The sequence below is a fragment of the Staurois parvus genome, unplaced genomic scaffold, assembly GCF_062004578.1.
Source record: "Staurois parvus isolate SC_StPar_1 unplaced genomic scaffold, SC_StPar_1.0 ptg001352l, whole genome shotgun sequence".
NCBI lineage: Eukaryota > Metazoa > Chordata > Amphibia > Anura > Ranidae > Staurois > Staurois parvus.
The window spans coordinates 2,470,730-2,542,818 of record NW_028319148.1 but is presented as its reverse complement, the minus strand read 5'-3'; the positions used below and the strand labels follow the sequence as shown (position 1 = coordinate 2,542,818).

At 42.2% G+C, this 72,089-nt stretch overlaps 3 protein-coding genes across 3 annotated transcripts; all 3 read left to right on the top strand.

The window, feature by feature from the left end:
* The first annotated feature begins 25,148 nt into the window (after positions 1 to 25,148).
* Positions 25,149 to 27,254, top strand: LOC149436694 (extracellular calcium-sensing receptor-like). Its single transcript, XM_089661596.1, has 2 exons — positions 25,149 to 25,406; positions 26,415 to 27,254. Exons 1-2 carry the CDS (start codon positions 25,149 to 25,151, stop codon positions 27,252 to 27,254), a joined length of 1,098 nt encoding a protein of 365 aa, XP_089517722.1.
* A 1,616-nt stretch (positions 27,255 to 28,870) lies between these two features.
* Positions 28,871 to 32,721, top strand: LOC149436693 (vomeronasal type-2 receptor 26-like). The gene is made up of 3 exons (XM_089661607.1): positions 28,871 to 29,098; positions 29,985 to 30,108; positions 31,653 to 32,721. Exons 1-3 carry the CDS (start codon positions 28,883 to 28,885, stop codon positions 32,558 to 32,560), a joined length of 1,248 nt encoding a protein of 415 aa, XP_089517733.1. The 5' UTR covers positions 28,871 to 28,882; the 3' UTR covers positions 32,561 to 32,721.
* A 13,506-nt stretch (positions 32,722 to 46,227) lies between these two features.
* Positions 46,228 to 71,241, top strand: LOC149436692 (extracellular calcium-sensing receptor-like). The gene is made up of 6 exons (XM_089661595.1): positions 46,228 to 46,424; positions 56,891 to 57,176; positions 58,973 to 59,767; positions 64,572 to 64,799; positions 67,602 to 67,725; positions 70,203 to 71,241. The coding sequence occupies exons 1-6, from the start codon at positions 46,228 to 46,230 to the stop codon at positions 71,114 to 71,116; spliced, it is 2,544 nt and encodes an 847-aa protein (XP_089517721.1). The 3' UTR covers positions 71,117 to 71,241.
* The last annotated feature ends 848 nt before the right edge of the window (positions 71,242 to 72,089 follow it).

The following is a 72,089-nucleotide window of genomic DNA, read 5'->3' as shown; positions in this document are numbered from 1 at the left end:
TTTATGGTACAGTTCATAGAGGCCCCAACTAGGAATGATGCTCTGCTGAACCTGGTAATCTCAAACCATGCAGAGCTTATTACGAATGTCCATATAAAAGAACATCTGGGTAGCAGTGACCATAACATGATTTCATTTATTGTTTGCTGTAAACAGCAAGCACATACAGGAAAAATAAAAACACTCAATTTTAAGAGAGCTAATTTTCCAAGGCTGAGAGCTGCTTTCCAAGACTTAGACTGGGAGGGAATATTGGCATCGATGAACACAACACAGAAAGGGGAGTTCTTCAAAAACACTGTATGTGAACACACTGCAAACTATATTCCCATGGGCAACAAGTATAAAAGGCTAAAAATCAAACCTATGTGGCTTACAGCCAACATTACAAAAGTTATAGATAATAAGAAAAGAGTTTTATTAAATAGAAAAATGAAAGAATGATATCATTGTTTAAACATTACAAAAAATGTAACAGAATATTCAAAAAAGAAATAAAGGCCGCAAAAATTGAAAATGAAGGACAGATTGCAAAAGATAGCAGGACCAACCCCCAAAACATTCTCCATATATATTAATAGTAAAAAGGTCCGGTCCGAACATGTAGGCCCTTTACAAAATAATCTAGAGGGGGTGACTGGGGATAAAGAGAAGGCAAATGTATTTAAGTCCTTCTTCAGCTCTGTGTATACAATGAAGTATGGGGGAGCTCTTGTCCATAATGGGCGTGGTACTGACACAGCTCCAGATGATCCACATTGGCTCACAATTGATATGATCCAGAAATATTTAGACAGAATAAAGGTGAATAAAGCACCTGGACCGGATGGCATACACCCACGGGGCCTTAAAGAATTGAGCTGTCATTTGAAAGCCATTGTTTCTAATTTTTAGGGACACTTTAATGACTGGTATAGTACCACTGGATTGGCGTAAGGCCAATGTGGTGCCAATATTTAAAAAAGGGTCAAAATCTTTACCAAGTAATTATAGACCTGTTAGTGTAACTTCTGTAGTTGGGAGGATATTGGAGAGTTTAATAAAAGACCACATAGATGAGTTCTTGCTGGAAAAAAATATTTTAAGCAACAGACAGCATGGATTCATGAAAGACAGAAGTTGTCAAACAAATCTGATTTCTTTTTATGAGGGGGTGAGAAAAACAGACAAAGGGATGACGGTAGACGTGGTATACTTGGACAGAGGGGTGGCTGTGGACGTGGTATACTTGGACAGAGGGGTGGCGGTGGACGTGGTATACTTGGACATAGGGGAGGCGGTGGACGTGGTATACTTGGACAGAGGGGTGGCGGTGGACGTGGTATACTTGGACAGAGGGGTGGCGGTGGACGTGGTATACTTGGACAGAGGGGTGGCTGTAAATGTGGTATAATTGGACAGAGGGGTGGCTGTAAACGTGGTATAATTGGACAGAGGGGTGGCTGTAAACGTGGTATAATTGGACAGAGGGGTGGTGGTGGACGTGGTATACTTGGACAGAGGGGTGGCTGTAAACGTGGTATAATTGGACAGAGGGGTGGCTGTAAACGTGGTATAATTGGACAGAGGGGTGGCTGTAAATGTGGTATAATTGGACAGAGGGGTGGCTGTAAACGTGGTATAATTGGACAGAGGGGTGGCGGTGGACGTGGTATACTTGGATTTTGCAAAAGCGTTTGGCACAGTTCCCCACACAGGGCTAATGTGTAAGGAAAAGTCTACAGGATTGGAAAAATCTGTATGTAAATGGATAGAAAACTGACTAAAAGATGGCATTTCAAGAGTAGTGGTGAATGATTCATACTCTGAATTGTCTAGGGGTGTCAGTGGTGTACCCCAGGGTTCAGTGTTGGGACTCTTACTTTTTAATATATTTATAAACAATATAGGGTCTGGGATTATAAATCCCATTTCAGTCTTTGCAGATGACACCAAGCTGTGCCGGGGAATAACGTCCTTACAGGATGTCTCCAACTTACAAGCCGACCTCAATGCTCTGTGTAATTGGGGGACTATGGGGCCAATGAGGTTTAATGTTGATAAATGTAATGTTCTGCACTTGGGGGCTAAAAATATGCATCATACATACTGGGGGGTACAACTGGGGGGGTCAATGGTGGAGAAGGAACTGGGAGTTCTGGTAGATCACAAGCTTTATAATGGTATGCAATGCCAAGCTGCTGTTTTTAACGCAAGCAAAATCCTCTCTTATGTTAACAGAGGTATAGACTCCAGAAAGAGATATCATTCCCCCCCCCTCCCCCTGGTACAAATCATTAGTAAGACCTCATCTGGAATATGCATTTCAGTTTTGGGCAACAATTCACAAAAAGAACATTGGGGAACTGGAGAGAGTACAGAGAAGGGCAACCAAACTGATAAGAGGGGGGATATGATCTCCATGTATAATACATAAGGGGGGATATGATCTCCATGTATAATACATAAGGGGGGATATGATCTCCATGTATAATACATAAGGGGGGATATGATCTCCATGTATAATACATAAGGGGGGATATGATCTCCATGTATAATACATAAGGGGGGATATGATCTCCATGTATAATACATAAGGGGGGGATATGATCACCATGTATAATACATAAGGGGGGATATGATCACCATGTATAATACATAAGGGGGATATGATCACCATGTATAATACATAAGGGGGGAATATGATCTCCATGTATAATACATAAGGGGGATATGATCTCCATGTATAATACTTAAGGGGGGATATGATCTCCATGTATAATACATAAGGGGGGATATGATCTCCATGTATAATACATAAGGGGGGATATGATCTCCATGTACAATACATAAGGGGGGATATGATCTCCATGTATAATACATAAGGGGGGATATGATCACCATGTATAATACATAAGGGGGATATGATCTCCATGTATAATACATAAGGGGGGATATGATCTCCATGTATAATACATAAGGGGGGATATGATCTCCATGTATAATACATAAGGGGGGGGATATGATCTCCATGTATAATACATAAGGGGGGGATATGATCTCCATGTATTATACATAAGGGGGGATATGATCTCCATGTATAATACATAAGGGGGATATGATCTCCATGTATAATACATAAGGGGGGATATGATCACCATGTATAATACATAAGGGGGATATGATCTCCATGTATAATACATAAGGGGTGATATGATCTCCATGTATAATACATAAGGGGGGACATGAACACCATGTATAATACATAAGGGGGGGATATGATCTCCATGTATAATACATAAGGGGGGGATATGATCTCCATGTATAATACATAAGGGGGGATATGATCACCATGTATAATACATAAGGGGGGATATGATCTCCATGTATAATACATAAGGGGGGATATGATCACCATGTATAATACATAAGGGGGGATATGATCTCCATGTATAATACATAAGGGGGGATATGATCTCCATGTATAATACATAAGGGGGGATATGATCTCCATGTATAATACATAAGGGGGGATATGATCTCCATGCATAATACATAAGGGGGGGGGGGTGATCTCCATGTATAATACATAAGGAGGGATATGATCTCCATGTATAATACATAAGGGGGGTTATGATCTCCATGTATAATACATAAGGGGGATATGATCTCCATGTATAATAGATAAGGGAGATATGATCTCCATGTATAATACATAAGGGGGGGATATGATCTCCATGTATAATACATAAGGGGGGATATGATCTCCATGTATAATACATAAGGGGGATATGATCTCCATGTATAATACATAAGGGAGGATATGATCTCCATGTATAACACATAAGGGGGGATATGATCTCCATGTATAATACATAAGGGGGGATATGATCACCATGTATAATATATAAGGGGGGGATATGATCTCCATGTATAATACATAAGGGGGGATATGATCTCCATGTATAATACATAAGGGGGGATATGTTCTCCATGTATAATACATAAGGGGGGATATGATCACCATGTATAATACATAAGGGGGGATATGATCTCCATGTATAATACATAAGGGGGGATATGATCTCCATGTATAATACATAAGGGGGGATATGATCTCCATGTATAATACATAAGGGGGGATATGATCTCCATGTATAATACATCAGTGGTTCATATAGTGAACTCGGTGTAGAGTTATTCCCCCTGAGGTCATCACAGAGGACAACGGGGCGCTCTTTACATCTGGAGGAAAAGAAATGTAATCTCCAAACACGGAAAGGTTTCTTCACAGTAAGAGCTGTGAAAATGTGGAATAGACTCCCTCAAGAGTTGGTTCTGGCCAGCTCAGTGGATTGCTGTAGGAAAGTCCTGGATTCTTTCTTAGATACACAGAATATAACTGGATATAACATTTATAGGTCAAGTTAATCCAGGGAATATCCAATTGCCTCTCGGGGGATCATGAAGGATTTTTTTTCCTGCAGGAGCAAATTGGCTTATGCTTTTCTGGGGTTTTTGCCTTCCCCTGGATCAACTGTGGGCAGGGACGGACTGACCATTTGAAAACTCGGGGCCTGTCCAAGGGCCCGGGCCAGTAGGGGGCCCCATGAGATGCCCCTGGTACCTTTTACATAGGCTTTTTTGAGTTTGTTCAAGGACACAGGGGCCCCATGATCCCCTATTGCACGGGGGCCCCATGAGTTGTCAGTCTGCCCCTGACTGTGGGTGTAGAATTATAACTTTTTTTTTTTTCTATGGTTGAACTGGATGGACTTTTGTCTTTTTTCAGCCAGACTAACTATGTAACATTAACAGATTATAGTTGTCCACTGGGGAAATTTTCATCCTGGCACCGATCATTTTCCAAGAAGGAGAAGCAATTTCGGCTAAATCCTTGGTGTATAGAGCAGAGTGAATGTCACATGGTGCAAAAATGACAGAAAATAATGGATTACTATAAAGACAATTAAAATAAAATCACTGGCTTTTCTATATATAGGACACCGAGACACATAAAAGAGTCTTGTTATGTTCTACTCTGCTACCTATGTCTGAGTGATTTTATAAAAATAATACAATTTATGCTATCCTGGATATCTTTTGATCCTTCTATTTTTTTTTCTATATTCTCATCTTTGCAAGTTCATCAATTTGCAGATTGTACTGCCTTATCATTGACTACATTAAAAAAAAATATATATCATACTTGTCAGAAAAAAAAATGTTGAAGAAGATATGAAGAGTTGATTAAAGCAAAATGGAGAGTTTACATAAAGCCATCTGGATCTTTTTCCTGCCTTGTCTGGCTTTTCACTCCAATGATCCAGCTTACTTGAGCTGCCACTTGGACAAACCAAATCTTAAGGGGATGACTCTACCAGGAGATGTCCTAATAGGATTTTTATTCCCTATACATCTTGATAAAATTTACTACAAAGCTTCTTTCACAGAATGGCCTCCCAATGCCTCCCTTATTGGTGTCCATGCACAAACTCCATCAAACTGGGAGCACACCCTCATGGCATCCCGCTCAACTCACCAACACTCATCTTTTATATCTGACATAAACTAAATATATTAGATAGATCAGGGTGGACAGTTTCAACACCTTTACTGGTTTAGACACTCCAAAGCAAAACCCATATATATATATATATATATATATATATATATATATATATATACACACATTATATATATATATACAGTTGCAAGAAAAAGTATGTGAACCCCTTGGGATTACGTGGAGTTTTGCATGAATTGGGCATAAAATGTGCTCTGAACGTCATCTAAGTCACAACAATAGAAGAACACAGTCTGCTGAACATAATACTACACAAACATTAGATGTTTCCATGGTTTAATTGCACATAACATGTAAACATTCACAGTGCAGGGAGGAAAAAGTATGTGAACCTTTGGACTTAATAACTGGTTGACCCTCCTTTGGCAGCAATAACCTCAACCAAACGTTTCCTGTAGTTGCAGATCAGACCTGCACAACGATCTGGAGTCATTTTGGACCACTCCTCTTCACAAAACTGTTTCAGTGTAGCAATATTCTTGGGATGTCTGGTGTGAATCGCTCTCTTAAGGTCATGCCACAGCATTTCAATCGGGTTGAGGTCAGGACTCTGACTGGGCCACTCCAGAAGGCGTATTTTGTGCTGTTGCAGCCATTGTTTTGTTGAATTACTTGTATGCTTTGGGTCATTGTCCTTTTGCATCACCCATCCTCTGCGGAGCTTCAGTTGGCGGACAGATGTTCGTACGTTTTCCTGCAAAATGTCTTGATAAACTCTGGAATTCATTTTCCCATCAATGACAACGATCCATCCAGGCCCTGAGGCAGCAAAGCAGCCCCAAACCATGATGCTCCCTCCGCCATGTTTCACAGTGGGGATGAGGTTTTGATGTTGGTGTGCTGCACCTTTTTTTCTCCACACATAGTGTTGTGTGTTCTTCCCAAACAACTCAATCTTGGTTTCATCTGTCCACAGTATATTTTGCCAGAAGTGCTGTGGAACATCCAGATGCTCTTTTGCAAACTTCAAACGTGCTGCAATATTCTTTTTGGACAGCAATGGCTTCCTCCGTGGTGTCCTCCCATGTACTCCATTCTTGTTTAATGTTTTCCTTATTGTAGATGTGTCAACAAAAATGTTAGCATGTGCCAGAGATTTCTGTAGGTCTTTAGCTGACACTCTGGGATTCTTCTTTACCTAATGCAGCATTCTGCGCTGTGCTCTTGCAGTCATTTTTACAGGACGACCGCGCCTAGGGAGAGTAGCAACAGTGCTAAACTTTCTCCATTTGTAGACAGTCTGTCTTACCGTGGACACATGAACATCAAGGCTTTTGGAGATACTTTTGTAACCCTTTCCAGCTTCATGCAAGTCAACAATTCTTGATGGTAGGTCTTCTGAGAGCTCTTTTCTGCGAGGCATGGTTCACATCAGACAGTGCTTCTTGAAACCAGTAAACCCAAAACAGGTGTGTGTTTTTTAAGGGCAGGACAGCTGTCAGCAACACATCCAATATCATCACACTGATTGGAGTCAAGGTTGGCTCACTCCTGGCTCCAATTAGCTCTGGGAGAAGTCATTAAGCTAGGGCCTCACATACTTTTTCCTCCCTGCACTGTGAATGTTTACATGTTATGTGCAATTAAACCATGGAAACATCTAATGTTTTTGTAGTATTATGTTCAGCAGACTGTGTTCTTCTATTGTTGTGACTTAGATGATGTTCAGAGCACATTTTATGCCCAATTCATGCAAAACTCCACGTAATCCCAAGGGGTTCACATACTTTTTCTTGCAACTGTATATATACATATATATATATATATATATATATATATATATATATATACAGTGTATATATATATATATATATATATATATACACACTGTGTATATATATATATATATATATATATATATATATATACAGTGTGTGTATATATATATATATATATATATATATATATATACACACACTGTATGTTGACATGTGTTTTTATTACAAAATATATGAAAAATATTTTTAAAATTACATTTTCAAATATACTGTGTGTGTATAAAAATACATTTAATCTACATTGTTGGAACGCATTTACGAATATATGTAAAAAATATGTTAAAATTACTTTTTTATATGTTAAAAAAAATCTGAAGAATATATTTAAAAAATATATAATTTTAAAAATATTTTTCATATATTTTGTAATAAACAAAAAACGCTTTTCAACATGCATATATATATACTGCATGTTGAAATGCGTTTTTTATATATTACAAAATATATGAAAAATATTTTTAAAATAATATATTTTTTTCATTTTACATAGTTAGTCTGGCTGAAAAAAAGACAAAAGTCCATCCAGTTCAGCCATTTAAAAAAAATAATCCTACATCCACAGTTGATCCAGAGGAAGGCAAAAAAAACCCAGCAAAGCATGATCCAATTTGCTCCTGCTGGGAAAAAAAATTCCTTCCTGATCCCTGAGAGGCAATCAGATATTCCCTGTATCAGCTTTACCTATAAATGTTATATCCAGTTATATTCTGTGTATCCAAGAAAGAATCCAGGACTTTCCTACAGCAATCCACTGAGCTGGCCACAACCAACTCTTGAGGGAGTCTATTCCACATTTTCACAGCTCTCACTGTGAAGAAACCTTCCCGTGTTTGGAGATCAATTTTCTTTTCCTCCAGAAGTAATATTTTCTTCAGATTTTTTTAAACATATAAAAAATCATTTTAACATATATTTTTACATATATTTGTAAATGCATTCCAAAAATTTAGATTAAATGTATTTTTAAAGAAATACAGTAGATTTGAAAATGTATTTTTAAAAATATTCGGGCAGCACAGTGGCTAAGTGGTTACCACTTCTGCCTGGCAGTACTCAGGTCATCAGTTCAAATCCCAACCACGACATCTCCTGCCTGGTGTTTGCATGTTCTCCCTGTGCCTGCATGGGTTTCCTCTGGGTACTCCGGTTTCCTCCTACCCTCCAAAGACATGCTGGTAGGTTAATTGGCTCCTGTCTAAATTGTCTCTAGTATGTGTATGTATGAATGTGAGTTAGGGACCTTAGATTGTACGCCCCTTGAGGGTTAGGGACCTTAGATTGTACACCCCTTGAGGGTTAGGGACCTTAGATTGTACACCCCTTGAGGGTTAGGGACCTTAGATTGTACACCCCTTGAGGGTTAGGGACCTTAGATTGTACACCCCTTGAGGGTTAGGGACCTTAGATTGTACGCCCCTTGAGGGTTAGGGACCTTAGATTGTACACCCCTTGAGGGTTAGGGACCTTAGATTGTATGCCCCTTGAGGGTTAGGGACCTTAGATTGTATGCCCCTTCAGGGTTAGGGACTGATGTGACTGTACAATATAAATGTAAAGTGCTGCGTAAATTGACAGCGCTATATAAGTACCTGAAATAAATAAATATATTTTGTAATAAAAACGCATTTCAACATACAGTATATATATATATATATATGCAATAAATAGAATCAGTGAGCACCTAATAATATAGCAGCTATAGCACATAAAAGGTAACCAACATAAAACCTCATAGGATACATATGTAAAAAGTGCAGCGCTAGAAGGTATATACTCCAGTCTGGTAATAGATTATAATAATATAAAATGATAAATAATAGTAAAATAATAGATCAATAAAATAATATAATGATAAAATGGGTGACAGTTCGTGGTAGGTGATAGGTACAGGAGTTGATCACGTTCCAGTGGTGTGGTGATAAATAGTAAAAATACGCACTCACCAGATGTATATATATATATATATGTTTATTGAGATATATTTTGTATTTCAATGTTTTTATTAATTTATAAACAGTTTAACACAGGAGCAACAAAACACGCCCACGCAGGAGCTATCAATTGCACATAAAAAAAAATAAAATAAAAACAGTGCTCTAACACCAACAGAGCAAAAGGTGCGCCCACGCAGGGGCTATCAATGGCACATAAGAGGTGTATTTTGAAATATATTGAATACGACCAAAACTGTAGTACTTCACATATATGTCAATATATTTGGAAAGAATACTTGTAAAAAATTTATTTCAAATATATTTTTCTTCCATGTGGGTAATAAATCCTAAAACCAAGCCCACGGACTGTTTCTTGTGTTTGGAAAATGTGCATTGCCTGGGTGTGCAGGAAATAAGGGGGACCCAGGGGTGGACTGACAACTCATGGGGCCCCCGGGCAATAGGGGATCATGGGGCCCCTGTGTCCTTGCCCAAACTCAAAAAAGCCTATGAAAAAGGTACCAGGGACATCTTATGGGGCCCCCTACTGACCCCGGGCCCTCGGGCAGTGCCCGAGTTTCCAAATGATCAGTCCACCCCTGGGGGGGCCCAAAAACTCTCAAGGAGGTAGCGCTACAAGTAGAGGCAATTACTATTTTTATTTCATTATTTATTCTTTAAGCACCAGTATACTACTCTATCTATCCATTCGGTCGTATCCAACCCTTGGCGATTACATGGACCGTCACTCGTAAGCAAATTTTTCCATGAATTCTCTTACCAAATATTTTACAGGGTAGGTTGCCAGGTCTTTCCCCAACCCCCACCATGCAGGAGATCCCACATGGCCAGCGATGAAACTAGGACAATTAAGACAGGACAATTAAGACAGGAGCCAATCAAACCCATGACCCAATTACTGCAAGACCAGGGGCAGACTGACAACTCATGGGGCCCCCGAGCAATAGGGGATCATGGGGCCCCTGTGTCCTTGCCCAAACTCAAAAAAACCTATGAAAAAGGTACCAGGGGCATCTTATGGGGCCCCCTACTGAACCCGGGCCCTCGGGCAGTGCCCGAGTTTCCAAATAGTCAGTCCGCCCCTGTGCAAGATAGATGTGCTAACCACTAAGCCACTGTGCCACCCTCACCAGTATACACAAGACCTCATAAAGGATGCAGGTAGTGCCTAAAGGATGCAGGTAGTGCCTAAAGGATGCAGGTAGTGCCTGGAGAAGACACATTTTTTTCTAAGCAGTAAAACATTCTTTCGTTTGCATTGAAATGTAGTAAAAATTTATTCTACCTGCTGAAAATAATCATTCATTTTTGCCTTCCTCTGGATCAACTGTGGGCAGGGGCGGACTGACCATTTGGAAACCCGGGCACTGCCCGAGGGCCTGGGGTCAGTAGGGGGCCCCATGAGATGCCCCTGGTACCTTTTTCATAGGCTTTTTTGAGTTTGTTCAAGGACACAGGGGCCCCATGATCCCCTATTGCCCGGGGGCCCCATGAGTTGTCAGTCCGCCCCTGACCCGGGGGTCCCATGAGTTGTCAGTCCGCCCCTGACTGTGGGTGTAGGATTATAACTTTTTTCTTTTTTTTAATGGTTTAACTGGATGGACTGTTGTCTTTTTCAGCCAGACTAACTATGTAACTATGTAACTGACATCCTGAACACAAGTTATTTGTGACGGCAGTAGGAAATCCCAGAGCAGGCTAATTGAGTTAATTTGCTTCCCTTGGAGAACATCCTCTACATCCCGATCTCTGTAGAGAATTCTTCGGATCATTTAATTGCATGGAGAGTATTCATGACATGTAAATGACTTGCAGAGACGTGACGCAGACTCTGAGGGGTTAATAGAGTCACAGGATACAGAGGGATTTTGATATAAAAAGGGGAAGTAAACAAATTGTGAGGAGGTGGGGGACAGCGTGCTATGATAGTAAGTATGATGGACCCAGGCTGTTACACATGAGCCATCCATCCCTGATCATAACACATGTCACTAGTATGCTGTTAGATCGAGGCTGAAAGTATGAAACCCAAATCAAACATATTGCAACTTACCATTTCTTCCATGTGACGGCTGCATTCGTTTTCTTTTTTTTAAGCTTTCTTTCTTTTATTTGAATCTGGTGATCCAAACATTAAGTCTGTTTTTCAAAACAACAAGCTCTCCAGTAGAATGTATCGGTTACAGAGAGGAGGCAAACCATTTAACACTAGCTTACAATAGCCAGCTTTGATTTATTATATAAAACCTTTATCCCAAAAGGAAAAAAAAAAAACAGTTTCTGTAAAGTGTAAGCTGTCGTTTGGCTTCAGTTTGTTAGTGTATTTAAATATTTATTTCAGGTACTTATATAGCGCCATCCATTTACATAGCACTTTACATATATATTGTACATTCACATCAGTCCCTAACCCTCAAGGGGCGTACAATCTAAGGTCCCTAACTCACATTCATATACTAGGGACCATTTAGACAGGAGCCAATTCACCTACCAGCATGTCTTTGGAGTGTGGGACGAAACTGGAGTACCAGGAGGAAGCCCGTACAGGGAGAGCATGCAAACTCCAGGCAGGAGGTGCCGTGGTTGGGATTTGAATCAATGACCCGAGTACTGCCAGGTGGAAGTGCTAACCATTTAGCCACTGTGCTGCCCAGCAAATATACTAGCGCATCTACTACTGTAAAGTGTGAGCTGTAGTTCGGCTTCAGTTTGTTAGTGTATTTAAATCTGCTAGTGCATGTTAGTCTATTTAAATCTGCTAGTGCATCTACTACTATGAAGCGTGAGCTGTAGTTTGGCTTCAGTTTGTTAGTGTATTTAAATCTGCTAGTGCATGTTAGTCTATTTAAATCTGCTAGTGCATCTACTACTATAAAGCGTGAGCTGTAGTTTGGATTAATTTTGCTACTGTATTTAAATCTGCTCGTACATCTACTACTATAACCCCTGGTTCACATATCTGCTTTTTTTATGTGTTTTGCATTTTGCTATGGATCACGTTCACATCTGTGCGTTTTTTAGAAAGGGTCAGGGACTTCTTTTCTCGTTGCGGTTTGCGTTTTTTGGACAATAGACTTCAATGGAACCGCATCTAAAACGCAAGTGCTGCATATTGCATGTGTTTTTGTTGAGTTTTAGATGCATTTTGCGTTTTTAACATGCTTCAATACTAACACCTCCCTAATTAAAATTAAAAACTAAAAAAAACCCCGCAAAAATGCAAAATGCTGCAAAAACGCATCAAAAACATTAACAACGCGTGTAAAAAAACGCAAAACGCACCGCGAAAAGCACAGCAGAAACGGATTAAATGCAACTGCATAGGTGTGAACCTAGGGTCAAGTGTGAGCTGTAGTTTGGGTTCAGTTTGTTAGTGTATTTAAATCTGCTAGTGCATCTACTACTATAAAGTGTGAGCTGTAGTTTGGCTTCAGTTTGTTAGTGTATTTAAATCTGCTAGTGCATCTACTACTATAAAGTGTGAGCTGTAGTTTGGCTTCAGTTTGTTAGTGTATTTAAATCTGCTAGTGCATCTAACGCTCCCTTCCTCTCCCCCCTCAGACTTACAATGCTGTCTGCTGTGCCCCCTGTGCTCCTTCATCCAGAGTTGTGTCCCACTAATACAGGAGGTGTGTTACTGGCCGGATCACCAGGTGAAAACAGAAGGGGAAAAGCCTAAAAAAGAGAAAAGAAAACTAATTCAGCCACCACATCTGATGATTGGTAAGCTGTGATGTAATACATTTTTTTGGTTTCGGGTTTAACCGCTTGCCCGGCGCCCTATAGTAGAAGCGCTGCTACAGGCTGGCAGGCATATTTACGTGATTTGCATTTCTGGGTAGGCGGCACATGCTCCGCCTGCACTGTACTACTTGTGGGGGTGATGAAGATTTTTTTTTTTTACACTGATTGCTTTTATACCCATAAAGGCTGTAAAGCAATCATTTCTCCTTCTCTCTGGCTGCATTCTTGCAGCCATAGAGAAATACTGTGTGAGCTGTGATTGGTCACAGCTTGTCACATGGTACAAGGCTGTTGTGAATAGCCCTGTACCATGTGACCTCTGTGATCATTCACAGATTTCACACGTAGTAAGCAATGATATCAGAAGTGACATCTTGCTTACTACTCTGCATGTGATCACTGATTGGTCAATCAGTGATCACATGATCGGGACCTAACACAGAGGTCCTGTACCGCAATCGGTGTTCTGCTGTGTCCGGAGGACACAGCTGATACTGGATCGCAGTGCCGCGCGCTCCCAGGGAGCACGCACAGTCCAAAATGGCGGGCGCCATTTATGAATGGCAATAAGTGGTTAATATAAAGGTTCTGAAGAATAAAAGGTAAGCTAGTTGCCCTGGGTCACCGACTGCTCCCTTTCTATTCACACGTGTGTGACTTGTCATGCGACTTTGGACACATAAAGTAACAGCCCGTGTATTTCAATGGAAGCCATTTGAATCAATGCGACTCAAAGCCGCAGCGACTTTAAAAAGGTTCCTGCACTACTCTGACAGTAAAGAACCTCTTACTCAGTTGAAGGTTAAACCGCTTCTCGTTCAACTTCATTGAGTGGCCACATGTCCTTTTAAGTGACCTGAGACCAGGGGAGGACTGACAACTCATGAGGCCCCCGGACAATAGGGGATCATGGGGCCCCTGTGTCCTCGCTCAAACTCAAACAACTCCCAAAAAAGCCTATGAAAGGTACCAGGGGCATCTCATGGGGCCCCCTACTGAACATGGGCCCTCGGGCAGTGCCAGAGTTCCCTAATGGTCAGTCCGTCCCTGGTCATGACCCACCCATGGTGGGGGGGAATCTGAATGTTAGTTGGTGGGAGACATGGGGCCCTCTACTGACCCAGAGCCCTCAGGCAGTGCCCTAGTGTCTGAATGGTCAGTCCGCCCCTGCCTGAGACTGACTTGCTTTCTCCCAGAGCTGGAATCACCATTGAGGTATTTGTACAGCACAATCATATCCCCTCGTAAGCCTCTCTTCTCCGGAGAGAATACGTTTCATGCTTGTCATCATTCCTAAAGCTTCTCAGAGATTTGTGTGGTCGGGTCTACTTCAACATAGCAAGATGAGATTGAACCACACGCCAGTAACAACTGAAATCTGAAAGTATGCACATTGTCTTCTCAGGATATATTATCTCAGCATGCCGGTCCAAATCTACACTGTAATATGTCACTTCCTTCTCTCCCGTCTACTTTTACTCCACCATTGCTGTGGACATCAGTGCAAGCTGGACATCCCGGAGCTTAAGGAGGTCCAACAACCAGGAGATATATTGGTAGGAGTTGTGTTACCCCTTCACCTTGGTGCTTCTGTCCACCTCAATACCTTCACCGAGAGACCACCCAGGGTGACTTGCTCTGTGTAAGTGGAACTCATTTTATAGTAATATTAATGAATATATAAATATATATACATTTGTGTTCAAAATAATAGCAGTGTGTTGAAAAAAGTGAATGAAGCTGAAAATCCTTCTAATAGCTTTTATTTCCATCCACACAAATGCATTGGGAACACGACACATTCTATTCCAAATCAAAACATGAAGAAAAATACATCAAATTTGTGTTGTTCCTCTAAAAAAATTGAAGAAAAGTGAATATTAGACGGTTCAATAAAATCGCAGTGTTTGTATTCTTCTTTACAAACTCAAACATTCACTATAAAAAATGAGAAATGTTTGAAGATTTTGCTTTCCTTTGAATGACTTCATGAATATTTGGTTGTAGTCGCACTGTTTCTGAGAACTGCTGTACATCTGTGTTGCATGGAGTCACCCAACTTCTGGCCCCTGTGATCAGGTATTCCAGCCCAGGATGATTGGACCACATTCCACAGTTCTTCTCTATTTCTTGGTTTTGCCTCAGAAACTGCATTTTTGATGTCACCCCACAAGTGTTCTATTGGATTAAGATCCAGGGATTGGGCTGGCCACTCCATAACGTCCATCTTGTTGGTCTGGAACCAAGATGTTGCACGTTTACTGGTGTGTTTGGGGTCGTTGTCTTGTTGGAACACCCATTTCAAGGGCATTTCCTCTTCAGCATAAGGCAGCATGACCTCTTCAAGTATTTTGATGTATTCAAACTGATCCAGATCCCTGGTATGCGATAAATAGGCCCAACACCGTAGTATGAGAAACATCCCAATATCATGATGCTTGCACCACCATGCTTCACTGTCTTCACAGTGTACTGTGGCTTGAATTCAGTGTTTGGGGGTCATCTGACAAACTGTCTTCAGCCACTAGACCCAAAAAGAACAATCTTACTTTCATCAGTCCACAAAATGTTGCGCCATTTCTCTTTAGGCCGGTCAATGTGCTCTTTGGCAAACTGTAACCTCTTCAGCACACGTCTTTTTTCCAACAGTGGGACTTTGCGGTGGCTTCTTGCAGATAGCTTGGCTTCACATAGGGGTCTTCTAATTGTAACAGTCCTCACAGGGAACTTTACACCTTCTTTCATCTTCCTGGAGCTGATTGTTGGCTGAGTCCGCGCCATGTTGGCTTTTCTTCTATCCATTCCAATGGTAGTTTTTCGCTTTCTTCCATATCTTTCAGGTTTTGGTTGCCATTTTAAAGCATTTGCGATCATTTTAGCTGAGCAGCCGATCATTTTCTGCACTTCTTTATATGTTTTCCCCTCTCCAATCAACTTTTTAATCAAGGTACGCTGTTCTTCTGGAACGACCCATTTTCCTCAAAATTTCAGAGAGAAATGCACTGTAACCGGCATGTACAACATTTGCTGCCTTCCTTCCTTAAATAAGGGCAATAATTGCCACCTGTTTTTCAAAGAATGAATGACCTCACTAATAGAACTCCACACTGGTATTATTTTGAACACGCCCCTTTCAATGAGTGATTCAATGACACAGAATCAGCAGCATGCATGTCATGACTGTTGGGTCTGTTGGATTTCTATGACTCTACTACACCTGCTAGGAAATTATTTGCCATGTAGAAATATCATTTCTACCAAAAACAGTGATTGATCCGGTTAGTGATGTCTGACTGCTATTATTTTGAACACAACTGTATATATAAAAATGTATTTATATATTTTTACATTTATACAACTGCACACTCTTAAGTCAGACATTTATTTTACAGATCAACAAATTCAAGAAAGAAAATTCAGCAGGAGAGATTTTTCTAACTGATCCTCCATGCAGGGAGGGAGAAAATGAGCAAGGAGTTGCTCCTCTGACTTATTAATTTGTGTGTTTTGTTTGGAACTTGAGCTATTGAGCTCTCTAAACAACACTCATAAATACAGCTGAGGCTGCTCTTTAAAGCGGAGTTCCACTCACCTGTCAAAAAATAAAAGTCAGCAGCTACAAAAACTGTAGCTGCTGACTTTTAAAAAACAGCCACTTACCTGTCCCTCAGTCCCGTGGTGTGTCCCCCGCAGCCCGTTTCACCAGCTGTCCTGTATTCCAGGAGGTCGGCATCTTCATTGTGGGCACCCGGCTGTGATAGCTTGCGGCTTCACAGCCGGGTACCCACTGCGCATGTGCGAGTAGCGCTGCACTTCATGAATGGTCCTGTAGTCTTCAGGGACCTATCACGTGTCCCAAAAGACTACAGGGAGGGAGGACACCTTCCATTTCCGGCTGCCTAGGCCAGTGGTTGGCAAGCCGCGGCTCGCGAGCCACATGCGGCTCTTTACACACTTTAATGCGGCTCTTCTGTGTGCCGGGCGCCCGCTCCCCTCCCTCCTCTCGGGCGGCCGCCCCAAAAGTCAGGACTCTGCAGCTAGCCCAGCAATGGGCAAACTACGGCCCGGCGGACCTTTTAATCCGGCCCACGGAGCGTGGCAAACATTGGCTGTCAGGATGTAGGCGGGGCAGCGTGACAAACTCCTCTCCTCTCACAGTCCGCCCTGAAGACCGGAACGGCGCGGGAACACGGCGAGAGGAACGCGCGGAGCAAAGGTAAGTGAATTGACACAATATGGGGAATGAATTACTATAGGGGGGATGAATTACTATAGGGGGGATGAATTACTATAGGGGGGATGAATTACTATGGGGGATGAATTACTATATGGGGGATGAATTACTATGGGGGGGATGAATTACTATATGAGGGATGAATTACTATAGGGGGGATGAATTACTATATGGGGGATGAATTACTATGGGGGATGAATTACTATATGGGGGATGAATTACTATGGGGGATGAATTACTATATGGGGGATGAATTACTATAGGGGGGATGAATTACTATATGGGGGATGAATTACTATGGGGGATGAATTACTATATGGGGGATTAATTACTATGGGGGGTGAATTACTATATGGGGGATGAATTACTATATGGGGGATGAATTACTATGGGGGATGAATTACTATATGGGGGATTAATTACTATGGGGGATGAATTACTATGGGGCATGAATTACTATATGGGGGATGAATTACTATGGGGGATGAATTACTACGGGGGATGAATTACTATATGGGGGATGAATTACTAGGGGGGATGAATTACTATATGGGGGATGAATTACTATGGGGGATGAATTACTATGGGGGATGAATTACTATATGGGGGATGAATTACTATATGGGGGATGAATTACTATGGGGGATGAATTACTATATGGGGGATGTATTTTCAGTTTTAAAAATGTGGCTCTCAAAATAAATTTCAATCGTGGTTTTGGCGAGATTTGGCTCAGTTGAAAAAAAAGGTTGCCCACCACTGACCTAGGCGATCAGACCGGAAGTGGGAGCGGGTACCTGTCAAATTCGGGTTACGCTCCCCCCGCCCCCCAAAGGTGCCAATCCTTAATGGGGAGCAGTTCTTAAAGTGGAACTTCCCATTTTGGGTGGAGCTCTGCTTTAAATGTAAATGAGCTTTCACATTTCGTTATGGTATTCGTTTTTTTTTACTACTTGTTCTACGCTCTTTCATTTTACAGCCTTCTCTTCTGGGGTCTAGAAGAACATTTTTAAATATGGAAACTGAAAGCAGTCAACAATTACAAAAATATATTAATAATAGCTGTATATGTATTTGGTTGGCCTATGTAGTTTGGTTTATTTGTGGATACTGTAGAGAACATGTACAGTCTGGAGGAAAGAAGGGAAAGGGGAGACAAGATTGAAACCTTTAAATACCTTTAAATCAGGGGAGTGACTAAGGTTCAGGAAGGGAGTACTTTCAACACAAAACCAAAATCAATAATACGGGGACATGACCTCCAACTAACAGAAGGAAAGTTCAAAACGAATCTCAGAAAGTATTATTTTACTGAAAGAGTAGTTGATGCTTGGAATAAACTTTCAGCAGAGGTAGTGAGACAGACAACAGTAAATAGCTTCAAACATGCGTGGGACAAGCATAGGTCTACAGTGAAGGAAATGCGTATTTGATCCCCTGCTGATGTTGAATGTTCGCCCCTCACAAAGAAATGATCGGTCTAAAAATCGAATGTTCGGTGTATTGTAACACTGAGAGACAGAATAGCAACAACAAATTCAGCAGAAATGCATCTAACAAATGATGACTGATTTGCATGTTCATGAGGGAAATAAGTATTTGATCCCCTTCACAAAACATGACTTAGTACTTGATGGCAAATCCCTTGTTGGCAATCACAGAGGTCAGACGTTTCCTGTAGTTGGCCCCCAGGTTTGCACATATCTCAGGAGGGATTTTTGCCCACTCCTCTTGGCAGATCCTCTCCAAGTCATTAAGGTTTGGTGGCCGACGTTTGGCAACGTGAACTTTCAGCTCCCTTCACAGATTTTCAATCAGATGAAGGTCTGGAGACTGGCTAGGCCACTCCAAGACCTTAATGTGCTTCTTCTTGAGCCTCTCCTTTGTTGCCTTGGCTGTGTGTTTTGGGTCATTGTCATGCTGGAACACCCATCCACGACCCATTTTCAATGCCCTAGCTGAGGGAAGAAGGTTCTCACCCAAGATGTGACGGTACATTGCCCCATCTTTCATCCCTTTGATGTGGTGCAGTTGTCTGGTCCCCTTAGCAGAAAAACACCCCCAAAGCAGAATATTTCCACCACCATGTTTTACAGTTGGGATGGTGTTCTTGAGGTCATAGGCAGCATTCCTCCTCCTCCAAACATGACGAGTTGAGTTGATGCCAAAGAGCTGGATTTTGGTCTCATCTGACCACAACACTTTCAACCAGTCCTCCTCTGCATCATTCAGATGTTCAGTGGCAGACTTCAGACGGGCCTGGACATGTGCTTTCTTGAGCAGAGGGACCTTGCGGGCACTGCAGGATTTCAGGCCTTGTCGGCTTATTGTGTTCCCAATTGTTTTCTTGGTGACTGTGGTCCCAGCTGCCTGGAGATCATTGACAAGATCCTCACATGTAGTTCTGGGATGATTCCTCACTGTTCTCATGATCATTGACACTCCACGAGGTGAGATCTTGCATGGTGCACCAGACCTAGAGAGACTGACACTTGTTTTGTGTTTCTTCCATTTGTGAATGATTGCACCAACTGTTGTCACCTTCTCACCAAGCTGCTTGGTGATAGTTTGGTAGCCCAGTCCAGCCTTGTGTAGGTCTACAATCTTGTCCCTGACATCCTTGGACATCTCTTTGGTCTTTGCCATGGTGGAGAGTTTGGAATCTGATTGTTTGATTGCTCCTGTGGACAGGCGTCTTTTATACAGGTTACAAAATGAAATTAGCAGCACTCCCTTTAAGAGACTGCTTCTAATCTCAGCTTGTTACCTATATGAAAGACACCTGGTAGCCAGGAATCCTGCTGAATGATAGGGGATCAAATACTTATTTGAACATACAAATCAGTGCATCATTTGTTAGACATGCATTTCTTTTGAATTTTGTTTTGCTATTCTGTCTCTCAGTGTTACAATACACCGAACATTTGAGTTTTAGACCGATCATTTCTTTGTGAGTGGGCAAACATTCGAAATCAGCCGGGGATCAAATACTTATTTCCTTCACTGTATACTCAGACAAAAAAACTAACAAAAAACAAAACCACACACAAAAAAGAGCAGACTTGATGGACCATCAGGTTTTTTCTGTTGTCACTCTTCTATGTTTCTAACACGTAACCAGTTTGGGACTGGAATGTCACACCCCCTCCCTGTCCAGGCAGTGGCATAGAAAGTGTTGTCAGCGCCCCGGGCAAGGCAAGTAATTTGCTCCCCCTAACTCATGGACTTACACATCCTCAGCTCGCTCCAGTCTGGTCACATGATGTCACTCAGCGGTGGCTGCAGGGGAGAGGAGAGAGTGCTTGACTATGGCCAGTAAAGCCTGGAGTGGTGACATCACCCACAGGATCCCATGTACCGCCTGTTGTTGGTGCTCCCTCCTCTCCCCTGAATACACCACTGGCTCACACAGGGGATACCGTGACCGGACTGAAGCAGCCTGGAAATAGGTCTTTTCTACATAGCTTAGTCAGCAGAGGCATTAGGAGGGGGATGGGAGAATCTTTAAAGCTAGTTAGGTTTAAACTGAAAATTCAACTTTAATCCCTCCCCATTGGTGGGCACTGGCAGAGTTAATCAACCCCTTTGTGCTGCATAAGTGGCCCTTGGCAGTGTTTTTTAACCCCTTCATGAAGGAGTTAATTAACACTGACACTGGTGCCACTAATGCAGCACAAAGGGATTAAATAACTGTCACTGGTTGCTAATGCATCAGTGACCAGTGGAAGAACACTAACCCCTTCTTGCTGCACTTTACTAACAACATTGATAATGAATTTTTTTCCTATATAGGAAAAAGACTAAAAATGGAAAAAAAATCCCTTACTTTCTAGTAAAAAAATTTCAAATAAAAATTCCAGGGCATTACACATACTTCCAAAATTGCCCTTTTTTAAAGTAGGCACCCCAAGGTGATCTATTTTTTTTGCCACAATTTGTTGGAAAAGAAAAAAAAATACTGCTCTTGGGGAACTTCAAAAATGAAATGAAGGTACACTTAGCCTTTAAACGTTGCTCACTGAAGTCAAGTGCAAGTCTTCCAATATTAGTGGGAAAAAAATTTGAAAGGATAAAAAAAAGGTTGAAATTACATTGTGTGCAGTATCTAGATGTAATGAATAAACCCAAATCAAACCCCCTAAAACAATCACACAATAACTAGTGGTAAGTGGAATTTTAAATTCTCCCCGACCCCCTCATTGGTGGTCAGTGGCACTTTAAACAACTAGCCCCACCCCAAAAAACAATCCCACAGCATTGGTGGTCAGTGGCATTTTAACCCACCAAAACAATCCTACAATAATTGGTGGTCAGTAACAATATAAAACCCTCCAATCCCTCATTGATGGTAGCTGGCACTTTAAATCCCTCCCAAAACATTCTTAGGACATTGGTGGTCAGTGGCCTAGTTGCCCCCACCCCAGAGCAATCCCATCTTTCCAATCAGCTCTGTGCCTTTAGTCAATGCTCTCTACTATCCAGCAGGATCAATGGCTTTGTGTCCATGCTGGACAATGAAAGAATCTCTTCTTCTGCTCCATCCACTCTGTGGATCTGTCGTTCTCCAGCTGCTGCTTAAATATAGCCCCTTTAGTCATCAGATCACCAGCCATCACAGAGGTAGCTGTGACATGAGGAAGCAAAGCACAGCGCATCTACAAAGGTGTCCACCTCCACATAGATGTGATACGGAACAAGGGATGATAAGTTATTTATGGGGAAAAGATTCTCTGCAAAGAGCTAACAGACAGTACTGGCCATCTACTTTCCTTCTTTTTTTTAAAATGGCTTCCAACAAACTTGATCTATATAACTTCAGGAGGCAAATCCAATTTGAAAAATTTCCAGATCTCACAGGTAAAGAAGTGCTAAAGGAGTTGCATTTTAGACAACATCATCAAGGAAAAGTATCAAAACTGGAGGAGCTAGAATCTGGAGCAGTTCTGCATGGCAACCAATCATCTTCTTTCATTTTCAAAGCTTAACTGAACAACCTAAAGATGGAAGCTGATTGAATGTCATACACATGTTCCAGATTCTGTCTGCTCCAGTTTTGATTCCTATCCCCCATGAGAATAAGGTCAACCAAAAATACATATACCAACAGAAAATTACTAAATACTGTTGTCATTGGGTACCTAGAGTGTCCCACCCTTCTCTTCTTTTCCTTCTTCAGTATATACCAACAGAAGCTTCCTTTCTAGTGCTTTGTAGGTCAGCCATGTTGAAGTAATGTTTGAAAACAGGCACAGACACATTTTTATTAACATTGACGCCCAATTAATTGCAAGCTGGAGGGTTGCAACAAATTATTCTGGGTGTCTATTTTGGGAAATCAAATAATTTGCATATCATCAGTTCCTCATAGCTTCACAAGCATAGACCTAGTATAAGACTGCCCATAGATGAAGCAAATTTCTTTCCTGCAACCACCTCTATTCCCCCATCAGCACAGACAGTGTTGACAGGGGAATCCCTCCTGCATAACCATTGTGTTCTCCAGGTGGGGGACGAGCCATCCCCACTGGGAGAACACACTGATTATTGCTAGCAGCTATAACTGCGGCTAGCAATAATCAAATGTAAAATCCGGCAGGCTGATTGTACCCAAGCTGATCAATTGATCAACTTGGTTACATTTACCCTGCCCATACCTGGTTGGAATCGTTTATGGCCATCTTAAGAGTTCTTTCCCCACAGCCACCAATCATATGTTGTTGTTATTGTCCTCGGGTTCAGGTCACTCTATTGATCTTATCCCTGCCAGCAAATTGCAAAAACAGGAGGTAAAAAAAAAAAATCATCTGTTTCTACAGTTTCACTTTTATTGGCTGGACCAGCAAGATTTTGCTCCATCATTGCTCCCACACTATTCTTACTGCAACCTTTCATCTAGCAAGGGAGCATCGCTATGTAGGCAGGTAGGTGTTCTTTTTAGCAATCTTGTTACTGGGAAGTTGCGACAGAATTGCCACTGTGATTGCTAGTCTAACATGACCCTTAGTAAGAACACTTTGATACAGGAGCGGGCTGACCATTTGGAAACTCGGGCACTGCCCGAGGGCCCGGAGTCAGTAAAGGGCCCCATGAGATGCCCCTGGTACCTTTTTCAAAGACTTTTTTGAGTTTGGGCAAGGACACAGGGGCCCCATGATCCCCTATTGCCCCGGGCCCCATGAGTTGTCAGTCCACCCCTGCTTTGATACAAAAGACCTTACATTTTTAAGGGCTGGTTTACACTAGATTTTCCCTTGCGATCTCTGGTAAAACACTTTGTAGAGGGTATCTGACAGGTGCAGCGGAGGCTTTGCCACTTAACTGCCTGTTTTTTAACCCTTAAAAGCCAGCACAAAAGCGAATCACAGACAGTTGTTGCACTTCAGTACTGCCCCCCAAATGCAACAGGGGGGGGGGCTAATTTTTTTAAATGTAACCTAAGCCTCGAGGTTAACTTTTGAGCAATATGGGGGATTCTCTGTCTGGCCCTTTTAAGATGTAGGCTGCCTGTCAATTTCTGGCTTCAATACTTCTGTGTCACCAACTTGAAACAAGTAAAATGCGAAAAGTCAGGATTCCTAATCTTTGTATACTTAACTCAGAAAGTATTGAATCCAGTGCATTGGCAGAAAGCAATTTTAAGAAGGAGACTAATATTGGCATCCTACAGATTGCTCTCATGGTAGGTATCTTTTAAACAGCTCTGCCTTTAAAAATGATAGATATTGTCAATAAATTAAATTTATTGGATCTTCATAAAAAAAATCACATTAAAAAGAGGCGGTCACAAAGGCACGACAAAATTAATTCTAAGGTGGTTACAATGTCTTTGTAAAGTGTTACTAAACCCACAACAGTACAATCAGTCTGTATATGCAGTAAAGCATGCTTGTTATACTCACTGTTGAACCTAAGGGGTTAATCCTCTGCATTGTGTAAAAAGGCTGTTTGATCCTGTCTTCTCTGGTCCTCCCCTTCTTTTACTGTCCCCAATCCATCTGCTGATAGTACAGAGTTCTAGGAGTCACTCTGCACGTGCTCAGTTTAGTGTTTCTTTTCTTTGGGAGAATGCATGTGATCAGCTCAGGGCCAATCAGCACTGTCCAGACAAAGGATCAGTAGTTATGCAGCCTCATAGGACAGTCAGAGCAGAATGAACCCCCCTTCCCTACAAGCTTTAACCAGTGCCTGGCCGGACATCAATAGAAGTCACAAGACTCCTATATACTGCTGATGAGAAAAGGTATTTAGCAGTTTATATTTACTAAAATAATTGCATTTCCATGTTCTGTGTACTGTGGGAGACCAGATATAGTGAATTCAGGGTCCATGGCGAGCAGATATAGTGAATGCAGGGTCCGGGGAGACCAGATATAGTGGATGCAGGGTCCAGGGAGAGTGGATATAGTAAATGTAGGGTCTGGGGAGAGAGGATATAGTGAATGCAGGGTCCGGGGAGACCAGATATAGTGGATGCAGGGTTCAGAGAGAGCGGATGTAGTGAATGCAGGGTCCGGGGAGACCGGATATAGTGAATGCAGGGTCCGGGGAGACCAGATATAGTGAATTCAGGGTCCAGGGAGACCAGATATAGTGAATGCAGGGTCCGGGGATACCGGATATAGTGAATGCAGGGTCCGGGGAGACCAGATATAGTGAACGCAGGGTCCGGGGAGAGTGGATATAGTGAATGCAGGGTCCGGGGAGAGCGGATATAGTGAATGCAGGGTCCAGGGTTTAGTAACACTTTAAATGAGCTACAAATGCATATACAGATACATAGTTTTTTGGAGTTCTTCTTAATTTTTAAGATTATCATCTTATTGTATTAAAACATTAGGTTCCACTTTGAGAGTTTCCAGCAGTTCCAAGCCATGATGTTTGCTATGGAAGAGATCAACCAAAACCCCAATATTCTTACCAATGTGACACTAGGTTTCCAAGCTTTAGATTCCTGTGACACTCTCCGTCTGGACCTTGGAAGCTCTTTACAAGTCCTAAGTGGGACCAAAATGGCCATTCCCAACTACAGGTGTCTTCCTGACATTCCTCTAGCAGCCATTATTGGACCAGCAATCTCTACGCACTCAATTTTATTGGCCCATATTCTAGGACTCTACAAATACAGCCAGGTACTTTGTTTTGCAGATGTGTCTCCTTATTTGATCCTTCAAAGCATGTTCACTCAAAGTGACATGGGGATAGCTGTGACATCCCTGTGCAAATATGGTCACTGGCCATAGTATTTAGGCGTTGACGGTGAACACATATATCCATGGCAATATTTGTTCATTAATGTCACTACTATCTTTTCCTCTTCCCTTATATATCTCAGGGAGCTGTAATTCAGCTAGTACTGTCAGGATCTGCTTGGCAGGGTCCAAATAAGTAGGGGTGTTATGTCATTCTTACTCATTCATATGGGGGGAAGGTATCTGGGTGCCTGCTTCCTTATTTTTAAAGGGAAGCCTCCAAATTCCTACAAGTCTCCACCCACAGATCCCCACAACTTCTGTTCAAGGCACCCCCCCCCCCCATGTTGAGGTATTGTTTAGATGGAGGCCAGAAAGAAAATGTAATTTGCTGGCAATTTACAACCATTTTTCAATTATAAATCTCAGTGCTTTAAAAAATGACTGCTCCCAGTCAAATGGTATTTAAAAAAAATTGCACTGGTACAGGTTTTCTAGGGCAGTGCCCACCTCTATATTATTTTTGACACCCCTTCCCTTGCCTATTAGCCCCCAAAATTGTATTTTTAATTTGACAAAGCAGTTCAGCTCAGGGGCGGACTGACCATTTGGAAACTTGGGCATTGTCCGAGGGCCCAGGGTCAGTAGGGGGGCCCATGAGATGCTCCTGTTACCTTTTTAATAGGATTTTTTGAGTCTGGGAAAGGACACGGGGACCCCTTGATCCCCTATTGCCCGGGGGCCCCATCAGTTGTCAGTCCGCCCCTGGTTCAGCTCATCCCTGGTTTTAACCATTCCTGCATATCTATGGGATAAATGTCCAAACAGAGGAGAAGGTCACACCCAGAATGTTAATAATTATTTAAAATATTCTTGACTAGGCTAGAACTCAAAAAAGATATTGAATTTTTTGTATAAAACTGTAATTTTTTTTTAAATTCAAAACAGATTAGTCATTTTTCCACAAGCTACCTACTTGGTGATCGTAGAAAATTCCCATCCTTCTTCAGGACCGTTCCAAGCGATGCCTTCCAATCTGTTGGACTAGCAAAACTGGTTCTGTATTTTGGTTGGACCTGGGTCGGTCTGCTGGCTGAAGATAGTGATTATGGTCAGCAAGGAATCCAATTGGTTAAACAGGAATTACTAAAGGGTGGAGCATGCGTGGCCTTCACTGAGAACATAATTATGAATGATCAGGAACGCAATGCACAACATATAGTCAAGGTCATGCGAGCTTCAACAGTTAAGGTAATTGTTGTGTTCTCCACCGACATTGAACTCTTTGCTATCCTAGAAGAGATGTTGAGGCAAAATGTTACGGACAAAATATTTGTGGCCAGTGAAGCTTGGTCCACAACAAGCATACGTTCTATTGAAAAATACTCGGACCTTTTGGCTGGCACTATTGGCCTTGCATTCTACAGTGGAAGCATTCCTGGACTTGATAAGTTTCTCCTTGCCATCCGTCCCTCTATGTCCTTGGGTAGTGACTGGATAAACCTATTTTGGGAAGAAGCCTTTGACTGCAAATTTAATACACATAGAAATGTCACAGATATGTTGGACTCTGCATTTAGACAGTGCACAGGAGAGGAGAGGTTAGAAAATGTCCACAACAGTTTTACCGATGTCTCCAATTTGAGGACCACATACAATGTCCACACAGCAGTCTATGCTGTAGCTGAAGCTCTGGACAATTTAAAAAATTGTGTTTTGCAGGATGGAACTTTGTCATCAAGTCGCTGTGCAGACATCTACCATTTCAAGCCTTGGCAGGTAATTTAATGCTTCAGTCTTCTTCTAAGGGACTTGGATATTTTATTATTTATTTATTTCAGGTACTTATATAGCGCCACCAATTTACGCAGCGCTTTACATATATATTGTACATTCACATCAGTCCCTAACACTCAAGGGGCGTACAATCTAAGTTCCCTAACTCACATTCATACATACTCATACTAGGGTCAATTTACTTACCAGCATGTCTTTGAAGTGTCTGAGGAAACCAGAGTACCCAGAGGAAACCTACGCAAGCACAGGGAGAACATGCAAACTCCAGGCAGGTGGTGCCGTGGTTGGGATTCGAACTGGCAACCCTAGTACTGCCAGTAGTGCAGGGACTTCTTTCCCTGTGTGTCAAGGGCACGGGAGTCCATTAAAATGAATGGGCTCTCGTGCTCCTGCAAAACGTGGCCCGCACAGCCGCATAGATGTGAACCGGGGGTAAGAGTGTTCTTATGATATAGGAATAACAGAGATACTTGGTCTTTGAAAAAGTAGTAGAGTTTACGCAAAGAGCCCCCCCATACACACACACACACATCCCACCCTCTTATACCCCAATTGCTAGCGCACCTCACTGTTTCTTCTTCTGTCATAGCAGGTTCATTTAAATGCTACATACTGTATCTACTCACCTTTTCTTTTGTCCTTCTAAAGAAAAGAGAGATGCCTGGTACTTCCAGATATGGAGGTTCATGTGACACCCTCCCCTTTTTTCTGACTATGTATCAGTGGAGTCCAAGCAGCCAGTCACAATGACCGAGTGCCATCACGTAGGGCAGGGGATGAAGTCCAAGCTGTCAGGGACCGCCGCGGCTCCGTCCCCAGCTCACACCGGGACACAAGCACCAGGTCCCGGCGGGCCACGGCTGACAGGATGCCGCGCATGTGCAGCAGGTGCCGCGGGCGCGCCTTGGGCAGCCAATGACAGCCTGGGGGCGCGTCCTGGGCGGCCAATGACAGTGCAGGGCGCGATATTTAAAGATGCCCTGCACTGTCACAAATCGCCGCAAGGTCTGACCTGTTACCTGAAGTTTCCTGTGCCCTGTGATTATAGACCCGGATTGTTTGACCTCTCTGCCTGCTCCAGCTCTGACCCAGATTACCTGACTATGCTGCCTTCTCCTGAGTTTGACCCGGATTGCCCCGGACTACGCTGCCTTCTCCTATCCTGACTCCCGGCTTGTTTGACCATTCTGCGGACTGACTTCGATTCTGACCCTGCGTGTGACCTGACCACTCTCTGCCTGTCGTCTCTGTACCTCGCCATTCCCCACGGTGACAACCGCCGGTTTATCCTGCCTGGTCCTGCCGGCCTCCTCACATCTGGCTCTCTTCTGGTTTACACTCATCCCCGGAGGCTCCCTCTGCCACTGGTGATTCCGTCTAGTGGGCTGCCAGAGGCACCACCTGGCGGATCCATAACACAAACTCTGGCTAGATTGACTTTGGACTTCTCTTTGAATGAAATGGCAACACAGAAAGCAGAATGAAACTAACATACAGTAGATACACTCTAAGAGTATCTTTAATTAAAGTACTAATGAACTTACTTTATAGAGAACTAACATATTTTATACACATTGATTTATGCAAGACACCCTTCTCTTTCCCAGCTCCTGTATTACATGAAGAAAGTCCGTGTGAGCCTGAGTAATGGGAATGAATTTTATTTTGATGAGAATGGAGAACCACCTGCAATCTATGACATTGTAAACTGGCAGCTGAGCCCAGGGGGTGCCGTACGGCAGGTTAAGGTTGGCAGTTATGATAGTGCCGCAGCTCCTGGTCAAGTACTCACCATCAACTCAAGCCTATTATTTTGGGCTTCCAAAGATAATCAAGTAAGAATATTCTATATATATATTACATTTACAATAAAACAAATATAGGGGGGCTCTTCCACCTTGGCTTAAACAATGGTGGCTTATAGCAGACGACAGGGGCTTTTAGACATTTGGTGCTCAATTGATGGGATCTGAAGACTAGAGCTCTTGTCTGGCCCTTCATGGCTACCCAACAGTGTATTTGAATTGTTCAGTAATTTTTCTTCACCCCCAGAGCTGTTTATATAGCTTCTCTCTTATGAATAGAACATTTAATTTAAATCTTAACACACACTAGGGCACCCTGGCCTTGTATAGCATTTATGTTACTTTATTATAAAATTGGTTAAAATCAGTGGCTAATCAGTCACAGTGTTCCAAGATTCCACCCATACTGTGTTAAAGTTTATACAAACTGAGAACACTTCAGAATTTATAGTATGTTTTGTTGATACCCAATCTAGTCTATGGGCAGGGGATGATGGTGAAGCTTTGTAATTGTCAGCCATGTACATTTTGAAATTTTTGGAAGAATCTTTGTGCATATAGAGGGCTGAGCACCAATGGTACAATTCTGAACAATATTTTGTTTATCCTAGAGCCCTGCGCTAGTATCTGTTGAAGCAGGGTTCAACAAAGAAGATGAGATTTCTTCCCCATTTTAACTCCCCAACCCTTGTTTTTTAACTCTAACCCTAGCACAACTCTTCCGGGGAACTCAATCAACTCTTTATTGAAGATAGTCACCTTATGTACATCGATCTTCTGCACTATATCTAAAAGTTTCAGGTCTTAAAGTCTGAGACCAGGGGTAATCATTGGTTTCAAAAGGAAATATTCCTATATGTCCAATAAGATAGGTCAGAAATCATGAACTAAATAAATTATTTGGAAATTTCTCTAGGTCCCTCTCTCAATATGCAGCAAAAGTTGTCCTCCAGGGTTCTGGAAAGCGGCTAGACGAGGAGAGCCTATCTGTTGTTTTGAGTGTGTACCATGTCCTCTTGGAGAGATCGCCAATAAAACTAGTAAGTTAACTGTCCAGATAGGTTTTCCTTCTAGACAGCTAGTGTTGATGATGTTAAAAATGTTAAATTTTTAAAACACAACTCTTCTTCATTGGCTTCCTTTGTGGAGTCAGTCTGGTACAAGGAATGTTCTGTAAGATAGTTTGGCTCACCTAAATAGCTACATCATGCTGTTCAGTCATCCTACAGTTATAAACTGTATCACTCTCCAAAAACCTCCGGTGATCAGCGGTGTGAAGCAGAAGATGAACGGATGCTCTAGTCTCCCTGCTGCAGTGGTTCAAGTTCTATGATTACTTGATTCTCGATTACTGCAACTCCCTCCTCACTGGCCTCCCTCACCACAGGCTATCCCCGCTTCAGTCGATCCTGAATACGGCAGCCAGACTCATCCACCTTACCAACCGCTCCGTTTCCGCCACCCCCCTCTGCCAATCCCTCCACTGGCTTCCGATTACACAATGGATCAAATTCAGAATCCTAACACTGACGTACAAAGCTGTCCATAATACTGCCCCAAACTACATCACTAATGTAATATCCAAATACCACCCAAAACGCACTCTCTGCTCCTCACAAGACCTCCTTCTCTCTAGTTCCTTGGTCTCCTCCTCCCATGCCCACCTCCAGGACTTCTCCAGGGCATCACCCATCCTCTGGAACTCCCTACCCCAATCCATCAGACTATCACCTACTCTCCTCTTTTAGGCGCACCCTGAAAACCCACCTCTTCAGGGAAGCCTACCCCACCCCCTGGCAATTGCCGATCTCCTCCACTCTTCCTACCACTCCATCCCCCACAGCTTTTCCTCCTGTATCACTATCCCCCCCCTCCTAGATTGTAAGCTCCAAGGAGCAGGGCCCTCAAACCCCTCGTGTATCGCATTGTATTGTTATTGTACTGTCTCATGTTTTGTCTCCCATTGTAATGTACAGCGCTGAGCGAACTATTGGCGCTTTATAAATACTGTATAATAATAATAATAATAATGATGTGGGTGGTGCTGTGCTGCCCCTGGGTGTCCTTACTCCCAGTCTCAGGCTCAGATCTCCACTGGTATCATTTCCCACTGGCCTGGAATATCCAAACAGAGGTGATCTCCCTCTAACTCCCTCAAAAGAAAGAACTTCCTGGGCAGTTTAACAAAAGTTCTCTGCACTCCTCCTGCTGCACAGTGCATGTTGGGATCTGTAGTGTAACCATTATAGTGTAGCCATTATATGGCAGCCATCTCCATCTTCAACTCCAAGCATTCTCAGTGCTCTTCATACAATAGAAGTCTATGGGCTTGCTTGGCTTTGGCTCTCCCCCTGCTGGCTGGAGGAGGACGGTGCAGCATAACATTAATCTCACAGTAGAGTTAGAGAGGCAAATAAAGAGCAATGCCTTATTCTCCATGTTGTTGTAGCCTAGCACCTGGCTACATACCGTTTCATTGAGCTTTTGCTTTTTTAATGTATTAAGATGTAGAATGTCAGAATTTTATTTATTGTATTAGTAAGTGTAAGTGAACTTCAATAACCCTAATTCTTTATTTATTTAGATTCTATTGATTGCATCAGATGTCCGTGGGATCAGTGGCCAAACAGCCAGAAATCTGAGTGTCTGTCGAAATCCACAGAGTACCTCTCCTATGATGACCCGTTGGGAATGAGTCTGCTGGTTATCAGTGCTATATCCTCTTTAGTCCCTAATTTTATTTTAAAGCTTTTCATTAACCATAAAGCCAGCCCATTAGTAAAAGCCAACAATTATAACTTAAGTATTCTTCTTCTGGTTTCCCTTTCCTTTTGTTTTCTTACCTCCTTGGCATTTATTGGTTATCCCCAACCTGAGAAATGTCTCCTTCGTCAGGTTACCTTTGGCCTGGTTTTTGCCCTTTGCATCTCTTGCATTTTGGCTAAAACTATCATGGTGGTTCTTGTTTTTATGGCCACCAAACCAGGCAGCAGTTTGAAGAAATGGACCACTCCACGTGTATCCTACATGATCATTTTGACGGGTTTTTTGTTACAATTCATCTTGTGCGCAGCCTGGTTATCCCTGGCACCTCCATTCCCACAAAACAGTACACATATTCAATCCATAGTCATCATTATTGAGTGTAACGAAGGTTCTTTCATTGCTATCTGGACAATGTTGGGTTACCTCTTTATCCTGGCCACCATTAGTTTTATTGTGGCCTTTATGGCTCGAAGACTACCTGACAGCTTCAACGAGGCCCAGTACATTACCTTCAGCATGTTGGCCTTTCTCTCTGTCTGGACCTCCTATATCCCAGCATCTCTCAGTGCTCAAGGCAAATATACTGTAACAATGGAGATTTTTGCTATCTTGGCTTCCAGTTGGGCTGTGCTGATCTGTATGTTTTTGCCAAAATGCTTTGTCATATTATTTAGACCTAATCTAAACTCTAAAGAGTATATAATGAGGAAAACCAGAGTAAGATGAGGAAAAGAAAAAGCAGACTGAAAAAAATGACTTGGAGTAAACCAAGATTACAGTGTATTCCATATACAGTATCAGTGATACATCAACTGACTGTATTTTACTATTTCCTTTCCTTTATTCCCCAACTTCCTTGTGATGGGCTCATGGTATTATTTTTTTCACAATCAATGTCTGTATTACAATGCATGGATGTGTTTCTTTAATAAATATTTGACTTTCCAATGCTGATTTCAATAATATTCCTGTTAGGCAGTAAACGTTTTCTTTCCCTTGGTATCTCCAGTAGCAAGATCTCTCTTCTCTTTCTATGTTTCCTCCAGTCTCAGAGTTTTGGATGTTTTCATTAATCTTGGGGTGTTTCCTCTCCTTCAATTGACATAACGACTTCAATTGACAGGTCAAAAAGGAAAGGTGGTGGTGTCTGTCTCTATGTGAGAAGTGATCTCAGAGCGAGTGTGAAAGAGGACCTAGTGGATGGAGAGTGTGATGAGGCTGAAGTATTATGGGTGGAACTGCACATGGGGGGGTGTACTACAAAGGTAATCATTGGAGTTTGTTATAGGCATCCCAGTGTTAATGAGGAGGTGGAGACTCAGCTCCTTGCACAGATCGATGGGAATGCAAGGGCTATGATAATAGTGATAATAATGGGGGATGTTAACTATCCAGAAATTGACTGGAGTAATAGCGCTGCAGGAACAGGTAAAGGGCAAACATTTACAAACCTGCTACATAACAATTTTATGGTACAATTCATAGAGGCCCCAACTAGGAATGATACTCTGCTGGACCTGGTAATCTCAAACCATGCAGATCTTATTGCTAATGTCCATATAAAAGAACATCTGGCAAGCAGTGACCATAACATGATTTCATTTATTGTTAGCTGTAAACAACAAGCACATACGGGAAAAATAAAAATGCTCAATTTCAAGAGAGCTAATTTTCCAAGGCTGAGAGCTGCTCTCCAAGATTTAGATTGGGAGGGAATATTGGTATCACTGAACACAACACAGAAATGGGAGTTCTTCAAAAAGACTGTATGTGAACACACTGCAAAATATATTCCCATGGGCAACAAGTTTAAAAGGCTAAAAATCAAACCTATGTGGCTTACGGCCAAAGTTAAAAAGGCTATAGATAATAAGAAAAGAGCTTTTATTAAATATAAAAATGAAGCAACGCGATCATTGTTTAAACATTACAAAGAATATAACAGAATATGCAAAAAGGAAATAAAAACCACAAAAATTTTAAATGAACGACAGATTGCAAAAGATAAAATTCTTCAAATATATTAATAGTAAAAAGGTCCAGTCCGAGCATGTAGTCCCTTTACAGAATCATCTAGAGGGGGTGACTGGGGACAAAGAGAAGGCAAATTTAATAAATCCCTTCTTCAGCTCTGTGTATACAAAGGAGCATGGGGGGGGTTCTTGTCCATAATGGGGCGTGGTACTGACACAGCTCCAGATGATCCACATTGGCTCACAATTGATATGATCCAGAAATATTTAGGCAGAATAAAGGTGAATAAAGCCCCTGAATTGTATGGCATACATGAACGGGGCCTTAAAGAATTGAGCTCTGTCATTTCAGAGCCATTGTTCCTAATTTTTAGGGACTCTTTAATGACTGGCATAGTACCAATGGATTGGCGTAAGGCCAATGTGGTGCCAATATTTAAAAAGGGGTCAAAATCTTTACCAAGTAATTATAGACCTGATAGTTTAACTTTTATAGTTGGGAAAATACTGGAGAGTATAAGAAAAGACCACATAAATGAGTTCTGCTGGAAAAAATTACTTTAAGTAACAGACAGCATGGATTCATGAAAGAGAAATTGTCAAACAAATCTGATTTCTTTTTTTGGTTGAACTGGATGGACTTTTGTCTTTTTCAGCCAGACTAATTATGTAACTATGTAACTTTACTGTATATGGCCGACCTGGGAACCAACACACAGAGATCTTATTGCTCTAGCTATTACAGGTTGGATGAGATGCTAGAATCACCATTTTGATATTTGTACATTGCGACAATGTCTCCTCTCATGCATCTTTTCCAGGGAAAATACGTTTACCGTGTGTAGCCATTCCTCATAACTGAGATCCTTTACCCCCCTTATTAGCTTTGTTGCCCTTCACTGAATTCTGGGTGATCAGAACTGGACAACATACTCAAGATACAGCTGAACCAGAATTTTGTAATGTTGTAGAATTATAGTTTTATCGCTTTAGTAAACATCCTTTTTAATGCAAGCTAATAGTTTGCTGACTTTGCTTCCTGCAGCTTGGCATTGCATGCTATTGCTGAGTCTGTCATCTACTAGGACCTCCAGATCCTTTTCCATTTTCATGTCCCCCAGATGTTCTCCCCCTAGCTAGTAACGTTTATATTTTTAGCCTCCAAGTGCATTACTTTATATTTTCCTACATTGAACCTCATTTGTCATGTAGTTGCCCAGCCCTCCAAGACCTTCTTCTAAGGTTGCTGTATCCTGTTGTGAGGTTATTACCCTGCTTAAAGTGGAGTTACACCCAAAAGGGGAAGTTCCGCTTTAATGCTTTGTCCCCCGCTCCCCATTAGGGTTGGCACCTTTGGGGAGCGGGGAGCAGATACCCAAATTTGAAGGTACCCAGTCCCACTTCCACTGCAATCGCCTAGGTGATCGGAAGTGGAAGTTGTCCCACCCCCCTCCCCGTAGTCTTCTTGGACACGTGACAGGTCCCAGAGGACTACGGGGCCATTCACAAAGTACAGAGCTTCTCACGCATGCGCAGTGGGCACCCAGCTGTGAAGCAGCAAGCTGTCACAGCTGGATGCCCACACTGAAGATGCTAGCACCAGGGAGAGAAGACGGCTGGTGAAACCAGAGGAAGTGAGGACACCGCTGGACCAGGGGACAGGCATGTGGCTGTATTTTAAAAGTCAGCAGCTACTCCGCTTTAATGTTGTATTGCCAGCAAAAGCTGAGGTTGAATTGTTTATACCAACCTCTATGTTGTTTATGAACAGGTTAAACAGAATTGGCCCAAGGACAGAGCCCTGGTGTACCCCACTTACAACTCCAGGCCATTCTGAAGATATGCTATTTATCACCAATCTTTGGACATGCTCCTGAAACCAGTTTTCTATGTAGATGCATACACTATCATCAGCAGACCTCAATTTGAAAATTAGGTATTTTTTGAGTACCATATCAAATGCTTTGGCAAAATATACAGTAGATATACTACATCCACAGGCCTTCCTGATCCAGATCCATATTGCAGCCCATTTCCTCATAAAATATTAACAGGTTGATCTGGCAAAAATGACCCTTTATAAATCCATGCTGGTTACTACTAATGATATTATTTTCATCTGCAGATTCCTGGATATAGTCCCTTATAACCTCCTCCAATAGTTTACATACTATATATGTTAGGCTGACTGGCCTGTAGTTTCCAGGTATGTATCCTGACCCTTTTGAGAATATTGGTACCAAAATGGCTTTTGGACAATCAGCTGGTACCATTCTGGTCAGTAAGCTGTCCTTAAAGATTAGGACTAACAGTCTAGCAATGACCTGGCTAAATTCTTTGAGAACTCTCAGATGTAAGCCATCTGGTCTTGGCAATTTGTTCACATTAAGTTTTTCAATTCTTTTTAGAACACTTGATTCTGTTAGCAACAAGGGTACAATCCATGCTGTGTTGCTAACAATAACGTCTTCTCTGTTACCCCTCCTTTTCCACAGAAAAAAATGAGGAAAATAATGTATTTAACACAGTTAAATTTTCCCTGTCACTCCGAACCCACTTCCCCTGAATATCTTTTATTGAGCCAATATGTTCTAACTTTGCCTTTTTGATATTAATATAATTTTTTTTAAATGTGATATTCATTTTACTCTCCTCTGCTATTAGTCTTTCATTTTCTCTTTTTTGCTGCCCTGAACGTGCTCTTACATTTTTTTTTGCATTCTTTGTAGTGTTGTAATGCTGAAGATGTCCCCTTATATTTTTTAAAGGACAGTTTCTCTGTAATATATCTCTTTACGCTTGAATTTAACCACCCAGGTGTAACCTTAGTTTTTTATGTGTGTTGCCCATTGTAATACACTGGCTAATGCCATTAAATAATATGTCCTTAAAGCACTCCCATATTTCCTCAGTGTTTTTTTGCTTCTAATGTCGAGATGTATAGTATAGAGCACAATTTAGTAAAGTTGGCTCTTTTGAAATGTAATGTTCTTGTACCATTACTCCAGTCAATTTCTGGGTAGTTAAAATCCCCCATTATTATCACTGTCCCACCCCTTGCAGCCCTTTCGATCTGTGCAAGGGGCTGAGTCTCCATCTCCTCATTAACACTGGGAGGCCTATAACAAACTCCAATGATTACCTTTGTAGTACGCACCTCCATGTGCAGTTCCACCCATAATGCTTCAGCCTCATCACACTCTCCATCAGCTAGGTCCTCTTTCACACTCGCTCTGAGATCGCTTCTCACATAGAGACAGACACCACCACCTTTCCTATTTAATCTGCCTCCATCTTTCCCCATTCCACCCACCAATAAGTACTGACCCCTGTCTAATCTGTCTACCCCATTATAATCTAATTCTCCCTGCCCCCTTGATCCTAGTTTAAATACTCCTCCAGCCTCCCCTCTCCTCCAGCACAGCAGACCCTCTTCCCCTCTTGCGTCCAGCTGCCACCTCCCACCTCCAGTCCTCCTCTCATCTACAGTTCACCTCTCACCTCCAATCCATCTCTAACCTCCAGTCCACCTCTCACTTCCAGCTTCTCCCTCACCTCCAGTCCATTTTTCACCTCTAGATTCTGCCTCTCACATCCAGGGTCTGCCTCTCACCCAGGGGTGGACTGACAACTCATGGGGCCCCGGGCAATAGGGGATCATGGGGCCCCTGTGTCCTTGCCCATACTCAAAAAAGCCTATGAAAAAGGTACCAGGGGCAACTCATGGGGCCCCCTACTGACCCCAGCCCATCGGGCAGTGCCCGAGTTTCCAAATGGTCAGTCCACCCCTGCTCTCACCTCAGCATCTCCCTCACCTCCTATCTGACTCTCACCTTAATGTTCACCTCTTGCCTCCAGTTTTCACCTCCAGGTTCTGCCTTTCACCTTCAGCTTCCACCTCTCATCTCCGGCCTGCCTCACCTCCAGTCCACCTCTCACCTCCAGTCCGTCTCTTACCTCCAGTCCATCTCTCACCTTCAGAGTTTGCCTCTCACATCCAGAGTCTTTTTCTCACTTCCAGTCTGGCTCTCACATCTAGCTTCATCTCCAACATCCAGCTTCTGTTTCTCGCCTCTAGAGTCTGCCTCTCACATCCAGCTTCCACCTCTCACCTCCAGAGTCAGCTTCTCACCTACAGTCTGCCTTCCACCTCTCACATCCAGCATTTGCCTGTTACCTCCAGCGTCTTTCTCTCACCTCCAGGTTCTGCCTTTCACCAAACTGGGGGATTGACCCTAGTACTATATCTCCTGGAAGCTTCTTCCATAAACAGGCAAGGGAAATTGATCACCTAGCTTAGGAAACCTTCACCAGAATAAAACAATAAATCACTGCTCCACTGACTGCAGTGTAGTCAAAAACTAAATTTAGCTTGACAGCCTAACTAGAGGATGGCACTACATTTGAAATTTGTGAACAACACAACACATAAACATCTTCTGTTTGAGGCATTCGCAGGGATGTTGTTTTAGCCCCAAGCCTTAAGCTGATTAAGCTAACACTGACCGATCTTCTGAAGTTCTTGACAAACCAGCCAAAATGCACTTTGTGGGTGACCCTGTTGGCACCCTCCTACCCAGCATTTTTCAACTGAAAAATCAAAGAACCCAGGTGGAAAATTGTCTGCCGAACAGCAGCTGCATCCAATCAAATGCAACCATTTTTGGGTATTTTGACAGTCACTGGCACTGGCTGTCAAAACACAATAGATCTGGTGTTCTCTTTGTTATTGATATGTGTAGTGTCACCATGCCAAGAGCAATAGATCACTCTAAGAAAGAAACAAACAATGTCCTCAAAAAGAAAGTTGTGGATGCCTATGAATCTGGTAAGGGTTTAACTAGGTCACCAAATGATTTGAAATTATTCATTCTCCTGTAGTGCTGGCCATGGATGGATCAAAATTCAGCAGGGAATGGCCAAATTTTGATCCATGTGTAGCAGTTCTACAGTTGTTAGATCAGCTTCTGTCGAACTGGAATGTTGGAAAACTCTTGTTGATCTGAGTTCCACTTCCAGAATATAATGTTCTGGTGGGAACATCATTTGTGGCCAGATTTAGAAAATCAATCTGCAAGTGGCATGGATTTCAAACAACTGCTAATTTGCCCAGGACTGGCTGGCCAAATTCAACCCAAGTACTGAGCATTTCATTCTAAAAGAAGTGTCCGCAAAATGTTATCATGAGTTGTTCAGGTAACCCTTGCAAAAGATAGGGTCAGTGCATGCATCTACAATGAAAAAGAGATTGCACCAATTTAATCTTCGTGAAAGGTCTATTAGGAAAAGCATTTGCTAGAGCAAGAATACAAATTGTTATTGAACATATAGGCAAAGAACAGACCTTCTGAAACAATGTTCTGAATACTGGTTATTCAAAGACAGAATTGTTTGGTCACAGTATACATGTTTGCCCAAAGTCAAAATCAGTAAAGTGCCTTGAAAAAGTCTTCGTACCTCTTGACATTTTCCACATTTTCATATTACAACCAAAAACGTAAATGTATTTTATTGGGATTTTATTTGATAGACCAACACAAAGTGACACATAATTGTGAAGTGGAAGGAAAATGATAAATGCTTTTCATAATTTTTTACAAATATATATCTGAAAAGTGTGGCGTGCATTTGTATTCAACCCCCTTTACTCTGATAACCCTAACTAAAATCTAATGGAACCCACTGCCTTCAGAAGTCACCTAATTAGTAAATAGAGCCCACCTGTTTGTGATTTAATCTCAGTATAAATACAGTAGTTCTCTGAAGCCCTCAGAGGTTTGTTAGAGAACATTAGTGAACAAAGTGTTCAGGAAGGCCAATGAACACACCAGACAGGTCAGGGATATACTTGTGGAGAAGTTTAAAGCAGGGTTAGGTTATAAAAAAATTCCCAATCTTTGAACAGCTCAAGGAGCACTGTTCAATCCATCATCCGAAAATGGAAAGAGAATGGCACAACTGCAAAGCTACCAAGACATGGCCGTCCACCTAAACTGACAGGCTGGGCAAGGAGAGCATTCATCAGAGAAGCAGCCAAGAGGCCCATGGTAACTCTGGAGGAGCTGCAGAGATCCACATCTCAGGTGGGAGAATCTGTCCACAGGACAACTATTAGTCATGCACTCCACAAATCTGGCCTTTATGGAAGAGTGGCAAGAAGAAAGCCATTGTTGAAAGAAAGCCATAAGAAGTCCCGTTTGCAGTTTGCCAGAAGCCATGTGGGGGACACAACAAACATGTGGAAGAAGGGGCTCTGGTCAGATGAGACCAAAATGGAACTTTTTGGCCTTAAAGTAAAACGCTATGTGTGGTGGAAAACTAACACTGCACATCACCTTGAACACACCATCCCCACTGTGAAACATGGTGGTGGAAGCATCTTGTTGTGGGGACGCTCTTCTTCAGCAGGGACAGGGAGGCTGGTCAAAGTTGATGGGAAGATGGATGGAGCCAAATACAGGGCAATCTTAGAAGAAAACCTGTTAGAGTCTGCAAAAGACTTAAGACTGGGACAGAGGTTCACCTTCCAGCAGGACAACGACCCGAAACATCCAGCCAGAGCTACAATGGAATGGTTTAGATCAAAGTATATTCATGTGTTAGAATGGCCCAGTCATAGTCCAGACCTAAATCCAATGGAGAATCTGTGGCAAGACTTGAAAATTGCTGTTCCCAGACACTCTCCATCCAATCTGACAGAGCTTGAGCGATTCTGCAAAGAAGAATAGGCAGAAATGTCCCTCTCTAGATGTGCAAAACTGGGAGAGACATCCCCAAAAAGACTTCCAGCTGGAATTGCAGCCAAAGGGGGTCCTAAAAGTATTGACTCCGGGGGGCTGAATACAAATGCCGCCACACTTTTCACAGATTTATTTGTAAATCATTTTGACAACCATTTCTCATTTTCCTTCCACTTCACAATTATGTGCCATTTTGTGTTGGTCCATCACATCAAATTCCAATATAATACATTTACATTTTTTACATTTTTTACATGACAACATGTGGAAAGTTTCAAGGGGTATGAATACTTTTTTCGAAGGCACTGTATTTCAGGAGAAGACTCTCATACCAACAGTGAAACACAGTGGTGGAAATGTTCTGCTGTGGGGTTGCTTTGCTTCTTCAGGGCTTGGGTAGCTCACTGTAGTTGCGTCAACTATACATTCTGCATTTACTAAAGGCAAATAGGCTGTGCACTTCAAGGAAGGGGAACATGCAAGGAAAAATTAAAAAAACAGCATTGTTGCTTGCACATAATTGGATGATAAAAATTATCAAAGCTTCCCCTCATTCCAGAGCTTCCTCTCAGATTTAGCGCAACCGCACTTGTAGTGCACAGTATATTTGACTTTAGTAAATCAACCTCCATCTGTCTGAAAGCTGAAGTTGAACTGGAAATTAATCTTTCAACACGATCATGAGCAGAAGAACACCAGCAAATCCACCAAGGAATGGCTCAAGAAGATACAAGAGGGGGTTATGGATTGCCCTGGTCAAAGCCTTGATTTGATTTCAATGGAAGTTTTAGTGGGGGTCTTGAAATGGGCAATTTAGGCAAGGAAACCGGCAAACATGTAAAGAAATGTTGCATGGTGAAGTGGTCAAATGTTTCAATGTCATTGCCAGAGAGTGGTGGGCAGTTATACAAAATGCCTACAAGAAGTAATTTCTCCTACAGGGGACAATGTCATCTTTTGATGCAGAGCGTTTACTTACTTTTTCCAGAGAGCACCATTGCATCTACTGACATTTTTGTTGAGGAGGTGATGGAAAAGCCAAATATTCTTGTGTTGTTCAATAATATCATATTAAACTGCTGTTTCTGTTTGAATGTTTGAATCAAAATCTAATGTACACTATATTGCCAAACGTATTGGGCCACCAGCCTGTACACACGCATGAACTTTAATGGCCCCCCAGTCTTCGTCCGTAGGGTTCAATATTGAGTTGGCCCCGCCCTTTGCAGCTATAACAGCTTCAACTCTTCTGGGAAGGCCGTCCACAAGGTTTAGGAGGGTGTCTATGGGAAGGTTGGACCATTCTTCCAGAAGCACATTTGTGAGGTCAGGCACTGATGTCGGGGGAGGAGGCCTGGCTTGCAGTCTCCACTCTAATTCATCCCAAAGGTGTTCTATGGGGTCGAGGTCAGGACTCTGTCCAGGCCAGTCAAGTTCCTCCACCCCAAACTGGCTCATCCATGTCTTTATGGACCTTGCTTTTTGCACTGGTGAACATTCATGTTGGAACAGGAAGGGGCCATCCCCAAACTCTTCCCACAAAGGAGCATGAAATTGTCCCAAATGTCTTGGTATGCTGACGCCTTAAGAGTTCCCTTGACTGGAACTAGGGGGCCAAGCCCAGCCCCAAAAAACAGCCCCACACCATAATCCCCCCTCCACCAAACTTTACACATGGCACAATGCAGTCAGGCAAGTATCATTCTCCTGGCAACCCCAGACACATCCATCGGACTGCCAGACAGAGAAGTGTGATTGGTCACTCCAGAGAACACGTCTCCACTGCTCTAGAGTCCAGTGGTGGCGTTCTTTACACCACGGCATCCAACACTTTGCATTGCACTTGGTTATGCAAGGCTTGGATGCAGCTGCTCAGCCATGGAAACCCATTCCATGAAACTCTCTACGCTCATCTGAAGGCCACACCAAGTTTGGAGGTCTTTAGCTATTGACTCTGCAGACAGTTGGTGACTTCTGCGCACTGTGCACTTCAGCATACACTGACCCCGCCCTGTCATGTGACATGGCCTACCACTTGGTGGCTGAGTTGCTGTTGTTCCCAGTTGCTTCCAGTTTGTTATAACAATTTATTCTAACAGTTGAGCGTGGAATTTTTAGTAGCCAGAAAATGTCACGGATGGACTTATTGCCCAGGTGGCAACCTATCACGGGACCACGCTTGGAGTCACTGAGCTCCTGAGAGCGACCCATTCTTTCACCAATGTTTGTAGAAGCAGTCTGCATGCCTAGGGGCTTGATTGTATACACCTGTGTCCATGGAGGGGATTGGAACACCTGAATCACATGGAGGGCTGGCCCCAGGGGCAGACTGACCATTCAAGCACTCAGGCACTGCCCGAGGGCCCGGGGTCAGTAGGGGGCCCCATGAGATGCCCCTTGTTACCTTTCATTGGCTGTTTCATAGGCTTTTTTGGGTGTGGGCGAGGACACAGGGGCCCCATGATTCCCTATTGCCCGGGGGCCCCATGAGTTGTTATTCCGCCCCTGGCTGGCCCAATACTTTTGGCACTATAGTGTATGTCTATTCAAATATATGCAACAAGTCAAGAAGTTCTATGGGGTTTACTTATCTTTTAACATGGCTGTGTGTATAAATAAATAATATATACAGTATATATATATATATATATATATATAAAAAATAAATATATATATATACTGTATATATAAATATAATATATATATATATATATATATATATACTGTATATATTATTTATATATATATATATATATATATATACACACACACACATATCTACAGTATGTGTGTGTTTGTGTGTGAATGAAAGAGAAAGGGAAAAGGGGTTCAATGGTGAATATAATTATTTGGACATACTTCATTTCAGAAACTCCTATGTATCCCCCTACACCTTGCTTCTCCTGGGAAGAGGTTGCCCAATTCTACTAGGATTATATCGATTAAATTAGTATAATGAGGCAATTAAACGCAGCCCATAAATGCCGTCTTGGTGACAATGACAGCACTGAAGGCAGCTCTCTGCAGAGTCTCATATGGAAAGGAGTCGCTGTACAGGAGTCCATGACTGTGAATTGTAAGTAGTGAGTGAGTACGAGTGAGTACGTTTCTATTACAACCCAATACAGACTTTACCCTAGCTTCACACCTAAGCGTTTTCCGCAGCGTTTTGCATTTTGCAGAAACGCAGTACACTCCATTTAACATGATTTCCTATGGCGCAGGTTCACATCTCCGCGTTTTCACCCGGCACGTTTTTTGGAAAGGGTCAGACTTTTTTAAATGCAAAACGTTGTGTTTTTGGTTCTATAGACTTCAATGGTAACGCTGCAGAAAAGCATTTAGTGTGTTTTTACCACGTTTTTGATGCATTTTGCGTTTTAAATCTGCCTAGCAACAATTTTTAAAAAACACGCAAAATGCATCAAAAACACACAAAAACGCATGTGCAAAAATGCAAAACAGACCACAGAAACAGTTCTTTTTGGATTTTCCTGGTCCTTTGAGGGCAGCATAGCTTGCGATCTTTCTATACTCCATGTGAGGATACAGACATTGTGGAGTCCACTGTCCAGCGCAGGAGTTCAGGCATTCGGTTGCTTCTTTTCTTCCTATCAAACCACAGAAACGGATCAAACGCAACCTGCATAGGTGTGAACCTAGCCTAAGGCCGGCCATACATGGGTCAAAATTCGACCGATTTTTCATCCGAAAATCAGACCTAAGAATAATCGTCCAATTTTCGTTCTGTTAGTGGGGTCAATGGCATCGGCCGATTTTCGTGGTTCCTTCCCTTTTTCGGTGATCGGGCATGTTGGAAAATTTGTGAAAAATGACCGATTTTCGACTCAATGATGGTCAAATCGTACAATCGTTTTTCCGAAAAGAATATGCGCATGAGCCGTGACCTGGAAGGAACAGAAATTTCGCCTGTTATATGGAGTGAAGTTTATGACTCGGTCGACCGATTTTCGAAATTATTGATGGCGCCGTCGGATTACCGAGCGAACAACGCTTTTGATTTTCAGACGAAAAATCGTTCAGAATTCCAACCATGTATGGCCTGCATAATAGATCTTTGAGTATGACGTGTAACTAAAACAAGCTCAGCTGTGGCATTTAAAGAAAGTCTTCAGCAGGTTCCTTGAAAATGTGATTTCCTTTTGCTTTTCGAAGTGTCATTTACCTCTGCTAAAGGCGGTATTAAACCCAAAAGCAAGCATTTATGATTTAGCAGCTTACCAATTCGTAGTATTTTAGAATTTCTTTCTTCTGTTTTCTCCTAGTGATCCAGCTAGTAAGTCTGTTGTTTTTTTAAAAACCACAAGCTTTCTTGCAGATGCAACTACAGGCACGGGACAAATTATTTCCTACTGACAGGGGTGATTACAATGGTTAGCTTTTTATTATTTGTGTAAAACCTTTATCCCAAAAGCGAAAACAACTGATTATAAAGAGCTGTAGTTTGACTTCAATTTGTTAGTGTATTTCAATCTGCTAGTACATCTAACACTCACCTCCCTCCAGACTGACAATGCTGCTGTCCAAAGGTGCCCCCTGTGCTCCTTCATCCGGAGTGGGGGCGCTCTAATAGAGGAGGTTGTGTTACTGGCCAGATCACCAGGTGAAAACAGAGGGGAAAATAGCCTAAGAGCTCCCACAGCCGGTCCTATTGCCTATTGGGAGGATCTCATATAAAATGACATGTTTGTTGCAGGGGATACCGAAAATCTGTCTTGTATCTTAGTGCAGACCTCTGGGAAGATCAGTGAGCCAATCACACAAGCAGGAAATGACATTTCTAGGTATTGCTGTGTATACCATTTGTGTACAGAACGCCTCCAGGTAGCCGTATTGTATTTCACAGAAAATTGCAGCATTGAAAAGGAAAAGTGATTTTTAATAGCATTCAATTACAATATGACTTGTGTCGTAATTTTATATGCTATATTATGGTTTTTTTTTTGCTAATTTTTTCCCATGAAAGTGGAATTACCCTTTAAGGGCAGCACAGTGGCTAAATGGTTAGCACTGGCAGTACTGGGGTCATTGGTTCGCATCCCAAACCAAGGCACCAGCTGTCTGGAGTTTGCATGTTCTCCCTGTGCCTGCGTAGGTTTCCTACAGATACTCCAGTTTCCTCTTACGCCCCAAAGACATGCTGGAAGCAGGGGCGGACTGACCATTTGGAAACTCGGGCACTGCCCAAGGGCCCGGGGTCAGTAGGGGGCCCCATGAGATGCCCCTGGTACCTTTTTTATAGGCTTTTTTGAGTTTGGGCAAGGACACAGGGGCCCCATGATCCCCTATTGCCCAGGGGCCCCATGAGTTGTCAGTCCGCCCCTGGCTGGAAGGTTAATTGGCTCCTGTCTAAATTGGCCCTAGTAAATTTAAGTTAGGGACCTTAGATTGTACGCCCCCTGAGTGTTAGGGACTGATGTGAATGTACAATATATATGTAAAGCAGTGCGTAAATTGACAGCACGATATAAGTACCTGAAATAAATAAATAACAAATAAGACACACCCCACTCAGTAATGCTAATATGGTAAAAAAAAGTAGTTGCCTGATGTGAAGGATACAATGAAATTAAATGCTTGTTGCTATCCCTGTGTTTAATTTACACCCACAGATATCACTGCTTGATCCTTAAACAAGATGGTCTCCTTATCTACGACAATGTGGACTCTGGTCCTTTCACAGCTCATTCCAGTTTTTCATTCAGATGATCAAAAATGCCGTTTGGATGTCTCCCAGCTGGAGGCGATGGTGCAGCCTGGAGATATCATGATTGGTGTGGTGTTACCTCTACACTTTGATAAGGTCTACCAACAAGTCCTCTTTAAGGAGAAGCCACCTAAGACCACCTGTACAATGTAAATAGAGTTTAACTTGCCCTGGTTTTATGCCTACCCAGTGAATCCTTATTGAGTATGTTCTAGCCAACCTACACTAACCAGCCACTTTATTAGGTACACCTTGCTAGTGCCACGAAAATCTCCCCCACACCATGACCCCACCACCAGTCTGAACCATTGATACAAGGCAGGATGGATCCACCACACCATGACCCCACCACCAGTCTGAACCATTGATACAAGGCAGGATGGATCCACCACACCATGACCCCACCACCAGTCTGAACCATTGATACAAGGCAGGATGGATCCACCACACCATGACCCCACCACCAGTCTGAACCATTGATACAAGGCAGGATGATGGATCCACCACACCATGACACCACCACCACCAGCCTGAACCATTGATACAAGGCAGGATGGATCCACGACACCATTACACCACCACCACCAGCCTGAACCATTGATACAAGGCAGGATGGATCCACCACACCATGACACCACCACCACCAGCCTGAACCATTGATACAAGGCAGGATGGATCCACCACACCATGACACCACCACCACCAGCCTGAACCATTGATACAAGGTAGGATGGATCCACCACACCATGACACCACCACCACCAACCTGAACCATTTATACAAGGCAGAATGGATCCATGCTTTCATGTTGTTTACACCAAATTCTGACCCTACCATCTGAATGTCGCAGCAACCAGTCTGCCCATTCTCCTCTGACCTCTGACATCAACGGGGCACCCTGGTCCACACAACTGTTGCTCAATGGATATTTTCTCTTTTTTTGGACCATTCTCTGTAAACCTTAGAGATGGTTGTGCGTGAAAATCCCAGTAGATCAGCAGTTTTTGAAATACTCAGACCAGCCCGTCTGCCACCAACAACCATGCCACATACAAAGCCACTTAAATCCCCTTTCTTCCACATTCTAATGCTCAGTTTGAACTTCAGCAAGTTGCTTCACCCCGTCTAGATGCCTAAATGCATTGAGTTGCTACCATGTAAATGGCTGATTAGCTATTTGTGTTATTAAGCAATTGAACAAGTGTACCTAGTAAAGTGGCCGGTGAGTGTATATTCCACTGAATGGTGTTAATGGTTAATATAAAAATGTTTTCCTTTCTCCTGGGATTTGCAATTCTTCACATTGCAGCTGAGGTCTCATGGTATCTATGGGATTAGCTGGAAGCACTGATATTTAGGCATCAGCAAATGCACCAACCATGATCTTCCTTTTTGGTAGAGATCATGTGAATAACACAGCTGTGCTCATAAGTTTATATACCCTTGGTGGAACTTTCCAGAAAATATGAGTGATCCTGCAAAACGCTATTTGATTTCAGAATGTTGGTCAGATGAAGCTATCATCACAGAATTTTGTGTGCCCTTTGACAATGATACAGATAACTGAAAGCACTCAGATTGCCCTTTTGAAAAAAATTATACACCCTTGAATGTTTGAGCTGATACTATGCACTCAAGTTGACATGATAGGCTGAAATGTCATTGAAGGGTAATCATCCACACCTGTGGCTTGTTTGAATGTATTAGTGTCTGTGTATAGTAATGGAGGCCATAGATGGGGAGAAAACCGGCCGATTTTTCTTTAAAAAAAAATGAAAAATCGGTCGTTCAAGCGGCCGACGTTACCAGGAATGGTAAAAAAAATCGGCCGATTTTCATCCTGTCTACAGCCGGCAAAAAGTGTCCCTGCAGAGAGCTCCGCTATTTCTTTGACAGTTCTTTGACATTTATAGCGGTTGCAACAATGTATCTATTTGTATCCATTTAGGATACAGATGTTTTTATTCGGAAACAAATAGATACATTGTTGCAACCGCTATAATTGTCAAAGAACTGTCAAAGAAATAGCGGAGCTCTCTACAGGGACACTTTTTGCCGGACTGGAATTCCTCTTCTTCTTCATCCTCTTCTTCTTCTTCCTCTTCTTCTTCTTCATCCTCTTCTTCTTCATCATCCTCTTCTTCATCCTCTTCTTCATCTTCCTCTTCTTCTTCATCCTCTTCTCCTTCTTCTTCTTCATCCTCTTCTTCTTCATCATCCTCTTCTTCATCCTCTTCTTCATCTTCCTCTTCTTCTTCATCCTCTTCTCCTTCTTCTTCTTCATCCTCTTCTTCTTCTTCTTCTTCTTCTACTTCTACTTCTTCATCTTCTTCTTCATCCTCTCCTTCTTCTTCTTCTTCCTCTTCTTCAACCTCTTCTTCTTCTTCTTCCTCATCCTCTTCTTCATCCTCTTCTTCTTCATCCTCTTCTTCTTCTTCTTCTTCTTCATCCTCTTCTTCATCTTCTTCATCCTCTTCTTCTTCTTCATCCTCGTCTTCATCTTCTTCATCCTCTTCTTCATCCTCTTCTTCTTCTTCATCCTCTTCTTCATCTTCTTCATCCTCTTCTTCCTCTTCCTCTTCCTCTTCCTCTTCTTCATCCTCTTCTTCAGCTTCTTCATCCTCTTCTTCATCCTCTTCTTCATCATCCTCTTTATCCTCTTCTTCTTCTTCTTCTTCATCCTCTTCTTCTCCATCCTCTTCTTCATCTTATTCATCCTCTTCTTCTTCTTCTTCTTTATCTTCTTCTTCATCCTCTTCTTCTTCTTTGTCTTCTTCATCCTCTTCTTCTTCATCCTCTTCTTCTTCTTCATCCTCTTCTTCTTCATCCTCTTCTTCATCCTCTTCTTCTTCATCCTCTTCATCCTCTTCTTCTTCTTCTTCTTCCTCTTCATCCTCTTCTTCTTCATCCTCTTCTTCTTCCTCCTCTTCTTCATCCTCTTCCTCTTCTTCTTGTTCTTCTTCTTCTTCATCCTCTTCTTCTTCATCCTCTTCTTCTTCTTCCTCTTCTTCTTCTTCATCCTCTTCTTCATCCTCTTCTTCTTCCTCTTCCTCTTCTTCTTCTTCATCCTCTTCTTCTTTTTCTTCTTCTTTTTGTCTTCCTCTTGCAGGTCACTGCTCATGCGCAGATTTTTTTATCGGTAAAAAGATCGGCTGATTTGCCCATAATTGCCGCGAAAATCGGCCGATCGGCAAAATCGGCCGATTTTTTTCCAACTTTACCGATAAAAAAAATCTGCCAAAATACCGAAAAATGGCCAAACAATTAACCCACTAACGATCCGAAAACCTGCCGATTTTATTTTCGCACGAAAAATCGGCCGATTTTCAACCCATCTATGGCCTGCATAACTGAGTTTCTAAGCTCTTGAGAATCCCTTTGTGCTTCATTCAGGATTGTGCCTGCTTTACTGGTTACTATAAGTCCTAATCCCCACAGGGAATTTAGTCCCTGTGCATGTTACTCTAGGTCAGTGTTTCTCAACCTTTTTCAGTCAAGACACCCTTTAAAATTATGGACAGTCTTGAGGCACCCCATTCTAAAATGTGAGAAACTATTCTAATAGTTTTATATAACGCAGCAACATCCACACATGTAGGACACCCAACATTAGAGGTGATTTATTCTTTTAATCAAAAACACTTCTGCACACTGGTACTGACTAGTATTCCAGTGTTTCTCCTCTCCCTCAGTTTTTCTCCATCACTTATGGAGGGGGTGGGGGAGGGTCAAACTAGGATGCTGTGCAGGCGACTGACAACCTTCTCATCAACTGATGATGTCATTGGCTGTCAAGACGCCTGCGGCTAGAAGGTTGTAATGGTGCGCAATGAAAACCTGTGGCTTTGTGTAACTAAAAGGCAGAATTGTTCCACCCGCTGGCTTGTATAAACATTTTGGGCAAATTTAGGCTGCTATAGGTGATGCCACACTAGCAAGCTATATTTCCTGACCACTTGTACAAGAACAAGCATTACATAGACTTTATGGTCACAACCAGTGGAGTCAACAAGGTCTATGAAAAGAAGCACACCATCCCTACCATGAAGTATGGAGGTGGATCTCTACTGAGCTGCAACAGCACAGGGACGTAGAGGAAAATCTGCATTTATCTACCCTGAAGTTGTACATTGGGGAAGGGGGGGGGGGTTATTTGAACCTTCCAACATGACAATAATCCAGAACATAATGCGAAGTTCCAGTCATGTTTGTGTTTATTAAAAGTCAGCAGCTACATAAACTGTATCTGCTGACTTTTAATAAACACACACTTACTTGTCCCAGGGTCCAGCGATGTTCTCACCCGCACCATCTCTTCTCTGCTTCTTCTCTCCCCGACACCGGCATCACAACTGTGGGCACCAGGCTGTGACAGCTTGTGGCTTTACAAATCAATTCATTTGGGGTTTTTTTGTTGTGACAATAACACGTGATCACTGTGACCAATCACAGCTAGTGACACAATTGCATACAGTAGATAGCATGAAAGGAAGCCAGCTATTGTTTACAATTGTTATTGATGGGTCACATGGAACTGGCAACGGGCCGGTACACTGATCTGTCATTGGCTGTTTCCAAGGTACACAGCTGGTGACAGATCTTACCACAGCGCGGCCACGCGATCCGTAAAGATAGGAAATGAAAAAAAGTGAGCGCTGATCCTAGAAAGCAGCTAAGCACTCTAAGTAACCAATAAATACTTATACAGAATAATATAAATAAAAGTGCAGCGCTAAGTGATAAATCTGAAAGTTGTCCACTATAAGTCCAGTTCATATAAACGTGCCAGGTGACAAACGGAAATCCACAATGGTGATCGGTGAGGAAGTAGCAGAAATGCGCACTCACCAGAAGGCGGATATATATAAGCAGTATATATCAAAAGCTCATGGATCCTCGGTCAAGAAGAAACAGGTCTGGTCACTGTGGATTAGCCTTTCCTTTCCTCAAGGGTGCAGAGCAAAATTCTTCCTCCTCTTAGGTGGATCAGCAGACGTTGTCGCTGCAATGATCTGTACGGACTCAGGAAGTGAGATGGCCGGAGAAATAATCCTGTTATACAATGTTACCAATACCTTTAACAGGATTATTTCTCCGGCCGTCTCACTTCCTGAGTCCGTACAGATCACTGCAGCGACAACGTCTGCTGATTGGCCCACGCCGGCTCCCGTAGTATCCCTCCTAGAGGCTGCCGGGAGTTGTAGTTTGCTGCATTTCCCAGTGTTTCCCTGTCATGGCTGCCTCCAGTTAGGAGTACCTCTTCGCAGAGTCCTTATTAGGAATCCAAGCATCCACCTAAGAGGAGGAAGAATTTTGCTCTGCACCCTTGAGGAAAGGAAAGGCTAATCCACAGTGACCAGACCTGTTTCTTCTTGATCGAGCATCCATGAGCTTTTGATATATACTGCGTGTATATATCCGGCTTCTGGTGAGTGCGCATTTCTGCTACTTCCTCACGGATCACCATTGTGGATTTCCATTTGTCACCTGGCACGTTTATATGAACTGGACTTATAGTGGACAACTTTCAGATTTATCACTTAGCGCTGCACTTTTATTTATATTGATCCGTAAAGATAGCATATGACGCCTATCCAGATCGATGAGAGTCCTGCTTGGCCGTCATTTTGCTATTGGCCGGGCAGGAAAAGATTAAGAAAATAATAATAATAACGATAATAATGATAATAATAAATGTGATTATTCATGTTTTCCTAAAAAAATGGTCCACTTCTACAAATTCTGCAAAAAGTATGCAAACTTATGAGCACAATTGTACCTCTTCATTGGTCATGGCTGATACCGGAAGACTAAGTTACATTTTTCAGTTGTATTGAAATTTTTTTTTAAAACAATATTATCTTCAATCTGCTTTATAGATCTGCTAAAAAAAATACTATACAACAGATTGCAAAACAAAATGTTTATCGCACAGTAAAAAAACAAAAAACAGATCTCCTAAATCGCAATTTAATTTCAGTTTTGATGTGTAAATTTTTCCAGGATCTTCCAGGCCCTGTAAAAGAAGTAAGTGTATACCTTTCTCTAGGCCCTTGTCTTGAAATGCTGTCACCTCAATGCTCCTTGATAGTTGTAGGCAGGATTTTTTTTTCAGCAGGAAAGTGGGGGAACGAGGTTTCAGCACCTCCAGCACTCAATGAATGTAATGCCAAGGAGTGATGGGTGTGTTGGAGGAATTATTGTTGCTGGCCGCTAGGAAAGCTATTGTAGCTGGGGTATCTATTGTTTGTTGTGAGAGATCTGTTTTTGCTAGGAAAAATCTACTGTTGATGAAGGGGTCTATCGTTTCTGGCTGCTGTGGGGTCTATTGTAATGGTTGCGCCTGCTGTTGCTTGTGAGGGATCTATTGTTGCTGGGGGTCAGTTGTTGCTGGGAGGGATCTATTGTTGATGGAGGAGTCTATTGTTGCTGGCTGCTGGGGGCCTATTGTAATGGTTGTGTCTACTGTTGCTTGTGAGCGATCTATGGTTGCGGGGGGGGTGGAGCTGTTGTTGGGAAGGATCTACTGTTCATGAAGGGTTCTTGTTGCTGGCTATTGGGGGTCTATTGTATTGGTTGTGTCTACTACTGCTTGTGAGGGATCTATTGTTTCTGGGGGTTCGTTGTTGCTGGGAAGGATCTGCTGTTGAGGTAGGGGTCTGTTTTTTATGGCTGCTGCGAGATATATTGTTGCTGGGGTGGCTCTATTGTTACTGAGGGGATGGTTTGTTGCAGGGGGTCCATTGTTGCTGGGAAGTCTAATGTTGCTGGCTGCACGGGATCTATTTTATTGCTTTTCATCAATAAATTCCATACAGAATTACTTAGCACAACACAATGATACTTTTTTATTATTATTATTCAGGATTTATGTAGCGCCAACAATTTTCTCAGCGCTGTACAAAGTGAAGGCAGACATTACAGTTACAATACAATTTGGTACAAGGGGAAACAGAGGGCCCGGCTCGTCAGAGCTTACAATCTAGGAGGAGGGGTTGAGTGATACAAAAAGGTAATAGTTGTGGGGGATGAGCTGATGGAGGAAATAAATGGCGGTTTACTAGGTAGAAGCAGGATAGGCTTCTTTAAAGAGAAAGGTTTTCAGGGATCGTCTAAAGGTGGATAGATTAGGACACAGCCGGACAGATTGGGGTAGGGAGTTCCATAGGATGGGAGAAGCTTAGGAGAAGTCCTGGAGGTGAGCATGGTAGGAGGTGACACAGAAACTAGAGAGCAGAAGGTCTTGGGAGGATCGAAGAGAGCGGTTTGGTTGATATTTTGAGACCAGGTTGGTGATGTAGTTGGGGGCAGAGTTGTGGATGGCTTTGTAAGTTGTTGTAAGTATTTTGAATTTTATTCGTTTAGGCAAGTGTAAGCCAGTGGAGGGATTGGCAGAGAGGGGTGGAGGACACTGAATGGAGGCCAGCGGAGGGATTGGCAGAGAGGGGTGGAGGACACTGAATGGAGGCCAGCGAAGGGATTGGCAGAGAGAGCAGATACTTAACGGTTGATAAGGTGGATGAGTCTGGCAGCAGTATTCATGATGGACTAGAGGTGAGATAGCCTATATAAAGGTAAGCCAATGAGGAAGGAGTTGCAGTAGTCGAGACAAGAGATTACCAGGGAGTGAATTAGGAGCTTTGTGGTATCATTGGTTAAAAAGGGGCGTATTCTGGAGATGTTGTGGAGGTTGAGGCGGAATGATTTGGACAGGGATTGGATGTGGGCCTGAAAGTATAGTTCAGAATCCAGGATTACACCTAGTACCCTAGCATGCAGGGATGGTGTCAGGGTCCTGTCCACGGCAGAAGTTCTGGAAGTTCTGGCATTTCTGCCAGTACCCTGCATGTCCGCAGAAGCGCACGTCAGATTCAGTCTGGTGCCAAGCGGCCTTTATAAGGAGGCTCATCACTTCCTCAAGTTGCTGGATGATCTCTAGCTCCCCGTGCCCTGTTCCTGTTTCCTGTGAATGTGACCTGTGATTTCCTGATACCGACTCAGCTTGCTCCTGGACCCGTCTACTCTGCTTTACCCCTGATCTGACCTCGGCTTGGCTTACGGATACTCTCTCTCTCTCTCCTCTGTGTATGACCACGGCTATACCATCTGACTATGTCTTCTCTGATTCCCACCTGGTACCTGAGCTTGGCTTGAACCAACTACCCAGTAAGCATCTAAATCCCGGAAGGGCTTGCATACCACGCACAGGTGCCTCATGTCTGCAGACCTATCTCAAAGCACCAGCTGTGCTTCTGAGTGGACCACCAACCAGCACTCCTACAGGCAACCTGTGCAACTTTGGGCCTGACTCCCGCTGTCCCACTCTTAGGGGAGTCTGGAACTTAGCCGCAAGGGAAGCCCTCTCTCCATTGGCCTCCATCACCAGGTACGTGATAGATGGGTTGATAGTGGTGCTATTGATCCTGACAGAGAAATCAGGGGAAGAGGCACGTGGAGGAGGAAATCTTATGAGTTCACTTTTGGACAGGTTGAGTTTGAGAAAGTGGTGTGACATCCAGTCTGACATGTCTGTTAGTAAATCTGTGATATGCAAGGAAACTGATGGGGTGAGCTGAGGAATAGAGAGATAGATTTGTGTGTCATTAGCATAGAAATGGTATTGGAAGCCATCAGCTGACCCAAGGAAGAAGTGTAGATCGAGAATAGAAGAGGTCCAAGGACAGAACCTTGGGGGACCCCGACAGTAAGAGGAGTAGGAGAGGAGGAATTAGAGTTGTAAGTGACACTGAAGGTGCTGTGAGATAGGTAAGATTCGAACCAATGGCGAGTATGGTCACATAGACCAAGTAAATATAGTTTTTTGAGGAGGAGGGGGTGGTCAACTATGCCAAAGGCAGCGGAGAGGTCCAAGAGTAAGAGTAAGGAATAGTGACATTGGTTTTAGTGGTTAGTAAGTCATTTGTGAGTTTTAGGAGAGCAGTTTCTGTGGAGTGTTGTGGGTGAAATCCAGACTGAAGGGAGTCGAGAAGGTTATTTTCAATAAGGTGGCAGCTCAGCCGGTTGCAGACTAGACCTTCAAGGAGTTTGGAGGCAAAAGGGAGTAAGGAGATGGGTCTTAGGTTTCTAAGATTGGTGGGGTCCAGTGAGCCCTTTTTAAGTATGGGGGTGACTAGCGCATGTGTTAGAGAGTTGGGGAAGATGCTAGTAGAAAGGGAGAGATTGAAGATATGAGTTAAAGAGTGAAGGATAGAGTCAGAGGGTGACCCTAGTATTTGTGAGGGAACGGGGTCCAGGGGGCAAGTGGTTAGGTGGGCTTTAGAAAATAGTTTACCAACCTCCTCTGTAGTAGCTGGGTTAAACAAGGGAAGTGTAGATTGTGCAGGTGGACAAGGAGTGTAGGGTGAGGAAGATATACTGTACAGTGGAGATCTCGTCATGAATTGTATCAATCTTATTTTTGAAGTGATTAGCGATCTCCTGGGCAGTGAGTGAGTTAGTGGGTGGAGGTAGAGAAGGACGAAGTAGAGAGTTAAAGGTAGAAAAGAGTTGAACGGGATTGCATGAGAGGGTGTTAATGGGAGCAATAAAATAGGTCTGTTTGGCAGTGTGCAGACTAGAATTGTATTTTTGAAAGGCAGATTTATATCAGTCGAAGTCTTGCTGGGTCTTAGTCTTACGCCATAAATGCTCAAGAGCACAGCTATATTTTTTGAGGCATTCTTTATTGAGACATACAGGATCTAGAAGACCCTGCATGTCTTCTCTGTGATCCATTAGATGTATTGCAATGCAAACCGCATTGCAATACATCTTTCCCCAGCTACTCTGGCCAGGAAAGTGACAGCCGTGACCCGGAAGTGACGTCATGGACACCCACAATAGCTTTCCCCAGGTCTGCAGATGGGCAAGCGGAGCCCGGTTACATGCCAGCAGTGCGCCTATATGTGGGAGTTGGGGACTGTGGAAGCGATCGGTGGCAGTGGAGCCACCTGATAAGCAGGAGTCTGCCTTTTAGTTTTATACACAATCCTGGTGGCTGCAGCCACTGGATTGTCTATAAACCCCCCTGCTGTCAGGTCCGTAGAGCACACGGACCTGGCAGCGAAAGGGTTAAAGCCTATGGATAGTAAAAACCCTCCCTGGCTGCCCTGGCACTACAAGTCTTAAATGCTTGTTTAGGTCAAGGAGACCTGGAAAAGCAGTTACACTTACCCAGTGCTCTCCTCTACTCCCCTACACTCTGGAGGTGGACTGTTCCTCAGCATCCTCATGCCCAGTGAAGGGCTATAGGCTTTCCATTGTACTTGATGACATTGGAGGACCTGTTACCCATCGGAGCATAGGGGAGAAGTAGCTATGGGGACTGGTCTAGCAGCACAGAAAGAACCTGCATTAGTGGACAACTGAAGTACAGCTGCTTTTTCCGGCCCCTTAGACCAAATAAGAATTTAAACCTCACGGTGTGGAGGCAACCCCACTGCAACAGAGGATTTTTCCTGGAATTTAGCTTTCATCCTCTAGGGGCTATCCATAACAAAATACAATGTTTTGGCTGGGGTTGGGCTTTACCCTTTTGTAAGAGTCTAATGAGAGGTACACTTTCATTATTGTTTCTGAAAACGAAATAAAACATTATCTACTGTACTTTCTTCAGGTTCCACCTTGAAACCTTTCAGCAGATCCAAGCCTTGGTGTTTGCTGTAGATGAGATCAACAGTAATTCCAATGCCAATTTTACCCTCGGGTTTCAACTCTTCGATTCTTGTAATGTTATTCACTATGAATTACAAGCTACTTTACAAACACTGACCGGACTCGGCACTGCCATTCCTAATTACCGCTGCCTCAGTGATGTCCCTCTCAGTGGAATAATTGGTTCTGCATCTTCCACGCATTCAATGCTGCTGGCTCATATATTGGGACTCTACAGATACCCTCAGGTGAGATATTATATGAATTTTATGTATATTATTTATTGTATTTACTTTCTGCTGCTTATGTAAAACCACCAAATTGAACAGCAATACTCAGACACAAGGAAGAGCCATAAAACTGTCCTCTCCGCTCCTCGCATGACCTCCTGCTCACTAGCTCCCTTGTCTCCTCCTCCTATGCTCATCTCCAGGATAGATGGGGGCACTTTAATTAAATTTTTTTTTTAATTAATAATTTATTTATTTTTACATTGTCACATTACATTTTTTTAAAATCGCTTTTATTGCTGTCACAGGGAATGTAAACATCCCCTGTGGCAGCAATAGACATGTGACAGGTACTCTTTATAGAGGAATCTGGGTTCTATAAGACTGCAAATCCCATCTCACCTCCGCACTTGAAATCATTCAAAACACCAAGATCAGTTTTTAAAAAATGGCGCCGATAGTTTCCTAGTAAAGCAGGTCAGGTCATCACTTCCAGCTTACTATAACCCCTGGTTCACATCTATGCGAGTGTGCCACTGCTGATCCGCATGAAAATCCGTGCAGCCGCACCACCTGCACAGAGAAATGCAGTTCTAATGGCATGCCACCCGCACTGGAAAACACATCCGTACTGGGGACTGAAGTTCCCGTGAGGGCTACATTTTCCAAAGAAGTGCAGAGACTTCTTTCCCTGCGTGTCACAGGCACGGGAGTCCATTCAAATGAATGGGCTCTCGTGCCCGTGCAAAACGCGGCCCTCACAGCTGCATAGATGTGAACCAGGGGTAAGGGAGAGATGATCAAAGCTGATCCCATCTTTGTTTGGCTGTCCGGTCACCCAGCGGACATGCCGGTTGGTCATTTAGGTCTCCCGTTGGGACAGAGGATCCTAAGAGAGTTGCAGAATGCAGCAGAAGTGGGGGCAGGGAGAACATCCCCTCCCACTGCTTGTACAAGAGAGACGACCACAGGCTCTAAAAAACAGTCCTGGGGTGATGCCTGCAGATGCAGGCACTACTCTGGTATAACCACCGAAGCCCCAGTGGGTCTGCAATTGGTTAAATGATGTTGATCAAATCGAGCAAACTTTGGTGTGCTGGATATTCACCAAACGCTTGAACATTTTTAAAACCCTAAACAAAGCAGCCAAATTCCTTTGAAGTCTATATAAGACAAATATAGATTTTTTTCCTGGTAAATTTGCAGACTTTAGGGTGGAAGCATGGGTATATGGGCACTGCCATGGGGGACAGCATGGGTATATGGGCACTGCCATGGGGGACAGCATGGGTATATGGGCACTGCCATGGGGGACAGCATGGGTATATGGGCACTGCCATGGGGGACATGTACCAATGCAAAAAAAAATAAATACATAAAATAATGTTCAGCAGGAAGCCAGTCTTTAAATGAGGCTTACAGAGCAACATTAAACATACACAATCCCTTTAAATAACATGCTTGGGGGATGCACAAATGGCATACCTGTAGGAGAAGAACTTAAAGTAAAACTATAGCATAACCTTTTTTTTCATTTTGAATAGAGTAAGGAAAGGTCATAACCCCAACCAGTTTATATTTTGACATCTGTCTCCCATGGGGGAGATTTTCCTCCACTTCCTGCCCCATAGCCAAAACAGGAAGTGAGAGGAAATCCCTGAAAATTAAGGGAATCCCTTGGGGACCCATAGGTCACCAGAGCTAGTGTCCCTATTGGAAGATTCGTAATAAAAGCAATACATTTGTTTGATTCATTTTATAAATTTTATCTATATCATAAATTGAAAAAATTGGATTTCTTTTATTCAATCTAGGTAAGCCATTATTCAACTAGCCGCCTTTTGAGCGACAGGTCAAAGTTCCCTTCCTTCTTTAGGACAGTGCCTAGTGATGAATTCCAGTCTCGTGGACTTGCCAAGCTTCTCTTACATTTTGGTTGGACTTATGTGGGTCTCCTGGCTGTGGACAATGATTATGGACAAGATGGGATTCGGCTGGTCAGACAGGAGATAATGAAGACTGGAGTGTGTGTTGCCTTCACCGAATATATTCTAATAAGGAAGCCCAACCGCAATGCTCCACACATAGTCCAAGTAATCAAGAAGACACCAGTTCGTGTCATAGTGGTCTTCTCAACTGATCCTGATTTAGTTCCTGTTTTTGAGGAGATGATAAAACAAAATATTACAGGAAAAATATTTGTTGCCAGCGAAGGCTGGTCTACATCCACATTGTACCTCAAGAGCAGATTCTCAAACCTTCTCTCTGGGACAATTGGTCTTTCATTCTCCAGTGGGACAATTCCTGGGTTTGGAGACTTTATTAAAAAAGTCCATCTATCCAAGGGGCAGGAATGGGTGAAGCTGTTTTGGGAAGAGACTTTCAACTGCAGAATTCTAGATAATGCTACAGAATATTTTCCAACATCAGTGGAAGTATGTAATGGAACTGAGAATCTAGACAACATCCAGAATAGCTACACCGATGTCTCCAGTCTAAGAATCACCAATAAAGTCTACAATGCCGTCCATGTTTTGTCCAAAGCTTTGGATGATTTTAGAAGCCAACATGGAAGCCACACAGGGATCCAGAATTTCAAACCATGGCAGGTAAGAGAACAAAAACAATATAGATATATACAATATAATGTAATAGGTGGCATAACCAAAGATATAAAATGTATCTCTATTTCTCTTTTTTGGGATTTGTTTTAAAAAAAAAAGCATAATACCAGTTTGTTAGTTGTATTAATGTTTTAATGTTTTCAGTTTCAAACTTGCAGTCAGTTACCTATCCAATGCAAATCTATAGAAGCAATAACCTCTACCGTGAATGTTGATGGGCTCTACTCTGTTCATCAACAAAAAACTAGAAATGTGCAGTTTTTTTAGGTACAAAATTCGGATGAAATTTTCATTTTTCGGAGATTTGGATGTACCAGAAACTCTTTATAACAACAGTAACAAATTTTAATGAATCCAAAATAAATTATAAGGAGACAACAAAATTAATTTGTTTCATTGAGTTGTTTGAAGCATCCAATGTAATGAATGATCCAAATTGATTTGTGAATAGCTGGTTGTTAAGTAGCGGGCGACTGCCCTGTCCTTAACAACTATGACTTCATCTGCTGTCAGCGGCTTCCAAAATGTATACAAAAGAAGAGCCAGCATTAGAAATAATTAAAAAAAAACCCAGTGTGGGGGTCCCCTCTAATTCATACAGATTTTAAGGGGGACCCCATGCCAAAAGAGAATTGTGTGGGGTCCATCACAAAATCCAAACCAGGCCCTTAGGTCTGGTATGAATTTAAGAGGAGCTCCACACCAAAAAAATGCCTTGTGGTCCCCCAAAAATCTATACTGTTATCTGAGCATGCAGCCCTCCGGGGGGCGAGCGAGCACACCTCCTCCTGAACCATACCAGGCCACATGCCCTCAACACAGCGGAGTGCTTTGGTGGAGGGGTTCCCCCCTCCAAAGCACCTTGTCCCCATGTTAATGAGGACAAGGGCCTCTTCCCCACAACCCTGAAATAGCGTTTGCAGGAGTGTTGGGGGTAGCTCATCGGAATCTAGAAGTCCCCTTTGACAAGCACACCCCCATATCCCGGCCCCTTGGGCTACACAATACCCCTACGTATTCACTAAAAAAAGTGCAAAGTAAAAACACAGACAGTTTTTGACAAGTCCTTTACTCAAACCCCCCCCCCCCCAAAAAAAATAAATAAATGTCACTCCAAAGTAGATTCAACATCATTCTCGTTGGGAACCATCCCCTGACCCACATTAAACAAAAATCCTGCTGCCTGCCAAATATGACCGGTCCCATCCAGGGACACTTTCCAAATGACAGCTGCTTCTCCCTTGCCAGTAAGTAAACATGGGGACGAGGTCACCCAGTGACACTCCCCAATGATATCATGCACAGGGGTCCTTGAGTGATGTGGGGTTTTATTACTTTGCACATTTTTTGAAGAAATGAGTAGGGGGGAAGCGGGATCTGGGGGGCCCCAGATTCTGGAAGCTCCTCCACAACCACCAGACCAGGGTTTTGGGGAAGAGGCTCTTGTCCTCATCAACATGGGGCAAGAAATGTTGGGGGAGAGTCCAATTTCCCCCAAAGCACCTTCTCATGTTAAGGGCATGTGGCCTGGTATGGTTCAGAGGGGCACTCGCTCATCCCCCCTTTCCATGTTTGGATAAGGGTTTGCTTTGGATTGTGGGTGGGGGACCCCACGCCATATTTTTTTTGCATAAAGTTCCCCTTAAAATCCATACCAGACCTATGGACCTGGTATGGACCTTGAAGGGGACCCCATATTTTTTTCTTTGGCGTGTGGTCCCCCTTAAAATCCATATGTAGCACTACCCCCGAAGGAGCTGTTTGATAATGCTTGTCACCAGTGGTTGCCCTAACCTTGCAAGCCTCCCGACACCTCTGACAGTCTGCATTAAGACATATTTCAACAGTATGAAATAATGATGCAAGAGACATCTTTAGTAACACCTCAAAAGGGTAGACAACAGAACGAAGGTTTAGGAGGTACATCCCCAGTTAATACATAAAAGCAAAACACTGATAAAAGGGAAATAACCAAAAAGCAACGGCTAACAAATTATACGGTCACAAATGGTACATTGTAACTATGTAACTGCAACTCCAGCAGCAGGAGGGGGAAGGAAAGGCCTGTTGACTTATCAGCTCCCTATGGGCCATTGATGTCACAATAGGGAATGCAAAGAATGTTATATATATATATATATATATATATATATATATATCGGACATCGGACACAGTCGATGACATATCTGAGTACCGGCCCCGTTTCCAGTACCATGTGACCTGCTGTGACCAATCACATCAGGTCACATGACAGTTGTATACAATGGATGGCTTCCTTTCATGCCATCCATTGTACACTAGTGTGTCTAGCTGTGAATGGTCATAGCGATCACATGCACAAGCTGGGCCAATCCCAGCCCAGCTGTGTCATGTGATTAGCCGTGGCCAAATCACAGCTAAGCACAAAAAAAATCCCTGAATGAATCGATGTCATTCAGGTAAATGCTTGCTTGTAACAAAGAAATTATTTGCTATAAGCAAATTGTGTAAAAAAAAAATATACTGATCACTTCCCCAAAGTAGTATAATGTTACTATGGTACCATTGTACTACTTTGGTCGTAGTAAAATATTAAAAAAATCTTTAAAAAATTAAACAAAATTATAATTTGTTTTTCGTGCTGTCACCAGTCAGTGTCCTGGATCACCTCCATGTCAGTTATATGATGATGCTGCACTGGTGACAGTATGTAAAAACAAAATAGTGAAAATATATTTTTTTTTTTCATTTTCCGAAAAATGATGACAAAATAATTACAACTTCAAAAAACTTGCCATGCCTCTTATGAAATACGCCGGACTGTCTACTTTACAAAAAGGGGTAATTTGGGGGATATCTGTAGTGTCCTGACATTTGGGGGATATCTGTACTGTTCTGACTTTTGGGGGATATCTGTACTGTCCTGACTTTTGGGGGATATCTGTACTGTTCTGATATTTGGGGGATATCTGCACCGTTCTGACATTTGGGGGGATATCTGTACTGTCCTGACATTTGGGGGATATCTGTACTGTTCTGACATTTGGGGGATATCTGTACTGTTCTGACATTTGGGGGATATCTGTCCTGTCCTGACATTTGGGGGATATCTGTCCTGTCCTGACATTTGGGGGATATCTGTACTGTTCTGATTTTGGGGGATATCTGTACTGTCCTGAGATTTGGGGGATATCTGTCCTGTCCTGACTTTTGGGGGATATCTGTACTGTTCTGAGATTTGGGGGATATCTGTACTGTTCTGACATTTGGGGGATATCTGTCCTGTCCTGACATTTGGGGGATATCTGTCCTGTCCTGACATTTGGGGGATATCTGTACTGTCCTGACATTTGGGGATATCTGTACTGTCCTGACATTTGGGGGATATCTGTACTGTTCTGACATTTGGGGGATATCTGTATTGTCTTGACATTTGGGGGATATCTGTACTGTTCTGACATTTGGGGGATATCTGTACTGTTCTGCCATTTTTGGGCCTCAAGAAATTAGATTGTACTTCAGGATTGATCAATTTCAGATATATTCCATAGTTTGTGAACTATAGAATATATCTGGCCTAAATTTATGAAGAACAATTATTTATTTGCAAACGTTTATAACAGAAACAAAGAAAAATTTGGGTTTTTTTAAAAAAAAATTTTTTAATTTAGCAAAAAATAAAAACCCCAGTGTTGCTTAAATACCACCAAAAGAAAGCTCTAGTTGTGTGAAGAAATTTATAAAAATTTTAGTTTGGGTACAGTGTTGCATGACCGCACAATTGTCATTCAAAGTGTGAGATCGCTGAATCCTGAAAAATGGCCTGGGCAGGAAGGGGGGGGAGTGCCCAGTATGGAAGCAGTTAAACAATCTCCATATTCACCCAGAAGCACCTAGGTTAACCACTTCATGTCCGGACACTTTCACCCCCTTGCTGCCCAGGCCAATTTTCAGCTTTCAGTGCTATCACACTAAGAATGACAATTGCGCGGTCATGCAACACTGTACATATATGAATTGTTTAGCATTTTTTGAGACAGATAAAACTTTATTTTGGTGGTATTTATTCACGGCTGGGATTTTTTTTTTCTATGTAAAAGAAAAAGTCCAAACATTTTGAAAAAACGTGTTTTTCTTATAACATTTTGCAAATAAATAATCTTTCTTCATAAATCTTGGCCAAAATGTATTCAGTTATCTTTTTAGAAAAAAAAATAACCCAAATTAGTTTATAACCAAAAATTATAATTTTTCTAAATTTTTTTTTCATTTTTAATTTTTTTTATACTATTATTTGTTTTTTTTTATATTATTATTTATGTTTTTTGGGGGGCTTTTTTTTACATACTGTCACCCTAGCAGTACAGTGTCACCATAGCAGTACATAGTGGGGGGTGATGAAGATTTTTTTATTTATTTATTTATTTTTTTACACTGATTTTTTTTTACACCCATAAAGGCTGTAAAAGCAATCATTTCTCCTTCTCTCTGGCTGCATTCTTGCAGCCATTGAGAAATACTGTGTGAGCTGTGATTGGTCACAGCTTGTCACATGGTACAAGGCTGTTGTGAATAGCCCTGTACCATGTGACCTCTGTGATCATTCACAGATTTCACACGTAGTAAGCAATGATGTCAGAAGTGACATCTTGCTTACTACTCTTCATGTGATCACTGATTGGTCAATCAATTATTTGATCTAAGGATCAGAGAGGAGTAGACTTCTAAAGACTTCCTTCATTTGTAGGGGTATATATCACAACTATCAAAAATTGTATGTTATGTCACTTACTTCTTTCACTTTTTCAGCTCCTCTGGTATGTGAAGAAGGTCAGAGTGAAGCTGAGTAATGGAAGGGAGCTTTACTTTAATGAGAATGGAGACCCACCAGCAGTCTATGACATCATGAACTGGCAGCTGAACCCAGACGGCTCCATAAGACAGGTCAAGGTTGGCAGCTTTGACATTACAGCCTCGTTGGGTCAAATCTTCTCCATTGACTCAAACGCCCTAATGTGGGCTACTGGAGACAGTAAGGTAAAGCTTTTTAAATAAGATGCTAGCATCTGGCCTCCCCTGGTCTACATCATGGAAAATATACACTCACAGACCCAGGGGCGGACTGACCATTTGGAAACTCGGGCACTGCCTGAGGGCCCGGGGTCAGTAGGGGGCCCCATGAGATGCCCCTGGTACCTTTTTCATAGGCTTTTTTTGAGTTTGGGTGAGGACACAGGGGCCCCATGATCCCCTATTGCCCGGGGGCCCCATGAGTTGTCAGTCCGCCCCTGCACTGACCAATGTATTAGGTACACCTGTTGGGAACACAAATTGCTAATTAGCCAATCACATGGCAGCAACTCAATGCATTTAGGCATCTAGACGAGGTGAAGACAACTTGATGAAGTTCAAACCGAGCATCAGAATGGGGAAGAAAGGGGATTTAAGTAACTTTGAACGTGGTATGGTTGTTGGTGCCAGACAGGCTGGTCTGAGTATTTCAAAAACTGCTGATCTACTGGGATTTTTACAAGCAACCATCTCTAGAGTTTACAGAGAATGGTCCGAAAAAGAGAAAATATCCAGTGAGCGGCAGTTGTGTGGAGGGAAAGGCCTTGTTGATGTCAGAGGTCAGAGGCAGGGCTGTGGATAAGGGGGTACCACCAGACCTCCTGTACAGGGCCCAGGCTAGCAGGGGGGCCCAAGAAGTTGGGTGAATCGTATTTGGGTGGGGAGGGTGATTGGCATGGCGAGGGGGGCAGTTATTGTAACTGATCCCCTGTATGGCTCTCTCTGCAGCAACTGAAACCTGGCTTCTTCTCCTCTCCCTCCTGCTGGCAGCTGCTGCTGCAGAGAAAACCCTACAGAGGATCAGTTCCAGTAATTGCCCCCTCGCCATGCCAATCACCCTCCCCACCCAAATACGATATACTGTATGTTAAAATGCATTTTAATTACAAAATATATGAAAAATATTTTTTAAAATACATTTCAAATATACTGTATGTCTTTAAAAATACAAATCTACATTTTTGGAACGCATTTACAAATATATGTCAAAATATATGTTAAAATGACTTTTTTATATGTTAAAAAAAATCTGAATATACTTAAAAAATATATATTTTTAAAAATATTTTCCATATATTTTGTAATATATAAAAAATGTATTGTGTGTGTGTGTGTATATATATATATATATATATATGCACGCAATGCATATTTTTATATATTACAAAATATATGGAAAATATTTTTAAAAATGTATATTTTTTAAATATATATATATATATATATATATATATATATATATATATATATACATATATTGAAAAATATTGAATATGGCCAAATTTGTAGCATTTGAAATATATGGCAATATATTTGGGAAGAACATTTTTCAAATATATTTCAAATATACATGTATTCTTCTTCCATGTGGGTATAGCACACGTTATTCCTCAAAATAACACACATTAATATATGTGCATTAGTGCACCACACAGATGTAAGTGGGGTCCAAGGGCGGACTGGCCATTTGGAAACTCGGCACTGCCCGAGGGCCCGGGGTCAATAGGGGGCCCCATGAGATGCCCCTGGTACCTTTTTCATAGGCTTTTTTGAGTTTGGGCAAAGACACAGGGGCCCTATGATCCCTAATTGCCCGGGGGCCCCATGAGTTGTCAGTCCACCCCTGGTGGGGTCTTATATTTGCTGTGCATGAGCATCTCAATGTCCTCTCCAAAAGAATGAATGGAATTTTTCTGGACATGTGAAAAAGTAGGGAACCAGCTGGAGGAGTTTGCTGATGAACATCTCAATTGGATGAATAGGGCCAGATGTGTGGATAAGTGAGCATAAGGCTGTCCATACACTATACAATTCTCGGTACTTGTCTGTTAATTCACCGAATTTATTTATTCAATATAGTTAACATAGTTTAAAAGTTTTATTTTAAACAAATTACTTAGCTAGGATGTCAGTAAAGTGGGTCTCTCTCTCTCTCTCTCTCTCTCTCTCTCTCTCTCTCTATATATATATATATATATATATATATATATATATATATATAAAATAATATATATTAATATATAATATATATTGAATAAATAAATCCAGTGAATTAACAGACAAGTACCCAATTCTCTGTCCAATTTCTGCCAAATTTCCTTTAGATTTACCTTCAACTATGTAGTGCAAGCGCCTGCCTAATTGGATACAATTGAAAGTGTTGTTAGGTTTGACCTCATATATAGTTACATAGTTAGTCTGGCTGAAAAAAGACAAAAGTCCATCCAGACTACCATAACCATATTATATGGTTTTTGGTAAATCTAAGCCAAAAATCTCAAGAAAATTGTATAATGTATGGCCAGCCTTAGATTGTTGGGAGGAGGTGGGGGTAATTTGAAGGATATCCTTCAAGTAGTCAGATTGTGTCCTCAACCCTGACATTTAGGGGGAGATTGACTAAAAGTGGAGCGCTCAGATTCTGGTGCAGCTGTGGAAGGTAGCCAATCAGCTTCAACCTTCAGTTTGTTCAATTACGCTTTGACAATAAAACCTGGAAGCTTTTTTTGCTTATAGCGCAAAAAATAAAAAATGCACAGGCAATCAAATACCAGCAAAAGAAAGCTCCATTCGTGGGAAAAAAAGGACAAAAATGTCATCTGGGTGCAGCGTTGCATGACCGCGCAATTGTCAGTTAAAGTAGCACAGCGCCGTAACACAAAAAATGGTCTGGTCAGGGGGGGGGGGGGGGTAAATCTTCTGGAGGACAAGTGGTTCATAGATGTCTTTTTGTCATGTTGCAGAAATGAACAACTTTCTCTTTGCCAGGTACCCCGGTCAGTCTGCAGCGAGAGTTGTCCGCCTGGTTTCAGGAAGGTAGCTATAACCGGTCAGCCTGTTTGCTGCTATGAATGCATTTCCTGTCCAATAGGAGAGATTTCAGGTACCATGGGTAGGTGAATCATCTTCTGCCTTCTAATTTGTGTTTGTATCTATTGATACATGAACGTTTATCGGGAAGATAGAGGGGAGGGAACAACGTCGCTTTTGATTTTTGTAGGTGATGCTTAAACCATTAACAATGAGAGATATTAAAGTATAACTATAGGCAAAACCCTTTTTTTCATTTTATTATAACCCCTGTCAGATTTATTTTTTGTGTTCGATTTCAGAGTTTTCCCTTCACTTTCTGTTCCATAGCCAAAAATGAAAGTGAGTGTAAATGAAGGTAATTCCCTTGGGGATCCCAGGACACCAGAACTAGTGTCCCCATTGGAAGAGTTCCCCTCTATTAGGCCCCTTTCACACGATCGTTCCGTATGTCCGTTTTTCATCTGTCCGTTTATAGAGGAAAAACAGACCCCCCCCCATGTATTTCTATGGACTTGCGGATGTAAATGGATAAACATCTTTTTTACGTCCGTTAATGTCTGCGTCTGTTAACATACGATTTTTTGAACGGAAGAAAACTCTATTTTTCTTCCGCAAAAAAAAAAAAACCCAGAACGAATGAAAAACGGATCTAAACAGATAAAAAACAGATGTAAACCAGATGTAAATGGATGAAAAACAGATGTAAACAGGTGAAAAATGGATGAAAAACGGAGGTAAACCGGATGTAAATGGATGAAAAACGGATGCAAATGGATGAAAAACGGATGTACACCGGATGTAAGTGGATGAAAAATGGATGTAAACAGATGAAAAACAGATGAAAAATGGATCTAAATTGATCTAAACAGATGAAAAACAGATGAAAAATGGATGTAAACCAATGTAAATGAATTAAAAACTGATCTAAACAGATGAAAAAGGGATCTAAATGGATCTAAACGGATGAAAAGATGAAAAACAGATGTAAACGGATGTAAACAGATGAAAAATGGATGAAATAAACATGAAAAAATACAGATCTAAACGGATGATAAACAGATGTAACCAGGATGTAAACGGATGAAAAACGAATTTAAATGGATGAAAAATGGATGTACACCGGATGTAAGTGGATGAAAAATGGATGTAAACAGATGAAAAACAGATGAAAAATGGATCTAAATCGATCTAAACAGATGAAAGACAGATGTAAATGGATGAAAAACAGATGTAAACAGGTGAAAAATTTGTGAAAAACGGAGGTAAACCGGATGTAAATGGATGAAAAACGGATGTAAATGGATGAAAAACGGATGTACACCGGATGTAAGTGGATGAAAAATGGATGTAAACAGATGAAAAACAGATGAAAAATGGATCTAAATTGATCTAAACAGATGAAAAACAGATGAAAAATGGATGTAAACCAATGTAAATGGATGAAAAACTGATCTAAACAGATGAAAAAGGGATCTAAATGGATCTAAACGGATGAAAAGATGAAAAACAGATGTAAACGGATGTAAACAGATGAAAAATGGATGAAATAAACATGAAAAAATACAGATGTAAACGGATGAAAAACAGATCTAAACGAATGATAAACAGATGTAACCACGATGTAAACGGATGAAAAACGGATTTAAATGGATGAAAAATGGATGACAAACGGATGCAAACCGGATGTAAATGGATAAAAAACGGATGTAAACAGATGAAAACTGGATCTAAACGGATGAAAAATGGATGTAGACCGGAAGTAAATGGATGAAAACTGGATGTAAGTGGATGAAAAACGTATGTAAACCGGATGTAGATGATTGAAAAACGGATGTAAACATATGAAAAACGGATGAAAAACAGATGAAAAATGGATCTAAATTGACCTAAACGGATGAAAAACAGATGAAAAATGGATCTAAATTGATCTAAACGGATGAAAAACTGTTGAAAAATGGATATAAACCAATGTAAATATATGAAAAATTATGTAAACAGATGAAAAACTGATCTAAATGGATCTAAACGGATGTAAACAGATGAAAAATAGATGAAAAAAACAGATTAAAAAAACGGATGTAAACAGATGAAAAAATGGACTGAACTGAAGAAAAAAAAGGGAACGCCCCTGTGAAAGGACCTGGGGCGGACTGACCATTTGGAAACTCGGGCACTTCCCGAGGGCACGGGGTCAGTAGGGGACCCCATGAGATGCCCCTGGTACCTTTTTTCATAGGCTTTTTTGAGTTTGGGCAAGGACACAGGGGCCCCATGATCCTCTATTGCCCGGGGGTTCCCAAAAGTTATCAGTCCACCCCTGGAAAGGACCCTTACTGTTCTTTTACTTTCACTTTTAATGATGATGGTAGAAATGACAAATAGAGAGGGGGAATCTCCTTAGCGGGGACACAATAAAAAATAACAGGGCTTCTAATCCCTCCAAAACTAAAAGAAGTTTCCCCTTTAGTTCTACGTTAAGGACAGAATTCTGTATTTCTGTATTTTTCTGTTATACGGTATGTGCACATTTCATACTTTGCCTACTTTATTTTGCAGATGCTTTGGATTGCTTCAAGTGTCCGTGGGATAAGTGGCCAAATCTTCAGAAAACCGAGTGTCTGCAGAAGGCCAAGGATTACCTGTCTTATGAGGACCCATTGGGCGCGACCTTGGCTGTAGCCAGTGCCTTGTCTTCGTTGATACCTGGCTTTATTTTGAAACTTTTTGTTCAGCATAAAAGCAGCCCTATAGTGAAAGCCAACAATTACTCCCTGAGCTGTCTTCTTCTCTTCTCTCTCTTGTTTTGCTTTCTCTGCTCTTTAGTTTTTATTGGTTACCCACAGCCAGAGAAGTGTCTCATCCGCCAAGTGGCGTTTGGCTTGGTTTTCACGCTTTGCGTGTCGTGCATTTTGGCAAAAACCCTCATGGTAGTTTTTGCCTTCATGGCTACCAGGCCTGGCAGCAGACTGAGGAGATGGACAAGACCAGAAGCCTCCTATTCAATTATTATGACATGTTTTTTAATACAATTGATCATTTGTATTTCTTGGTTGTGTGCTGCTCCGCCATTTCCACAATACAACATCCAGTCTCCACCAGTAGTTATTGTTGAGTGTAATGAGGGTTCTCCCCTTGCTTTCTGGACCATGTTGGGTTATCTCTTTCTTCTGGCCACCATAAGTTTAGTTGTGGCTTTCCTGGCTCGGAAACTCCCAGACAGTTTCAACGAGGCCCAGTTTATTGCTTTTAGTATGTTTGCCTTCCTTTGTGTCTGGATATCTTTTATCCCAGCATTCTTCAGTGCTCAGGGAAAATATACAGTGGCCACGGAGATCTTTGCCATTTTGACTTCCAGTTGGGCTCTGGTCATCTGCATGTTTCTTCCTAAATGTTTCATCATATTGTTCAGATCCGACATGAACACCAGAGAGTATTTCACCAGAGCCAACTTTAACAGAAAACAAACATAAACAATCTGGCTCACCTGTACTGCCATTGATGGAAGGATGGAAGGATGGAATTAACAAACAAAAGCTAAATGCAATATCAAGACTCTTCTAAAAACCACCAATACGTATATTTTGTGTATATATTAATAAACAAGCTTCTTTTTTGCTGTCCAATAAAATTGAATGTTTTGGGAGCTATAAACTGTTATTTTGTTTAGTATGTGGAAGTGGAGGACTGGTACTTGGCAAACCAGGTGCCACTGGTACCAAATTGATGTGTTGGTTGACAGTGGTGTATGCATGGTATGACTTGTATGGCATGTGCCCTTGGTTCCATCTGAAACGGGTGCTTGAGTATGCTATAGCCACCCCTAAAAACCTGTTAGTACCCATGGGCACCTTCATCGGATTAGTAAATCAAAGCACCCTTATTTTATTGTTAGGCCCCAGATTTCCCAGGGTCATCTATTTAATGGCCCGCTGCAGTATGTATTTCAATCGTGCAGATGGGTCGGCCTACCCGAAACATGGCAATGCATGGCACTGATCCTGTGCTACTCCCAGCATTAAGAAGAGGATGGAAGTTTCCTCCATCTAGATTTGCTCTGCTTCCCACCCTTTTCTACCCATGCCACTGCTATACTATTATTAAAGTAGGACGTTAATGTGAGGAGGCTCTGTGGACTCCAATGTGAGGGGGCTTTGAGGACTCTGATGTGAAGGGGGCTCTGAGGACACTAATGTGAGCGGCCTCTGAGGATACTGATGTGAGGGAGTTCTGAGGACACTGACGTGAAGGTGTTCTGAGAACTCTGATGTGATGTTGGCTCTAAGGACTCTGATGTGAAGGTGGCTCTGAGGACACTGATGTGAAGGGACTCCAAGGACACTGATGTGAGGGGGCCTATGAGGACACTGATGTGAGGTGGCTCTGAGGACACTAATGTGAGGGGCCTCTGAGGATACTGATGTGAGATAGTTCTGAGGACACTGA

Excerpts from the sequence above, each read along its gene's own strand:
- LOC149436692 (XM_089661595.1), top strand. The coding sequence starts at position 46,228 with ATGTGGACTCTGGTCCTTTCACAGCTCATTCCAGTTTTTCATTCAGAT. Across the intron at positions 46,425-56,890 it reads CCTAAGACCACCTGTACAAT|GTTCCACCTTGAAACCTTTC; the intron begins GTAAATAGAGTT and ends TACTTTCTTCAG. Across the intron at positions 64,800-67,601 it reads GGGCTACTGGAGACAGTAAG|GTACCCCGGTCAGTCTGCAG; the intron begins GTAAAGCTTTTT and ends TCTCTTTGCCAG.
- LOC149436694 (XM_089661596.1), top strand. The coding sequence starts at position 25,149 with ATGATGTTTGCTATGGAAGAGATCAACCAAAACCCCAATATTCTTACC. Across the intron at positions 25,407-26,414 it reads GACTCTACAAATACAGCCAG|ATTAGTCATTTTTCCACAAG; the intron begins GTACTTTGTTTT and ends AATTCAAAACAG.
- LOC149436693 (XM_089661607.1), top strand. The coding sequence starts at position 28,883 with ATGAAGAAAGTCCGTGTGAGCCTGAGTAATGGGAATGAATTTTATTTT. Across the intron at positions 29,099-29,984 it reads GGGCTTCCAAAGATAATCAA|GTCCCTCTCTCAATATGCAG; the intron begins GTAAGAATATTC and ends AAATTTCTCTAG. Across the intron at positions 30,109-31,652 it reads AGAGATCGCCAATAAAACTA|ATTCTATTGATTGCATCAGA; the intron begins GTAAGTTAACTG and ends TTATTTATTTAG.